This window comes from Netta rufina (assembly GCF_964035555.1).
Source record: "Netta rufina genome assembly, chromosome: 2".
NCBI classification, from domain to species: domain Eukaryota; kingdom Metazoa; phylum Chordata; class Aves; order Anseriformes; family Anatidae; genus Netta; species Netta rufina.
Window position 1 is genome coordinate 135527265 of NC_140124.1, and position 70741 is coordinate 135598005.

At 42.8% G+C, this 70741-nt stretch overlaps 3 protein-coding genes across 6 annotated transcripts; 1 reads left to right on the forward strand and 2 right to left on the reverse strand.

Annotated features, from left to right (window-relative positions):
• Positions 1 to 443: 443 nt before the first annotated feature.
• On the reverse strand, positions 444 to 4968 carry UQCRB (ubiquinol-cytochrome c reductase binding protein). Its single transcript, XM_084281371.1, has 4 exons — positions 4910 to 4968; positions 3736 to 3807; positions 1784 to 1950; positions 444 to 686 (listed from the first exon to the last, which is right to left on the reverse strand). Exons 1-4 carry the CDS (start codon positions 4926 to 4928, stop codon positions 609 to 611), a joined length of 336 nt encoding a protein of 111 aa, XP_084137497.1. The 5' UTR covers positions 4929 to 4968; the 3' UTR covers positions 444 to 608.
• A 2170-nt stretch (positions 4969 to 7138) lies between these two features.
• On the reverse strand, positions 7139 to 22538 carry MTERF3 (mitochondrial transcription termination factor 3). Of its 2 annotated transcripts, XM_084282714.1 has the most exons (8): positions 22497 to 22538; positions 21842 to 22190; positions 19546 to 19698; positions 18372 to 18561; positions 12812 to 12959; positions 11464 to 11535; positions 8669 to 8830; positions 7139 to 7394 (listed from the first exon to the last, which is right to left on the reverse strand). In XM_084282714.1, exons 2-8 carry the CDS (start codon positions 22167 to 22169, stop codon positions 7200 to 7202), a joined length of 1248 nt encoding a protein of 415 aa, XP_084138840.1. In that variant the 5' UTR covers positions 22170 to 22190; positions 22497 to 22538; the 3' UTR covers positions 7139 to 7199. The 2 variants fall into 2 exon arrangements, with proteins under 2 accessions (XP_084138840.1, XP_084138841.1); XM_084282715.1 differs by lacking the exon at positions 22497 to 22538 and having other exon boundaries at positions 21842 to 22486.
• A 146-nt stretch (positions 22539 to 22684) lies between these two features.
• Positions 22685 to 50297, forward strand: PTDSS1 (phosphatidylserine synthase 1). 3 transcript variants are annotated; one of them, XM_084282784.1, is made up of 14 exons: positions 22685 to 23008; positions 27992 to 28083; positions 29548 to 29592; positions 31759 to 31883; positions 33251 to 33409; positions 36732 to 36883; positions 38683 to 38824; positions 39692 to 39804; positions 41303 to 41368; positions 44002 to 44101; positions 44964 to 45032; positions 45545 to 45614; positions 46913 to 47030; positions 47158 to 50297. In XM_084282784.1, exons 1-13 carry the CDS (start codon positions 22830 to 22832, stop codon positions 47023 to 47025), a joined length of 1425 nt encoding a protein of 474 aa, XP_084138910.1. In that variant the 5' UTR covers positions 22685 to 22829; the 3' UTR covers positions 47026 to 47030; positions 47158 to 50297. The 3 variants fall into 3 exon arrangements, with proteins under 3 accessions (XP_084138910.1, XP_084138909.1, XP_084138911.1); XM_084282783.1 differs by having other exon boundaries at positions 46913 to 50297; XM_084282785.1 differs by having other exon boundaries at positions 46916 to 50297.
• The last annotated feature ends 20444 nt before the right edge of the window (positions 50298 to 70741 follow it).

Below are 70741 nucleotides of genomic sequence, written 5' to 3' on the forward strand. Positions count from 1 at the left end.
AGGTTTATATGAAAATAATCTTATAAGCACTGACAACACACCTGGTATAAAGAGCTAGTAAAATATTTCCTGATTTTATGATTAAGGAACCATTTACATTTGTCATTAATGAAATAAGTACATGCCTAGATACACAGAATATCACATGCTGCTGTCTCATGACACCACTGTCACATCAAACACCGGTCCAGTATTCTCATCTCCAGGGAGAACTGGTGACAAAGGAAACAGCACCCCCATTTTAAGTTAACAGAGCAACTAGCAGCAACAGCCCTGGGCATTTCTTACCTTACTCTCTAACTGCAGGAAACAGCTGCACTATGAAAAGAGTAAGAAGCTGGAATGAAGACTGCATACCATTAAACTAATATGTAATGTATATGCTCATAGGAAAGATTTGAACATTAGCCTGTTAGCATTTACAAAGAAGTCTTCCAAGGAGATTTTATACTTTGACACGTTTATTTTAGTTGGATGAACAGAACCCATGAACAAGCTGAAACAAGTATTCCTTCAGCTTCACATTTGCCTCCCTGAAGACTTCAATAACCAAATGTTTAGAGATATCAGAAGTATGTGGACATTCGCATGAAGTAGTAGTTCAATAGTTATTTTTTGTTCCATGCTTCCCTTTCAAGCCGTTCACGGATTACTTCTTTAAGGTATGGTTCAAGATAATGCTTATCCTGAAAAAGAAGAGAGTATTTAAGATTAGTTAACTTCAACTCCAAAGGGAGGTCCAGAAACAACTCAAACCATCCTACGGATTACTTCTCTCTCTTTCTTCCTCAGATTTGGCTACAAACTAATCTACAGAGGGGGAAAAGAAAAAAAGAACTACACTACTCACTCTGAAAGGGTAAGACTGGCATCTACCAAGTCTGCAATGACAAACTCTAATGCAACCACTGCTAATTCTTAATGGTTCCCCAACATTAACAAGTCAAACGATGCCTTCAGCTATAACTTCATATTTTTTGACAAATATCCAAGCGTGCAAAATCCACTTTAAATTTTCCTCACACTGCAGAAGCTTATTTTGAACTTAGCTTCTAAACAGCACTGCAAATTCAAACATAACCCCTTGTCTGTGTATAACTGCCAATCAATTGCTGCTCAAGCAACGTATGCAGTCGATACCAAAATATGACCAAGAACACCACAAGAAACAACCTCCGCTTCTATCGAGAAATTAATGCTCTTATATTATTTTCCAGTCCAAAGTTTAGTGAAAAAATTCTGCCAGGTGATTTGGAGAAAGTTGAAACAAGCAGTAATGCAAAGTCTGAATTATTCCACTACAAAGAAACATGTTAATTAAAAATAAAAAGGAAGGTGTAGCTTGATTTGGTTTTCAAATTACAGTAAGACTTTTATTTTAATACAAGGCTTTCCTTTAAATTATTGACATTTTCATAAATAAAAGCTTTGGCTCAAGATTTTCTACAAAAACAAGAAACTCATTCAAAAGAATTTCCAAGCCAGTTAGAGCATACTTCCTTACCTGACAGCTTAGAATATTTCATCTGAATATAGAAGTGCTATAGTTTTGAGCTGTAGTTGAAGCCTTCGTCATCTTGAGCAAAAAGATTTAATTTCCAATGTTAAAATACAGATTTTTAAACAGCATTTCAAAGCTGTGTTTTTCAGAGGTATAGCATGAGATGCACACTCATTATAAATAACATGTAAACATGCATCTCTTCAAGAGACTGAACATCCCAATGACACTACAATGATCAGTCTTAAAGACCTCCACCTTGAGGCTACTCCATACACATACCTCTTCATATTTCACCCACTGGTCTTTCGGAAGGATCTGATGTTTCAGGCTTAAGTCGAGTGCTCGCTTTATGCGAAACATTCTTTCATTGTAAAGATCCTCTGGAAGTCTCTTCAGTGCTTCCTTTACATCATCATCTTCATAAAACGTATCATCTCGCATTAATCCTGTACCAACGATATTTTACATTATCACTGAGTTGATGTTCCTAAGTAAGATTTAGGACCAACACAGGTGTTTTGGCATAACTTGGACATAACACTTAAAACGCAAAATTTTGAGGAAAAAAAACCAAAAGAATCCAGGCAAAGAGAACCACTAACTGCTCACAGAGAACAAATTGTGAATGCTGACATTCACGTACTCTATTTAATTGCTCTTGATCCTTTTCTTAAGAAGGAATATGGAAAATCGGTATTTGATTTAATGTATTTCATAATATTTTGCATAATCTATGCAGAACAGTAACTATTCAGGATCTGATGGGTGGACTTTTGTTCACTTTATTTCATATCCTTGATTTCAGATGACTGTCTAGACAAAGGGTTTAAGAGCTGATTCTGTTGTGGCCAGTCATCTGCACGTGTGACTATTTCAGTACCTAAGAATTATTGTCTAAGCTCCAGTGAGGATAATGCCTTGATCTCCATCAGCTACAACAAGCGAAGGGAACATGAACCTACTGAATTTTTTTTGTGCCTGAGTTTCCACTTCTTCCCTCCATCAGAACGTAGTTCAGGGAGGTGTAACTAGCCTTCTGACAGCATAAGGAGATCCCCACAGTTTTTGGAGTGAAGAATTTCTGAAATTTAACCAATACTGCTTGAAATTTCAGTATTAGTAACAAAGCACAAAATGTTACTTCTGTAACATTTTAAAATTGGTATAGATTACAAGTGCAGACCTACTGCCTTGAGGTTAAAGGTTTTGCTCTCACGTGACCAAGTTGGCAGAAGTCTCCCAGTAAAAAACAAATTTCCTTTGAGCCATATATTCTTGAAAATATAAGGTGTGGTTTTACAGTTTCTGTTTAAAGGCACAAGAAGCACAGCTGCTAATTTAGCCACTAGATTTCAGTCACATTCATAGAAAATAGAACAAATGTATAAATGCCATCAAGAATTTCAGTGGATAGCACTTCACCTCTAGAAGTGAGTGACCAAAGAATAAACTTTAGTCCTTCATTTTTCTTTTTTCTTTCTAGTTTTCCTGGGGCAGGCAAGTAAACTTCTTTAAATCATGCCCTGAAGCTGCAGCCAGTACTAGTAACAGTCTCTGAATATTCAAATTATCTTGTCATTCAAGAACAGTTCTGCAATCTATATTGTTGAAACAAACTTGGTAATAACAAGGGATGAATTAATAACAATACCATCAAGGCAAAGCCCTTTACTTAAGGAAACACTATTTTTACAGCCACTTTCCCATTATACAGGCCAGAGACACAGCAGCTCAAGTTACAGTGATACAAAGTGCAAAAATAGCTAAATCCTTTTATACAGGTTGGATACTTTGCACAAGTAACCCAGACAGACCAACTGCTATTAGCAGCAATCTCTCCAGTTTGGAATGCAGCCCTTGGGAAGGTAACAAGATTAGCAGGTACTAACCCATGCAATTAACTTCGTGGGGAAAAAAAATAAAGAATCAAGCTTTCAGGACTGCTTTCTGAAAGTTTTTTTCAACGGCTCCAACTTAACTTTGGTTGTTACGAGTTATTTCACTGAAATGGGGAGCAAACAGAAACAACAGAAAAGAAGTCACTGTCTCATTACAAGGTAGCAGTCACGGTGACTGAAGGTGTTGATAACTTTATTCTTGAAAGAAAAGTAGTAGCTAACATTAATAAAAAGACATGCAACAAATTGTGCATCCATACACCAGTTATGAACCATAACTAGATGAAGGACTGTTAACCTTGCAAAGTTTCTAAGGCTTAATGAAACACTCACCGAGCTTGTTGAATCCAGCCGCGTTGTAGTACCACTTGCGGATTCTGTCGATCAGACGGCCACCTCCTGAAACTGAAAGTGACTGCCATCAGTCGGGGAACACGATAAAATGCAACCTTACACACTGCTATGACACTATGCAAGTATTTGTTGACCTCGTTCACATACAGTAATGCAACACCACGTCAGGTTTGGACTTGAGCATGTTTTCCAGTACTTTTACATGGATCCTGAGCATACAGAACAAGTGCTTGTTCCATATGATATTCTCACCTTTTTTTCACTCTATTTAAACATTAGAGTGCTTTAAGACTTGGAACACTGCTAACAATTCATCCCCAAACACATCAGCAACAGCTTTAAGCTCCATAACTCTTTCCTGAGCTAACACCACAGTGTTTACCGCCCTGTTTCTCAAAGCGTTTACCTGAGTTTCACAGCTCTCATTACGGGTTAATGCGATTTCAAGACCAGCATATTATGTTGTTAACCTTCTGCTCCCCTCGCCCATTACTTAAATACTATTCCAGACCTGCTTTTCCAAACAGCTGCCAAAGTCAACGGGAAGGTCAACACCGAAACCTCAGAAGAATCGTTGGCTTTAAGAACTGAAGGATGCAAAATGCAGGATACTGATCTTTTCCTAGCTGTGATTTTGGACATCAAAGGTGGGTTGGTTGGTTGTGTTTTAAGTGTAGTTAAGTGCTGTTTGGTACCAAATTAATATAACTCGGCAAGGATCTGGGAAGCTGAAAACAGCACAGTTCAGGTAATGCGGTGAACACAAGGTTATGTTTCATGACTTTAAGTGGGCTGCCTTATGCAGCCAATACAGAAAGTCAGTGCTATGTGTAATAGCAGCACACTATCAGCATGTCGCCTGGTCAGACTTCGACCTTCACATTTTAGCTGAGAAGCAACCACACCAAACGAACCGAGCCCGAAGCCGCTACTTATCACAGAACAGTTTGGGTTGAAATGAACCTTAAAGCTTAAAGCCCACCCAGTCCCAGCCCCCTGCCATGGGCAGGGACACCTCCCCCCAGCCCAGGCTGCCCCAAACCCCGTCCAGCCTGGCCGTGAGCCCCTCCCGTGACGGGACACCCGCACCCTCCCCGGGCAGCCCCTGGGAGCGCCTCAGCGCAGCCCCTGCCCAGCCGCCCCCCCCGCTCACCGGTCGCCCTGGCCGCCATGTTGACCTCGGCGCGGCGCGCTGCCTGCTGGGGGGGCGCAAAGGGCGCATGCGCGGCGGGGCGGGCTCGATCCGGGCACGGCCGTGAGGGGAGGAGCGGGGCGGGGGCCGGGGGAAGCGTCTCGCAGGTTGTTCCTGAAGAAACGTCCCGCTGCGCTCCTAAAGACAAAAATAAAAATAAAATAAAGAAAATAAAGTTGTTTTATAACAGAAATCTTGTCACGCTAGACAATTTGAGGTGGCTGAGCGCGACGCGCAGGCTCGCAGCAGCACTCAGGGCGCCCTTCAGGCAGCCGGTGCCCGCAGCAGGAGCAGCGCTGTCGGAAATTTCTGTCAGCGTGCAGCCAAAAAGTATTTGATATAACTCAGAAAAGCCTTTTCTCCCCCCTCTTCTCTTTTCTTTTAGCACTTCTCTCGGTTGTCTTTCTTCACGGTGTTTCTGGGAAGCTATTTTGGCATAAGCTCACACAGTTAACATTTCAAGGAACCCCTTTAGCTGTGGCAGCGGTGTTCTTTTTTACATCTAAATTAAAAGCTCAAAGTTTAAGATATCCCAAGTTTCATATGTATTCTGTAATGAGTAATGGTTTATCACACGCTAATAGTGCTAAGGGCAGCCAAGTAAATGCAAAACCAAGCTAATTTAGTGTTATGAATGCACACGTTTCCTGTAATCATTACTCTTACTAGATTGTTTGAAGACTATAGTTTATTAGCATTTAATATTTAAAATCTGATCTTAAGTTAGATTTAGATCCTTCGCTTTGAAAGGAAGGAGTGGGGAAGGGTTCAGCCAGCCCATTTTCAGCCACCACTTCAGCTGGTATTTGTGCACCTCCAGCAGGAGCAGCCAACGCGACAGAGGACTCAGTGATCGCTGTGGTGATCAGAACAGAACAGGAGAGCATCATGACAGACACTCAACACAGCTTTTTCCTGCATTTGAAATGAAGATACTCTGGTAAATCAACCCATATACTGCTTATCCTGATGCTATTCCTTACCTTGGGTGGTGTTGCAATTCAAATTTTAATTTTTATTCTCGGTAAAAGTCCCAGATTGTGATGCTGAGAACTCACTGCTCCTCTTGTTCTTTAAACTGCCCTTTAACGTTACTGTATTCCCCCCTGATTAGGGGAATTTAACCTTTTGCATTTTATTCTGCTCTCTGCAGTCAGAATCTTCAGGCTTTTACTCCTGTGGCCCAAATGGGTATTTTAAGTTCCAACACTAACCTTAAAAAAAACAACGACAGTTTAATGAAATAAAAAGCTTAAATACAAAAGACAACATCTGGATTTCAATTTCTTGACCTATTTTAACTGAAAGAATAGTTTATTGTTTACAAGTTTCTATTAGTTTGCATTTGTGCAAAGTTAGTTTCTTCACTTTGCTCAAATACACTGTGAAACATTTCGTAACTCTGTATTAACGTGGTTTATTCACTGATAATATTAACTACTTTTAATACTCCCACCATTTCTATTTTACTTCAGTTATAACTGAGCAAGATAAGTATCAATTAAGTACACATTATAGCTTTTTTTTTTTTTTTTGCACAGTTGGTTACTTCTATACTAAAGCCATACAAATCACATCAGGGTGGAGTAAAACTGCTTCTGGCTCTCAACAGTGCTTAAGCAAAAGTGACTTAAAACTAGACGTGTCCCTGAAATCTAGAAGGCTAGAAGGAGCTTTTCTTCTTATAATTTGCCTAGATTCAATTTGCTGATTTTCTCTTACGTTTCAAGCCTAATTTCACTGTACAGCTTTTAGGATACTAACTTCAGCAGCCAGCTTTACAAGGAAACACCTGGGTAACCTGTTGAATAGCGCCTTCTTTTATATGGGCTTCACATGTCATACTGTACTTCTCTTTACTGTTTAAAAGAACAAATAACATTACTAGCTCTTAAGATGACTGGGGAAAAAATAAAGTGATTAACCATTTTTTCCATCTCCCAAGCTTCTGAAGTTATTGAAAGAAAAGAAAAATCACCTTGATTTACTTTTGTTAGCATGCTCCATCATTCATACTGAATTAAAAGTTAGCAATTAATTACAAGGATCACATCAAGAAAAATGAACATATACTTACCTAATCCTTTTAATTCACCACAAAGTTACCATATGCCTTTACATCCTACAAGTGTTTCATAAATAATGATGACTTAAACAAATAATTAAAAAAGTTTGAGACCATAAAAGGGAGCATTTTTAAAAAATGTTTATTTTACAACTTTATTCTATTCCTTTCTACATGTGTTAATAATTAAATCGTTTTTAAGAATTTTTCGAAGTCCTGTATAGAGGCTTTGGCAATCTCTGTACAAAACACCTCGTCCGGCAAGGATACTAGCTGGTCCAGAGAGATGTAGCTGGGTTTTGCTGGGTCATACTGGGCTCTTCCCAAAAATGTAAGAAACTTGTGTCTCTCTTTGATTCGTAATAGCTTTGTGTTGAAAACCTAAAAAAGAAAAAAAAAGGGGAGAATGTTTTAGGTAGTCTAAATTTCAGATTTTGATCAATCTAAAAAACAAGAGCATGTTTTTAGACAAACTAGGGATCTAGCAAGAAAATATTTTACATCTTTTTCCCCTTATTTATGTCAACCATCAGGTAGGTTGTACTTAAATACAAAAATGACAGGCTCAGCTGCCCTAGTTGTGTCATGAAATTCACTAGTTTTGAAGATGACAAGGAAGAACAGAGAAAGGAAAGACTGACCACACCAACAACACAGAGTGGAAGAAACTAACCACTTACTCTTCCGAAGAGAGACCATAAATAATGAGGTGAAGCACCACAAAGCCATGATAAGACAACTGAGAAGGAAGTGAACAGGACTTGTGATCATTTACAGGTGAAAGAGGACAAAAGTGAGACATGGACTGGAGTTATAGAAAGCGCTGGTGCTAAGATATGTTAGATACCAAGATAAGTAGCCAAAATCCAGACGAGGAGTCATAGTTCCCCATACAAGTTTGGCTTTTTAGCCAGTTTAATTAGAATCGGTTAGCATTAGCTTTAGGAGGAGTGTTGTTGCAGTTTGGAAGTAGCAATTTATACTTTTTTTTCCTTGTAAGAAGTTAGAGTGACTGCCTGTCAGCGCTTGATGAAGTGAGAAATACTTTGAACTTTCAGTTTGTGAGGAAATAACTTTAATGAGAAGATGGAACAAAAATCATCAAAAAATTCATTTATTTTCACTGTTTATTGCTGCAGCAGAAGAAAGGTCAATCCGACCACATAAAGGATAAAACTTCTTTGCCTTTAAACTATATTTTCAGATCTTGGGATGTACAAAATTTAATTTTTAATTCGGCAAACATGAAATAAATGGTTATATGTTTATCCTGTTTACTGAGCAGATCCTCTGCACAATCTGTCTTCTTTTCATGTCTCTACACAGAAGATTTCAGGACAAGGAATCCCTAAGCTGCTATTAATTCTCTTTTATGAATCCAAAAGAGACAGGCATGATTATTTCTGTCAAAAACTTAAAATTGACCAGACGCGGGGCTGGGAGGGCACATACACAAGGGAGAGAAGAAAGGCACTTTTACACTTGAATACTCAATGGTTGCTGACTTGTTAATAAAAGTCTTCCCAATTAAAGTAAAAGCCACACGTAAGTTGAAGAATTGTGTGTCCTGCATACAGCAGGCCTCCACTTTCACCAACCTAGTGAAACAGTGATGCACACAGCACCTACAACATATCCCCGGATTAACAGCTCACCTGAGGAAAGCGAGTAAGCATGTGGTGGGGAATGCCCATGATGTTGTGCAGGTAGTCAAACGTCTGTCGGAGTCTCTTTCTACTTGCAGTTAAAATCTTGGGGGTTTTATACGCTATCTGTTGAATTTCGTTACGTTGAAAACCAAACTCAATTTGACAAACCTGAAAGAGAGTAGAATTTGATTTTCCAAAGTCAGCTACAGCAAACAGCTTATTTTAACATGCCACTGAAATAAACTCATGCAAAATTCTTCTACCCTTTGTCACATGGCAATATGAATGCAAGCCATATCATCATCTTCCAGTTCTCTGAAGTCAGAGAGTTTAAACTGTTTGTCATCCTGCATTAAAGTGCAATTTGCTTATGGAGTATTCCTGAAGTTAAGACGGCTTCTGTGAGTGCTATCTATTTTTCTCTTTGTCCAAGATATGAACAAAAACGCTTGTGTCTCAGTACACATGGCAGTTGTGAGCACAAAAACTCTCCCCTGAGAATCCTTCCTAAGTTGAACCTGAGAGAGTTGTGTAGAATACGCAGTGTATTCGGTTTATTTTACAGTTGGTTCACGTCTAAAGTAAGATGTCTTTTTCAAAGACTGCCTTGACTGCAATTATGGTTTCCCAAAAGGAAAAACAAAACAGATTTTTTCAATAAAATCATGAGAACTCCTCCCGACACGCAGGATGGCAAACAGTTCACTGAGTTGTTGAGAAAGGAATTCAGCATAGAAGAGTGTCTGGTAATTCAACCATTTCTTCTATCCTCCAGTGACATTTACAAGGAGCTTGTTTTCCGTCATGAATTGGGTGGGCTTGCCAGGCAACACAGCCAGACTTTCAAATCCAGCTCAGGTACTTCTTCACAGCTGGCACAAAGATGGTGCTTTTGTGTGTCCAGTTTGATGTGCCAAGCCCGCTCTCTTCCAGGACTGCCTGGCAAAAGCAGAGGGAAGGGTACGGAACTGGGTTTTGAAGATACTGTAGGATTTCCAGGCCTTTACAGGCAATTGTTTCTAGAGATGACTTTAATCAGGTCTTTCGACTCCTGATTCTTCCTTAACTGCTTTATAATATTTGTGTACCACAAGGAACACTAACCGACTACGATGGCATTCAAATATGTAGAGATGTATTTGCACTGTTGTGATGCCTTCCACAGATCTGAGTTAGCAGGGGGCAGCTTACTGCAGTAAGAAATATGACTGCAAGTAAGACTTCTTGTTAGCTCACCGGAGCCATACAGCCGACCCCACTGCAGTTAACTGTGGCAAGTCCCTTTGCCTTTTCTGTTCTACTATGTGAAACATTTTCCTCGACATAAATAGTGAACTCAGGTGTAATTTGCTTTGATTGCACTCAGATAATATATTTAACACTCAGTAGCTATACCATGTATGCTAATATCCTTACTGTGCAAGTCCTAGCAATGATCAACACACCCTACATGATTCCCACAACAGATGGTGATAATGCAAACTTTCCAGCTTTACCCTCTCAGTGAATCTCTAATTGTGCTTGAAGAGACCTTTGGAGGATGGAATATTCTATCCTTGAGCTTGCTTAGTCCGTGATTGGTATCTTTTGACAGCCAACATGAGCTGCAGCCTTTATTTCCAATTAGCAGCCCGCTCAGTGAGGGGTAGCACCAAATCATTCCTGAAGCAGTGTTACAGGGTTATGCTTTGAGAATGCTGCTTGCTCACGACCAGCTTAAATCACACAGGTCTGACTTCAGATTCTGAGTCAGAAACATCCAGCTTCCTGAAAAAACAGAGCTTCTAATTATCAGTAGATTCAGATATCAAGGACTTGAAATTCTTTCTCCTCTCTTCATAACATACGTTAAAAATAAGGATGCTACACTTTGTATTTCCTTGCAGATAGGCAAGATAGTCAGATAGAACTGCGAGTCTCGAAAAACACATTCATCATAATATACTGAATCCCCAGCCTGTGGAAACAATGTTCATTAAAAAGAAAGCAGTATTAATTGGAACAGGCTGTTACTTTCCAGTCTCCTCCCTTACCACACACACACATTTCAGATTGCAAGATTCCCAGTGCTTAATGGTTTCAGAGCAGTGAGTCTGTGTGAAAATTATATATTTTAATTCATAGTTATGCATTATAGGATAATGGGACTTCTCAAATTGTTAGACTACATCATGCTGTTTGGCCTAGCTGGCTTTACAGCACAATAATTAAACCAATACACAGTTACATTTTCAAAGGGGAAAGGAGTCCCTGTGGGTTTGAAGTTATTTACCCAACAGTTGTTAATAACGACCATCTGCTATCAGACAATAGGTGTCAAATGCACATTTTGGCAGACTAGCTACCTGCCAAGAGGAAAATAATCAAACGCACATTTCTTGCTCCTAAATCCTCATGAACAATTCGAGTTAGCAAAAAAACATAGTAATTAAGAAAAAAAAAAAAAAAGGAGAGAGCAAGCCCTATTTTTCACTCATTGTAAAAAAAAAAAAAAAAAAAAACGGGTAACAATTTGTGTCATCAGATACCAAAATCTGGCAGGAAGGGACCCAGATGAAGTTTGTAACCTACATCAGAATAGAAAACAGAACAAGACATTGTTTCACGTATGCTGTACACTGACTGGCAAACCGCAGAGGAAAAGAAGTGGTCTGACAAAATCCTCAGTTGTTTTCCATCTTCACTAAAATTATTTCATTAAATTCTTTCTGTACAGGATTCTTTTCCAGGGAATTTTATCTTCTGTCAACTCAAACTATGCAGGTACTCAGTATATTTTTAACTTCTTCTAATAAACTTACCTGAAGATTCTCCTTTACAGGCTCTAATTTGCCAGTCAGTAGTCTTGGCAGACGAATTACCAGATCCTTTGTCTGCAATTAGGGAAAACACACACAAAGGAAAGATTACCATGAAAGCACAGTTGCAAATATATCTGAAAAAAAAAAAAAAAAAAAAAAAAAAAAAAAAAAAAAGGATTTTTTTTTTCCAATTGGAAGAGAAATGCATTTTCACTTGCATTTCATTTTCTCTCTAGCCCAAAGCTGAGTTTGCAGGAAACAGTTATGTATTAAAATGCAAATGTTACCCAAATGTCACGTTAATTTGGAGAACAAAAAATACCATAGCCTCTATAAAACAGATGGGGAGAAGGAGTAAAACCACTCTCCAGAAGTAGATATCATGCTGAAAAGCCCTCTCTTGGTGCTTGAGTTGTTTCTCCCCATCTCTTTAAAGAGAAGTAAACAAAACACTACCTGCTAGAGGCTATAAAAGGATTTTTCAACTGCAGTGCTTTATTTGTCTACTTTGGGATCTAGTAACACCATAACATTATGGCAACACAAGAAATTACTCCACATCCCCTGAGCCATGGGACTACTTGTAATCCACCCTGAGTACAAGGCAGTGACTAAACCCTTTTCCAGAGACATCTCTTACCTCAAGCCTGGAAAGGCCAAGAACAGGCACTGTGACAGCTATGACTCTTCAACTAATAGAAGCCAACAGAAGAACAAACGATCCCCCTTGAAAATTGACATTTATTGCAATCACCAGCTACTGCAGGAAACAACTCATATTGTCCACTCATTCTAAGATGCTTCAGCTGCTAGCTCCCCTGACTATCCCAAAGCGTGGTGCTAAATACCTGCTAAGCATGTCACAGTGTGGTAGCACTCTGAGAAACGAAGATTACTCTTGGTGAACTAGCACATGACTTGGCATTCAGTTTGATATTATACTTGCAGATTTGACTATTTAACACTGATGAGTGAAATGTTACAGTATCTCGAAGAGATGAAGAGAGCCAATTAATCTGCTTCAAGTTAAAAAATTGCTTGCACCGACAGATTCAGTCCTGTGAACTACTGCAAATAATAAAACTGGGTACAGGCATGCTTCTTTGTCAACATCCTGCAGCTGATCATCTTCAAGAACTGTACTTAAGCATATTTTGAATGTCAGATGTCCTATTACATCTATGGAAGGTTAAAATCATGTTATACCTTCCTGCAATCCTGTGTTATGCTGGTAACATCAGCAGGGCTCATGGATAACCTGCCAGCACTGCCATGTAAGCATTCATGTTCTGAGACTTTACAGATGTCATTGACAAGGTACCTAAAGACTTCAGAGTATAGTTTTTACCTTTTTTACACTGAGGCCAAGTTCAGTTTTGAAGAAACCCAGTCTGTTATCCAATCTTTCGACTGAAAACAACAGCAAATATGGAGCTCTTGAGACCATCTGAGCAATTTCTGCGTTACCAAATTTTTTTGATTTTAGGTAAGCCACTCTAGAAAGAGAACAAAAACAAAACAAAAGTCTAGTGATGAAAATTTTATTGCCTCCATTTATTCAGTACTCGCTTAAATTCCTCAGTGGTATCTTATAAACGGACAGATGTTCTAGCATTAACATGCAACTCTGCCAAAAATAATTAGGGGGAAATCTGCAGTTATCATAAAAGCAAAATACCATCCCTTCCAATTAATTAGAAGTAAAATAAACCTCAGAGCAGATTGTCAATACCGAAGACAGATTTTAATTCCTTCCAGCTGTACTTAAGCAGATAACTATGTTAACCTATATTTAACTACCAGCCTGTCTCCTAGATTGCAAACACATTAATAGATCATCATAGGGTATGGACAAGAAGATATACACAGCCTTTTGCTATTTTAATCAATTCCATTTCTACTGCTGAAAGAACAGAGTACTATACCTCATACATCCCTGTTTTGCCAATAGCACTGGAGGAGAAATATCGTACAACAATGCCATCTGTAGAGACATTGTCCAAAGAGACATTTCTAAATCAGCTGAAGTTACTTTGGTTACCATAGGTCCCTACTTTTCAGTCGCTGCTCCAAGGATTTAGTCACAAAACATCTGGTTGTCAGAAAGGTGAAGGGGCTGACTACAGTTTTTATGTTTAACAGATCTTTCTTTCTTTCCAACTCAAAACTTTTTCCAATTTCTATTGAATTCAGTGAAAGTGAAATCCTACTTCAAGTACTACTTACAACAGATTATTACCATAGCTCCCAGGAAAAAAAAAAAAGGAGGAAAAATACAGCATACAAAAGAGACATGATTAACCCATTTGCCACCATTTACAAAAAACACACTGCTATGTGAAGTGGTTCCCTTTGGTTACAGATGATCAGAAACAGAAGTACTTGTTATCAGATGAACTTTGGGCATACAAGAACTGATTTCATCTGACTAATTAAGATACTGCATGGACTGCAGAACATTCTGCAGAAGTAGATACTCAGCAAAAGATGCCTGGTCTTATAGTGGGGGAAAAAGGCTGCATGTTAAATTATGTCTTGTTGAGAGAAAGAAGTAAAGTACCTTCTAGTACCTTCTAGCCACTACAGCCTCCCTTTCTTTCCACAAACCCTGAAAAATGAAATAACCATAAGTGAAAAAATCTCTTCAGAGAAGATAAAAGAACAACATCTAGAGAACCAATTCGTAACTAAGCAGGTATCCCAACACAGAAGGTAGTAGCCTAGTCTCCAGACAATGCTGATGGAACTGGCTACAGAAACCTGACAGACACAGACATTAGGAGGGGGAAGAAATACAGGATGCAGAAAGAAACAATTGTGCCTTCAAAATTTATCCTGTTATGTTTTTAATGAAGCTGTTTGGCTATGCTGTTCTTCTTCCATTCCATTTTTCAAGGACACAACTGCCAAGCATTCTAGAAAATGAGCTTAATGAGCAGATAAATAATAAAAAAATTTTTTGGTTGTCCTAATTCCCTTACTTTATCTCTGGAACCAGTCATTAAGATTCATACTTGAAGCACTTCTCTACGACCTGGAAAGGCAAGAAGTCTCCAAGAGGGACATCAAGATCATAATCAGCTGACTCTAGGCGATGGTATATCAGAGAAGAACAGTCATTCAGTCTGACCAGGGCTTGAGATAGCTCTGTGAGCATCGGCACCAAGGTCAGCCCTCGTTCTCCTACAGCAGTCAGCAGTTGTGTGTAGCATGTTAGCAGTTCTAAGTCATCATTAACAACACCGTAAAAACAAAGCATCTGGTGCAGCTGCAGTGCAGACACTGATTTGCAACTGTCAGAATTGTTATGAGTTATGGAATGTTTTGACTTTTGCAGTGTTTATCTGAAGTCAAATGCCAAATCTATTGAAATTTGTGTTTTGTTTCCTGGCAACACGGAATCCACAGCAATAAAACATTCCAGAGTGATGTAACCAATACCGTGTCCATCTGCAGCAAAGCGTTTATGCGAAGGTGATACTCAGCTTTCAAAGACAGCTATCTGAGCCACACTCACCCTCTGCAGCACGCTTACCTTAGAGATTACATTAAACCATTCATCAATGTCAAAGCGAGATAAACTTACTGAAAATTCAAGCTGTTGAATAAGAAGAAATTGGATTGTACTGTTCAGCCCTCATTTTGCTAACTAAATAGTGACACAGGACAGTCACTGAAAAACAAATCTGACTTCACAGGTGAGTTACAATGCTTATCAGAACAAAAACTACACTCTTCAGGAGAGTACAGGCAACTCAGACGATCTCAGCTCAGGACTACTGCTGAAAAATCAGCTACTTTCTTTCTGGATGCTGTTTCTGAAAGGCCACTTACTGAACAAAAGGATGGAATGGAGGAGAAAAGGAAAAGCCAGGTCTGCATTAGACCTGAATCTGCTGGTATACCTGTTTCCAAAAAGCTGTATTTTCAGATTTCTGTCTTGGACAGCTACTACATGCAAAATCTAAGCAGGCAGCCTTTCTTTTCTAGATTTTCTAAATACCAAGATATCTTGAGTTCATTACAAAGCATGTAAGCACACAAAAGAGTTGTTCTGCAAAAGAAGAACTGAATTAATGCAATGCCTAATGTAATTTTGAGAATGTGTCCATTCTCCTGCATTTTTTCTATAGTCAACACACCTAATGAAAGTATGTATCAGAAGAATGAATTAATTCAATTTCACAATCTGTTATTTAAAAGGTACACAACAAACAAACACAGCTGAGTAAAGAAAGGTAGGATATCTGTAACTACAAGAGAAACCAGTAGAGTACACTCCTATAGTCTAGAGCTGGTACCTTGAGTATCTCCTATCTTAACGTGATTTTCTGCCACAGATACAAACTTTATCTTTGAAGTTCTGCAAATAATCCTCCAAAGTTAACAGCCCCAAAATACTGAGAACAGGCTTCAGTTACAACTGTAAGACCAAGCATCAGCACAGGTATCTCAGCCACTGCAGTATGAAGCCCAGCACCCTAATTTGAACCCGGTGCACAAACATTTGAAATCTTTGTAAAAGCAGCCAAGGCGCACACGCATGTGGCAAAACACAATGGTTGATTTTAGACATAAGAAGAACGAACTGCTGCCATCAGTAACATTTTGGACCCTGCCAGGCACACAGCTCCTCAATATTCTTGTTTTACCCACCATTATCCCTTCAACTCAGCTACAGATTTATAAAGCTACTTAAAACAAACAAACAAACAAACAAAACAGTATTATCCCATTATATCTTTAGATATATGCTCAGACAAAGAATTGGTATTGAAATAATGGCCACTGAAGACGATGTTCCACTGTTGGCAGAGAACAAACAATACTACTAAACAGCTTGATTCAGACAACACTAAAACCAGTGAAATTAACAGTGAGACTTCAGTTTATGACTGACACAAATCACAACTTTCTAGACCAGGCTGCTGGAAAAAAAGGAGTATGTGCACACATCTATCTGATTTCCTCACTGCTTACTTTCAGTCAAATAGCTAGTATATTCAGAACGCAGCATGTTCTAAGTGTTCTCTAGAAAGTCAGACTGCATCAAGCACAGTCTGCAGTACACAGATTCTAAATCTAAGACATTGAAAAAGACTAGAGAGGACTAGGAGAGAGTGGTGCAGAAAACAAGAGTTTGACAGTAAATGGAGAAAACGGCTTGTTTCTCTTACAGTTCCTGAATAAAGGCCCACAAACACAATGACTTTTCTTAAAAAAATAAACCATTCTACCTTTGGGGTTTTTGGTAAACACATACACACATGAAGAAGCTTTAAAAAAAACAAACAAACAACAAAAAAAAACCAACACATTAGCAACAAAAAACACCCCAACTCCAAAAAGCAGCTAACTACATAAGCTTTGGTCTAAGACATGAGATCTAAAGAGACTGGCATTTATCCTTATGCACATACAAGCTTGAATGACACCAAGGGACAGTCTAGTGCAATACAAGTGGGAACACACAAACAATGAAAATTGGTTCCCGGTAGTCTTGTGTTCAGTTTGGGCTGGACAACAGGAAAAAAAAAGGCACCAAAACACTGTGCTGCTACTAAAATTAAGCACAGAAAAGATTTGTTCTGCTTCTTTTACTGCAGAATCTACAAGGTAAAACCGTATAGAATATGGTTTTGAAGTCTGATTGACAGAAGACAAAATCCATGCCCAGTCATCAGTATCTCCCCATCTGCAGATCACTACATGCGCAATCAACATCTGACGACAACAATATAGAAAAAGAGGTTTACATTGTTCTCCAACTTAATGGAAGCCTCAGGGAACATAATTTTGGAATCTAATCTGACATTGGTAAAGCGAGTAGCCTAGGATGGCAAGCTGCTTCTTCTGCGGCAGAGACAGGAACAGACATATTAGCCTGAACAGCCGATCTTTGCACCAGTGCTGGACAGGTAAGTAGGACACCAGAAACTGCTGCAGGGTGAGCACAGGCACGTATGCACACGGATAGCATAAGAATTGCACCTGACGAGCAGCAGCGATTGCCTCCATCTCCAGACACAGCAGACTCAAAGAACCTCTGCACAAACCCTTTCTGTGCACCAGTAGAAGTTGCTGCCAGCCATGTCTTGGCCTCCCCCTCCTCCCTGCTCGTAACCCACAAATGTCAAGGTTCCTCATGGAAGGACTAAAAGAGGTGTATGCCTTGATACCCAGCAAAGGTTTGGTCAACTCAGGTATCTTACTCCCTGATCACAGCACTACTGAGCATTCCCACTATACCCTTACCCACAGCTGATGCTATCCAACCTCTCCTGACAGCTTCTTGCCTAGTAGAGCAATCCTTGCTTTTCCAAATTCATACCTGTCTTGCTATTGCAAGCCAGTCCGCAACATGATTCACTTAACCAACAACTAAGCAACACGTAAGCAACAACTGCATGGAGAGAGGTGGCTGAGCAGCCCCACACCCACGAGTTAAGCCCATTCAAGTACTTGGCCTGATGCAGTCCCAAGCACATCCTTACAGAGGGATAAATCAAGGCACAAAATCTTAACATGTATTCAAGGGGCAGTCTCCTTGGTGAGTTTCAAGCAGCTACCAAAAGAGATGGTCTTATTCTGTTTCTCCTCCTTTCCAAGGTATGTTTCTCCTCATCCTTTGTATGGAAACTAACAGCACACAGCCACACACCTCACAAATCTGACTGAAAACTTAATAAATTCTGGTAATGGTCAGTTTTCAGATGGATCAGGGGGTTGACTTGACTCACAACACCGCCACCACGTTAATGCTGACTGATGATAAAGGAACACAGAGCCAAGGGACTGAGTGAGGAAGTAAGCAGCCACAACGGGCGTTCAGACAAGCTTAAGACAACTCCAAAACTACATCTTCAAGGCCTGGGGCTTAACATCCTGTTGCTACGTAAAAGGCATACCTGGTTTCAAGAGCTTCCAGATCTTCACCAAGGATGTACAGATTTTTGGTCAGGAACAGTCCCAGCTGATTGTCTTCTACACCCACATCCTTAAGGAACAGGAGTATTTTTTTTATATCTTTCTCGAAGTCCAAGGTCAGTAAGAGCTGACCTGCCTTTTGACGTTTCTCCACTTGGGATAAGTCAACTCCTACAACAAATAAAACAAGATACTGTTTTAATTAAACACAGACCTCATTCCCTATAAATGTCTCAGAAACGCATGCTGATGTTTCTAGGACTATTCTTTTTTTCTTCATTTATTTAGCATACTTTGATTGCTTAACACAGTAAGGTCATGACACCTCCTATATGATGGAGGTATTCCAGATAAAACAAGCAGATTGGTTTCAGACTTTTGCTAAGATTATTTTCCGAAGGATGACATCTCCAAGGAATCCTGCACGTGAGGAATCAAACACACCAGTACGTGCCACACGCAGTGACCTACTCTTGTCGCACGGAAGCATCTGTACAAGGAATTCCTAACTCCGCTATACCTGGGACAATTTTGCAGTGAGTGCTTCACACACCAATTTCTTACTGCACAGTGCCAGATCTCCCCATCGCAAACATTTGTTTCACCAGCTTTCTGGTATTCCTTGTGCTTCTGGGAAGCGAGGAAGAAGCCAGCAGCCTCCGACTCAACTATCTTTCTTGCACAGTCCAAATGCTTTTTGATGAAAACTGAAGTTCTCTCCCACCCCCTCATTCTTTCCTCTTCAGTCTACTGTGCCCCACTTTTACAGTTCTGCATAGCAATCACTCTCCTTCCTTCCTGGAACAGAGAGCTGCAGTGTCTTTTGCAGCGAATTAAAAAATCGTTATCCAGCCTGAATTAAAAGACCAACCAACGTGCACAAAGTGCTCCCTACCTCCAGAAGCTCTTGGAGATACGTTAAGGGACTAGAGCTAGGCAGCCTTGTCTCTAACTAATACAGCATTCAGTAAGCCATACCACCTTTTCCCTTTTTCCATTCACCCTGCATAACATTCTGCTGCCTGTAGCAATAGTCACTGCTCCTATAGCTTGAAATTTTCAAATTTACAAAGCCACCACTAAGATCAAAGCCCAAATTACAGGAACTCCAAAGCTCCAGGCACAAAGAAACCACACAAACAAAATCACACATACCTAGCTGGACAAGCTTTGTTAGTGTTTCTGAGTGATCAACATAATCTCGGAGCGTGGAAGACTGAAGGGGAAGAAGTGGGTCCGCAAGGATCTGCACGGCTTCTTCCTCAGAAATCTCCTCCAAAGCAGATGAAGGTGGAACATCATCCCAGTCTAGGAAATAAACACAGAAGAGCAAAGTGCATTTTGTGAATGACAAAGCTGTTCCCTTCAAACCCTACGCAGATCTTTGAATCCATTTCAAAATGCAAGGACACTCTGCAAGAGATGAACAGCCAAACTATTGCTGTGTGAAAACATATGAAAACAGGCTCTGCTCCCAGTTTTTGCTTCTGGAACACTGCCTTGCCACTGCCCATCAAGTCTTGCTCACATGGCCAAATCCAAGCTTAGCCCCTACGTAGCCTGCCTTTGGTCTCCCAGCTTGATCACTGCACACAACAGATCACTTCACCTTCCTGAAGTCTTCTTTCATGCCTCCACAGATTTAATCTTGCCTGATTACATCCAAACCAAAAGCTAACACAAAGATTTTTCATAGCCTGAAAACCGCACCACCCGGCTCCTTCTCCAAATTCAATGCTTGAGCTGCAGTTGTTTCTGACCTTCAAGGCATTTCACAGCCAACTCCAACTGAGCCATCATGTCTTACCCGTTACGGGATGGCTGCTGACTGCCACCAGCTCTGACAGCCAAAGAAACAGAGCTCTGCCTACTCATTAAGGTTTCCAAGTAAGCATCATTATATTTGCTTCCACTTAACTGTGTTCAAAGTCACAGAAACTCTGTCTTTTTTTGAAAAAAAATCTCTAAACTCATTTATTTTTCCACTGACAGAAGCTCACAGCACACAGATCAAGACTGCTGTCTTGCAGGCTGACCGCTAGCATTCACCTCAATGGTCAAGCTGATCACCCGTACTAATTATAAACTCCTCAGGATGGCAATTTTCTGTGTCCTGTTCCTTAGCACAACAATTTCCTAGAAACTAAGGTGACGCTCTTCTGTGTTGAAAACACAAAGCTACACCTAAACAAGAAGTTCCAAAACCAGCAGGAAGATTCTGATGTTCTAGGAAAAGTTGCGTAGACTAGCTCAATTATTGCAGCTCTCACCACCTTTTTTTTCTCAAAGCCTCATCAACAGAAGCACAGTGGAACACTTTTAGCAACATTAACAGCTTAAACAGTAATAACAGCTCTCTATGAATTTGTATGCATATGAAGCATTTCCCTTCAGAACCAAACCAAAACACACCAAGGTCCATTCTGGTAGCACTTTTTTGCTACCTTTTTTTTGTTAGACATGCATTTTTTGGCTGTTCCAAGTTCTTTGAATCTATTTTCCTATCAGGAAACAGGCCTCAAATGATGAAAAAAATGATAAAACCAAACCAACTATGTCTCTCCCATTATGCACTGCCAACTAGGCAAATTACTCCACGCACACCAGTAAGTCTGCCTGAGGATAAAAATCCGGCACGTAGATCAACTGTGTCGCAGGTGTGGACACACACAAGCTGGCTGACCTGTCAGCTCTGGTGCAGCACTGTTTCCAGAACCAGCTGCAAAAACACACAGACCTCAGCTGCAGCTCTGAGCCACCCCAAAAATAAGCTCTGTAGGATCCAAGCTGGCTGGACTCAAAGCCGAATCTGAATATACAGGACTGCCTAATAACTCCAGATCAAGTTTCCTCAGCATATGGTTCCTAAAACCATTTTGCAGAGGGTGGGATACTTTATCCCCCCTCAGATATATGTATCTGAGTACGGATAAAGAAATGCCACTCAGAAAATGTTTACTGGAAGAAAGTGATGCTATTTTGTCAGGGCAACGACACCAAGGAGACCTCGCATCTATCTGCCTTCCCTCAGCAGAGGGTTTGAGGGAGCATTTCTCATCGTGACAGTTCTTAAGGAGGCTTCACCCTCTGCTGCCTCCTGTTGCCCATTCCTAATCATCCTGAAACACCCCTCAGGACGTGTGAGCTGCTTTGGGAGTGGCCTCCCTGACACCTGCTCAGCTACTACAAGTAGTTATGAGAAGTTCCTTAGTTGGCTGCTCCAGACTGAGGTTTCTACCCAGCATGCTGTATTTTATTTTAGCTTAAAGGTACTCTTTATAGGCTAGGGCTATCACAGGAATTCTACGTTAGCTATGGGGCAAAAGCTAAGTGAAAATCATGAAATTCAGATAAATATTTTAATTAAACTGGTCAAAAAAAGAGAGCTAAAGGCAACACAAGAAACATGACTTGAAGATTAATAAGAAAAGGTATCCTCGAGTCCTCTTACCTTCACACAGTATTTCTGTGTTCAGGTCAGGGATTGTTTCTGGTTTCACTTGTTCCTGTTTTACTGGCAACAAATTACTTTCCGGTGAAGACGAGGATCCATCCTGGGCACTGGCAGCCTGCGAACAGTTCTCTACGGCTACATATCTGTACGTCTGCCATCCCCACAGAAGAAAGCCGCGCCTAGAGGCCAGCAGAGCCAGCGGGGCAGCCCCTTGCCGTGCCTGCACCGCCTCGCTGGAGCTCCTCAGCCTCTGCGGGGCCGTTAAGCGGGCTCTTTGCAGCCAGCAGCAGCAGCAGCGGGCGGCCGGCCGGGCCCACAGCGCCATCCTCCACCTCAGCCGGGCATCCTGCGGGGAGAGAAGGGGCAGAAGGAAGAGGAGGAAGAGGAGGAGGAGGAGGAGGAAGGCCTCAGCCGGCGGAGCGCTGGTTACCCCTCACGGCGCCCGCCGCCCCCCGGGCAGCCATTTTAGAGCTCCGCACACCCCACGAACCCCCCCAGCGGAGGGCTGACCGCCTCCACAGCCACCGAGCCCGGCATGGGAGGGGGGCGAGCGCAACCGTTGGGGGGCGTTAACGGCCCTCAGGGACCGTTGGGAGCCGTTAACGGCCGCTGGGGACCGTTAACGACCGCCGGGGCCGCGCCGCCGCCTCACCTGCCCCTCTCAGCGCCCTCCTCCCCACACGGCCCGCGTGCTGCCGGCGGAACCATCCCGAGGCAAGCAGAGGGGTGTCCGGGCGCGGAGGGGACATCCCATCTCCTGTAAGAGATAGGGGGAATCGCTCCGTTTCCCCCCGTTTCTCCCGATTGGTCTCGCCCTCCCCCCGGCCGCCGTGGCCCCGCCCGTGGGGGCGGCGGGCGCGGCGCGGCTCCCTCAGCGCCTCAGCGGGAGGCGGCGGCGGCGGGGCCCGGCCGGGGCCGGCCGGAGGCGAAGGTTTTGGGGCTGAGGGGGGAACAAAAATAATAATAAAAAAAAAAAAGTCCCGAAATGGCGTCGTGCGTGGGCAGCCGGACCCTGAGCAAGGACGACGTGAACTACCGGCTGCACTTCCGCATGATCAACGAGCAGCAGGTGGAGGACATCACGCTGGAGTTCTTCTACCGGCCGCACACCATCACCCTGCTCAGCTTCACCATCCTCAGCCTCATGGCCTTCGCCTTCACCAGGTGAGCGGCACCTGGGGGGCGCCGGGGGGGCGGGGAGGGTCCCCATAGGAACCCTATGGGGTTCTGGGGGGTCCCTATGGGGTCCCTATAGGGTTCTGTGGTGTCCCTGTAGGGTTCTCAGGAGGTCCTATGGGGTTTTGGATGGCCCCTATAGCGTTCCTATAGGGTTCTGGGGCGTCTCTACAGGGTCATCGTCAAGTTCTGGGGGTTCCCTATAGGAACCCTACGGGGTTCTGGGGGATCCCTATGGGGACCCTATAGGGTTCTGGGGGGTCCCTATGGGGTTCTGGAGAACCTATATAGCATTGCTATGGGGTGCTGGGGGGTCTCTATGAGGTCCCTATAGGGTTCTGGGGGTTCTCTGTAGGAACCCTATGAGGTTCTGGGGGGTCCTTATGAGGTCCCTATTGGGTTCTAGGGGATCCCTATGGGGTCCTTATAGGGTTCTGGGCGGTCTCTATGGGGTCCCTAAGAGGTTCTGGGCTATATGGCCCCTGTCAGGCTCTGGCAGAGTGGGAGATCCCCCTCAGAAGGGCGCCGCTCTTCTGTGGTGTTTGCTCAGACTTGGGTGGTCTTCTCGCTAAAAACGAGCCTGTGGCTCCAGCAGTGCCCAAAAACAGCTTTTTACTAGGTTATCACGGAGCTCAGCAATGACATCACGCCGGCAGGTAACCTACCAAGGGTTCGCGGAGGGCAGGGACTGTTTTGTGTCATCGTTTTCACGCAGCGTGCTTTATCTGGGGCACATCGCCCCTTGGCATAGGGCCCCGGTACTGATAAGCGTAGCCACGTTCTTGCCCCACCACAGGAACAGCCTTCACCACCGCAGTCGTGCATGGAAATAAAGCCGAGGACAGGCACAGGTATCTTCAGGAGCCTTATCTGTAAGCAAAAGGTATAGCAGGGCAGGCTGCGGGGCACCTCACGGTGTTGTTCCAGGTTGTCCACGTCTTTTATTGCCTCCTGCTGAATGGGACTGCGAAGACAACATTAGCATCCTCCTCTAGGTTCAGTTTCTCGCGCAGTTTCTGGGCAAATAGGGATTCTGGAGAGGTTCTGGCTGAGCTAGTGCATCAGGGTTTGGACTCATTTATGCTTTAGTGATGTTGTGTGTATGTGATTACAGATTGCAGTGGCCTCATTCATTATACTCTGTTTTTGACAGGAGAACATCCTAACTCATCCCTAGGCCTGAGATATAATTCAGTGTGTAATCTTCAATATCTGAGGGATCCGTTTTTAATAGTTAACTCAGAGATGTTTCTGTGTGTTGGTACAATATTTAATCAGGAAGCCTTGCTGCGAGTGTTCCTCTTGCCTCATGTTCCCCTGTCTGATAACTTGTCCTGCTGTCAGGCTAATTTAGGTCAAATTGGCAACGTATTGGGGAATTCTCATCCAGACCTTGTTCTGAGGGGCTAATGGCATTGATTGCTCACCTTCGGGAGAAGAAAAGGCTCCTGCCTTTAATTCTTCCAAGCAGAGGATGAGTCAGGCAGCAGCTTTGGGACTGTGCACTCTTCTCGGCCCAAAGAATATTTATTGAATTCTCAGGTGGTTTGTTTTTTTTTTTTTTCTGAAGAGGATTGCCATCTTTTCTTTCTTTTTGTCTTGCTAGCTTTCTAACTTGCTTTGGTTTCATGTTCTTTCCCTTTTCTCTCTCTCTCTCTCTCTGCTCAGCCTCACTTCCTGTGCTTAAGTACCTATTGACTTCTCTTTAACACTTCCCTGTTGCTCCTCTTGTCAGGTTGTGGGAATTACTGTTTTTTTTAATGTGTGTTTTTTTTTTTTTTTTTTGTTGTTTTTTCCTTCCCCTTTTCTGCTATTTCCAGCCATCACAGGAATTTCCTAAATCAGGGTGATACCAAAGCATTGCCTCCGTTGCCTTATTTGGGACGCTGCTCAAGCCATATGTTCTTGAGAAGCTGAGGGAGGTGGGAATAGCTCCCCACGTGCTTCCAGTGTGTGCTCCCAGCTCTGGGCTTTCTGCTCCCATCAGCTTATTGCACGAGTCTCCAGTGGCTGCGTTCATATTTCCACCTCCTGTGCTCAGTCAGGTGTGCCAAATGATTCCTCTTCCTTGCTTCCCCTGTGCTGTCAGATGTTCCGTAGCACTCCCGATCGATTTATAAAGCTGGGGATTTTTTCCACGATACATTCATACCAACGTTCAGCAAAATGCATTTTTTTCAGGAACTTCAGCATAGGCAGAGGAAATCTGGCTTCCCTTAAAGTCTCTCTTGCCTCTTCTGTAATTGTTCAGCGCCAGAAATACCCGAGGGTTCACGAGAACTTACAGAACTTCAGATAGCAGTAATGTTCAAGGAGCAGTAATCAGAGTCCAGAGGAAGAAACGTGAGTGTTTTTAGCTTCTCCATTTTACAGCGTGGGGTAGTGGGCATTCTCTTTTTAAAGCACATCCTTCTGGTGCCTCTGACAATGGCTGCAGCTGCCGAGCTTGTTTCCTGCTGAACGAGCCAGACGCAGGCTCCTCTGCTTCCAGGCCTCACCCAGCGTGGAGGCACGGAGTGGTTCTCACTTTCCCTGCCTTTTTCCTCCCTGGAGCAGAGGGATGTGGCCCTCTCCCAGCCCCAAGGCAGCCTGCAGGAGGGCAGCTGGCTGCTGGAGGGGATGTTGGTGGATCACTGCAGCGTTTATGGAAGGCTTCTTTTCCCCTACACTCTAAATTTAGCGTCCTTGCTATTTTTACCCCAGTTCAGTGTCCTCAATTCTTCTCGTTGTGATTTAATACCTACTTTGTGGTTTTGCAAGATGCTTTTGGAATGCAGTGCTCTGGAACAGGGAGAAGATCAGGAGAGACAAAAACATCATGAAGTTATGAGGTGCTTTGTTTTTTTTTTTTTTTTATTATTATTTCTTCAAAAAGTGCCAGACTTGAAAAACGCATTTGTGAAGTGGGTTCAAACCGAGAGAATTTTCTTCCGTCCTCCCACACGAGCGTTAGAAATCTCATTTGTGCTGCATGAACGCCGACATCTCAAAGTCGGCATCAAAGTTCCTGAGGCTAAGCGAGGAGATGATTTAGCACATTTTCCTGATTGCAGCTTGTTGTGATCATGTCTTTCCTCCACCGGTTATTTTGCCTCCCTGTTTCCTTCAGTGTCCTCAAACCAACTCTTCTGGGCAAGCGTTGTAATTCTTATCTTAACTAGCACGCCGCAGCAGGTCTCTTGCTGCTACCTGTCTTTACCTGCTTCTGGCAAAGAGATCGGTTATCTAGCCCTTCTGAGAGGCACCTCCGAGCAAACCAGCCAAAAATGCTTCTACCACTCGCTTGGAAAGAGCTGTGCGGTGATGTGACTTCAGTAATCTCTTCAAAATAAAGAAACCCGCCCAGTTGGTGGCACCAGTGACAGCCTGTGGTATTTGCATGCCTTAAAGCAGGAACATGGCTTTGGCTGAGCCCTGAGGCTCTGTCTGGGAAGGGCTCTGGGTGAGACGAGCTCTGGGGGTTGCCAAGGGAGCCAGAGTGAAGTCCTGGAGCTGGGGATTCGGGGCCAGTGTGAAGTGTCAGCCCATGCAGCGTGGCTGCTGGAAAATGACTGCGAAGTCCGGGGTCAGCTGCTTTAAGGAAAATGCTGAAGGGGGTCCCCAAGGCCTGCAGAGAAACCATTTGTGTTTAATGTACTTTTTGCTGCCGTACGGATGAACTGACACAGCGCTCGAATGTCTCCTTGTGATGAAAGTCTGCCATGGAGCTATTAAGGTTCGGTTCTGAGGGCAAGGGAAATAATTTGGCAAAGAGAGAGAGTTTATGGCTGCAGCAAATACATCTAGTGTGGAGCACATTTGTGCTGTCACAGATTATTACTGAGCCATCCAGAAAAGTGACAAATGCTCTGCCAGAAAGAGCTGTAGTCCCTCTAAAGTTGTCTGGGACTTTTTTGTGTGTCGTGGGTTGGGGATAAGTAAAGGAATTTATTTAAATAGATAAACTGATCACAGGCACATTGAAATTACCCAGATAGAGAAACTTTGAGCAGTAGTAGCTGATACATTGTGAAATATCAGTTGTGCTTTTTCCTATAGTTTGAAGCTTTTCTAATTCTATCGCTGAAGTCTCCTAGAAGCTGACTGCTGGTGAGAAGGCTTGGGTGCTGTCTTTGTCAATGTTGCTGCTGTACTCTTTATATATTATATATTTATATAAATATAATATATATTTATATACCTGCAAGAGAAAGAAGAACTTGGTCAGGTGTGCCTTGAATTCTTAGATTTTTTTTTCTGGTCATAATGTGACAGTAGCACAAATAATACCTCGTATGTTATTCAGAACTTGGGCTTAGTAGATCACAAAGCAGGTGATTTTTCTATTTCTATTTTCTTTTAGGATTGGCTGTGTCTGTGTTATACACAATTTCCAAGCTGTGTGAGGCAAGATGCTGTTCTGTGGGTTACCTACAACCCTGGCATAGGGGATCTGTGGCTAGGGAACAATAAAATATTAAAGGCTGATTGGAATAATACTTTTCCCTGTCTCCGTGTACTCACCTCAGGCATTTGGCATTGGGAACAGGCCAAGGGAAGTAAAGGGGATTGCAACGTCAACCAAAACAGCAGAAGGGAAGATGGGAACTGCATCCAGGCTTCTAGAGTCTTGGTCACCATTTGCAGTGTAAAAGTGCTTTTGATGATTTTTCTGTGAAAATTAAAACAGCAGGATTTTTTCACGTTACTTTAAATTTAGTTACTGTTAGAAGTCACTGCAGAAGCAATGCTTGTGGCTTGCAGGTGTTGATGATGTTTAAATGCCTTGTAAGAAAGGATAGCCAGAAGTGCAGAGTGAAAACCATTTGCTGCAATTACTGTCTTGACTGGGTACATAACCAGCATGCTTATTTCTTCTACTTATTTCCATGTAATCTTTTATTGAAGTAATTACATCTTCAGAGCCTTTCAACTTCACCTTCAAAATAACACTTTAACACTTTGATGTTCTCTTTCTCTCTCTCTCTTCAGAGATGACTCTGTCCCAGAGGAAAATATTTGGAGGGGTATCCTCTCGGTGATTTTCTTCTTTCTAATCATCAGTGTTCTAGCTTTTCCCAATGGTGAGTAAGGTCCATACATCATTTATTGCAGCATGTGAATTTGCCTTTATCACCACTATGTTTATTTTGATTAAAGTGCCACTTTTAAATGTAATTTTTCTCTACTCTTCTGAATCCCCTTACGTTAAGGGACAGTATAAAAACGCGTTGCAGTCGCGTTGAGTGGAGATAACAGTGAAGTGCCAGTTATTTATAGCTTGTCTGTACCTAACAAGGAAGTCGGGTTTTCAAAATCAGCGTCTGTGTTTGCAGGTGCACAGCTGCAGCTCAGACTGTGAAGTAATGATGCTGCCAGATCCTTAAGTAATGTTTCAAAACACGCTGCCTCTGTGTGTTTTAGCAGAAGTGTAATTCTGCAGTAATTCTGAGATGTAACACGTAAATCACCTGGTGATGGGTACGAACCCTCTACATCACATTACAATGTCAAACCACAGTTGCTCAGTAGAAATTTAAGTCAGACAAAGATTTTGGTAATGGTATGGGGAGCAGAAGGTGCAAAGGGGGTAAAATCTGTGGGTGACACTTAGTTCTGCAGAGGAAATGCTGTCTTTCCTGTTTTTATTTATTTGAAATTTTTGCTCGTTGCTGTCAGCAAGAGCCTTATTCTTGGGTCAACTCCAACCAGTCTTAGGTTCGGCAGTGTTCAGAAATAAATGAATGGTAATTGTGCTCATGGCATGCTCCTGGGATGTATTTTTCTGATGTTTGAACATTATTAATAGATGGCTTTCACAAAGCGCTCCCTGAAAAACCAAGCGTCAGAGAAAAATGAACTTCATGCTTACAACTGTGAAAGAGCAATCCACAGCGTGCACTGAAAAAACTAGTTGGCCACATCTCGCTCCCTAAATGTACATTTCACGTTTAGATGTTTCCCACTTTCGCCAGACTCAGCTTTTCTGCTTTTTTTGCATTAACTCAGGTGATTTTAATCGAATAAAGTCAGGTTAATCACTGGCTTTAAAGTAAATAATAGCGACACTGGTGAAGTGCACAGGTATCGTGCACAGCTATTAGATGTGTGATACTTAGTTTGCAAGTTTTAGGAGGCCTGTTTGCTAACATTTCTTGGTCATCTGAAGGCTGAGCACTGTGTTTCTTGGCTGGCGTGCAAAAAGAGTGTATTTGACTTCACTGAGAGCAAGCCATGAGTTGCTGTGGTCTAGCAAGCAGAGCAAGAGATTCTCAGCTGAGATATGGTAAATGGTATACTACTGTTCTGGGAACAGCTCCCATTAAAATAATTCAACGTTATATTTATGTCCTGCTAATTGGCAATCTCTCTCCCCTCTCAAATGTGATACATTTATTTTTTTCTTAAATATACAGGAAGGAGCCCCAAAGTTTTGGGCATGTTATACAGCTTGACATAGAACTGATCTATGGTTATGTCAAACTTGGGATGAGAAATGCCGTTCTTGCTGACTGTTTTCTAACAGGCTTTTTGTTTACCCTCCACAGGACCTTTTACACGCCCCCACCCTGCAATATGGCGAATGGTTTTTGGTAAGTTTAAGTTGTGTTTCTGATTCAGTGCTTTGGCAGGACCGACCATTTTTCTTCTCCAATGAATGGATTTGTCGTGAAACATAATTTGTGTGTCAAACTTAGTGAATAACTCTTCCCTCCCACTTCTGAGCTGTTGCTTATAATCTGTTCTGAATTATGTTTGGGAACATCATTGGAGTTTCTCTATGTTGGGATCGTGTAAATTAAATCATCAGAAAAGGAGCATTCCCTCCGATTCTCTGTTTTAATCCTATTTTGTCTGTATGCTTCCTAATTCCCTCCCCACTTTACTGCCATCTCTTCCCAACTCAACTAAAGGAACTAGCTTACTTCAAACTAAACCTGGTTTAGTAGAGTGTTTCTTTTCATTATCTGTAAAACATGCTATTTTTTCTTAAACAGCAGAATTATGTAGTTGAATATGCATTTATTAATATTCCTAAGGTGTATTTTTTCATTTTTTTAAATTTCAGCAAAATTACTGTAAATACTAATTGCATTCATAGTTGGGAAAATAATTCCATTAACTGCAGTAGCTACCAAGTGAAATCCTGCTCCTTAAACACCTGAATTACATGGCAGGAACATGAACATTTTAAAAATAATCCAGAGTTCACAGAGCACAGCCTAAATGTTAAGCATATTTACAGGGAATTAGGCGGATTTGGTTTAAAAGCTGGTCCCTTTCTTTTTAACGGGACTATGAATGTCCCTCTCTCCTGCCACTTCACAGAGCTAAAAATAAGTAGGTTCCCAAAGTAGCTGATTACTCATCTGTTGACATTGGGAGGATACTGCTGATTAGATAGTACTGCTTAAAGAATCCTGCTCCTTTTGAAGCTGGGGAAACGCAGTCCCTACTGCTCACTTCTGATTACAGCAAATGTAAATTAAAAGAGCTTTCCCAGGCAGAGCTTGACCCTCTGTATTTCTGGGGAAAAACTGCAAGGAAAATCACGAGTGACATCTTCCCCTCTCTAATCCTGCTTCCTTTGGTGTGACTTACTTAGCCATGCTAGAGGTCTCAGATCTGTGCAGTCGATGAAAGGCAGGAATGGCACATCTTCAGCATTTCAGGATGCACCCTTACCCCCAAGCTGCACTTATTTTAGTAGTTTGGCATCTGTTTACCTGATGCATTTTAGGGATACACTGCAGAAGACAATATAGACTCTCTGTACACGTGTGCACTTGAATGGAACTTTTCTAGCACGTCCTGGGGGTTAATAACACTTCAGTTCTTCTTTTCATAATTGCTATAGTTTGTTTTGGATGGCAGATGCTAAGTTTTTATTCATGTTAATTTTTCTGCGCTCCACGACATCACTGCAGGACGCAAGTAAGTTTGAGTGTTAGACTGTAGAACTGGTGTGTTTATGTGCCTCTTCCAAATGTGGTCATAGATATCTGGACTTGTGAGTAATATAAAGATATGTTCCCAAAAGCAGCTTCATCTGCCTACAGATCTACACCTAAGACCCTTCTTAACTTCATACAAGTTTTTTTTTTTTTTTTTTTTTTTTTTTTTTTTATAAAATCCATACTCTGACACTGGGAGGAGAGAGGAGGTAGTCTCAAACACATCGGTGTTTCTTAACTTATAAATGTATGTAAGCATATCATCATCTTTATCTTCAAAAGCTTCAAACAGCCAATTTTCCAACTCGCAAAAGTAAGTGAAGCCTGCCAGTCCTCCAGTTTATATTTGTAACCACTCTTTGTTGTCAGATTAGTAAACTGATCTTGGTGCTGAAATCTGCATTTAGGCTTGGAGATTTGCACTCATGAGACCAACAAAACTTAAAGTAAAGGCAAAAAGCCAATCCAGTCCTGTGATCCTGATGTGTCTCCTACTACGGAGCTTCCTGATCACAGACTTGTGTTACTCATGCCCAAACTGTCTAGACTGATTCTTTTTTGACTGGATTGATAGAGTTGAGCATACATCGTATCACATGAAGCAGGAGATAATATGAAAGACCGAGTGCTCAAAGATTACCACCTGCCTTGTTTCTTAAGCTGCTTTGCTTGTAGGCACTGTATGTAGAAAACTCAATCTGTGCAAAGTGGGCATGTGTTGAGTTCCTGTTTGAAAGCTTTTTGAACCTTCTGTGTCCAAAAATGTTTTTGTGAATATGATTCTAAAGCAGACTCTTTTTGCAGGTCTCAGTGTGCTCTATTTTCTGTTCCTGGTGTTCGTGCTCTTCCTTAACTTTGAGCAGGTAAAAGCAGTGATGTACTGGCTGGATCCTAATCTTCGGTACGCCACAAGGGAAGCAGATATTATGGTGTGTATCCTCGGCACCTTATTGGACATTTTGGCTTTTTTAGATATGTTTTGCATGGCTGGGAAGGGATAAATCTGAATTTACTGTCATTTGCAATGTAAGGTTTTGCCTGTACTTGATAGTTGACACAAAGGGCTTGTTGACTCTGCTATTTAGTGACACTGAAATCAGCTGGAGTGAAAAACAGTCTTCTGGGAGAGCAGATTGAAGAAAGGGGTAGGAAAAAAAAGGCTGTGCAACAGCAGCTGGGAGATAGGAGTGAGAAGCAGCCCTGCAGCCTGTGGAGAGGCCCCTGGTGGGACGTTTTGCAGGACGTGTGGTGGTGCTGAGGCACGGGCAGCCTGCTGTTAGGGTGCTGGGAGGACACGTTCCTAAATGGAGCCTGAGCATGGGCGTTAGTGATGTTGCTGAGCAACAAAAGGGAGCTGAGACGAAGTCTGCTGGTAAGCCAGGCTCACCTGGCTCTCCTGTCATTTAAGCTAGAAATAATTTCAAGTCAGGGGAGGACTGGTGTTACTGCTGGCACAGAACCACAGTACAGCAGATTTCCTGCCTGTAGCAGCGGCAGAGACTTCTGAACTACTGATCCTGATAACTGTCACTTAAAGAAAGTTGGAGTAAAGTTTTCAAGTGCAGTGATAATGGAGGCTGTAACTTGGTCTCTTCTTGTTCTGGCCAAGTTGCTTGCATATAAAAGGAAGTTAAACACGTTTCACTGTATGACTGGCAGAGCGGTGGTTGAAAAGGTGATGCATCAGGTGGGGGGAAAGGTCCTAGTAAAAATATAAGCAAAAATACTTTTTTCTTTTTTCATCTGTGTACCAGGGCAAGAGTCCTGTAAAATTCTGCATTGTTGTCTTCATGGAGACCAGGATTTAACCATTTCTCTACCATCCCTTTTTCAACTTGTTCATGGCTCGTTTGTGCAGGGGTAGCAATGGTTCGTGCCTGAGGGAGAAGCTTTTCTTCAGCAGCTCTGAGCAGTGCTGTGTTGTTACCTGCAGATGGCAATGTATGTTTTAGGAGGGTTGAAGAGCAGAGAGCTTTTTACATGTGTATTTCCAGTTGGAGATAGTTCAGTTTGTGCCCAGTGACAAGACAGAACCCCCCAGATTCAGCCTTCTGGTGGAATCCTGATTTATATCCTGCCTATTTTAAGTGGACAGTGATTTCTAGCTCTCGCTGTTAGAATGTAATGAGAGAACGCATTTCTTTTGATATTGGTGACTGAAATATTAATTAAGATTCTTAAGGAATCAACTGCTCATCTGGGTTTCACTGGGTAGAAAGAAATTCCCTCTTTCTAGTGTTTTTGCAGTTTTCCGTTCATCGAAGTTATTTTTGTTTGTATCTTTTATCTTTAACAGGAATATGCTGTGAACTGCCACGTTATCACTTGGGAGAGAATCCTCAGCCACTTTGATATATTTGCTTTTGGGCATTTCTGGGGCTGGGCTATGAAGGCTTTGCTGATCCGCAGCTACGGGCTGTGCTGGACTATCAGCATCACCTGGGAGCTCACGGAGGTAGGGCACCCGTTTATCTCAAGAAAACACGTGACTCTTTAATTGTTCCGGGACAGAAGGGGAATGTTCCTAGGAGGATGACTCGCTAGTTCTCAGTACAGATTCATGTTTTAAGCCTTATAAACCAGGTGCAGAGCAATTGGTTTGGTCGCAGTAATGGAGAACAACAAGCTGGGCTTTAGGTAAGTTGGGCAGATGATGGTTTACTTAAATAAAAAGGAAGTCTTGGCAGCTTATTGTTGCCATCCATACTTTGTATTTCTGCTGTAATAGGAGCCAAACCTCATATTATTTCAGGTGCTGATTTTTATACCCTGATTTTGAGTAGCTGTTCTCCTTTTTCACCTTGTGATACCCGTCATCAACTGTCATGATCCCCTTACTCCAAATAAAATAGCATTTAAACATTTTATATGGTTTATACACCATACAAGTGTTTTAAATACTGCACAGTAAAAAGGAGTTCTGGAATCCCCAAGGGAAGTGAGAGGACTCAGGGGAGAAGTCTATATGGAACAGCACTACATCATTCAGTGTGCTGTTCTCTGTCATGAGGCCAGAGGGCATAGCCACTTGTTTTGTTAAATCGTACCCCACAAGCCTCATTTATTCATGTTGACTGACATAAAAATGTGTTTTTTATTGAACCAGGATTTAAATTATTTCATACCCATTGTAGTCCCCTGTACCATGGTTTGGGGGACGATTGACTTACTTTTGTTATCCAGCTTTACCACAATTCTCCCAAGCTTGTGTTTCAGTCAGTTAAAATAGGTTTCAGTAGGGTTTATTTTAAATAACTTTTGACACTTAAATCCTAACTTGATTTAGTCAATTGACTTGCTTGGACTGATGATCTTTATTGTTAGATCTGTTTTGAGAGTTCAAGCTGATTAATTAGAACATGCATCACCAAAAAAGCAAGGATGAGTTTCTATAAAAAATGAGTTTCATGATATTTTTTTTCTCTGAATTGTCCCATCAAAAAATAAGTCCACTTTTTATCAGCTTTGGGGGCAGTGTAGTTTAGCCTATCATACTTAAGATACCAACTGTCGATAGAAACACATTAATTTAATCTTTAAAACTAGTTTTCTATAGGGCTTACCTTCTTGAGAATGCTTGGCTTATCTGACAGTGCGTTTATAATTCAGAAATGTAGATAAGGATCTAGTTGTCAAACTAAATTTCTGGGTTTGAAAATATTGGTGCCATGAACTCATATTCAAAAAATATTTTTGTTCTGTGGCATTCAAGGATACGCTGGTTTTTAAGCCATTTTGAAACTGTTTTAAGCTCAGAATTTCACAAGTACCCATTCACAGAGAAGAGCTTTGGTGGTTATTGTACTCATTTTTCCCTTTGGAAAAGAAGTTTTAAATCTGGATTTGTTTCACACACTCTCTTATCGTTCAGCTGATCTTTACACAACCATCGTCTTCAACTTGACACCGCACGGGGTGTCTAGTGTTCCCCCTTGCTGAAAGGCAGATCGTGGGGACAGACAATGTGTTGGGTGAGGTTCAACATATGGAGAGGTTATCACCACCCAAATGGATTTTTAATGAATTGGTTAATTCAGGGGAGTCATTAGAAACCTGCAGAAGTTATCGGGGCAGTTACGGAGGGATTTAGCTGTGCATCTCCTGTTAGCATTAATGGCTTTGAGCTGGCTCCCCCTTCTGAAATGGGACACTTGGCTCTCGCTGCTTACTATCGGATTAAAGCTGGGACGCGGGCGGGCCTTGGTCTCTTGTTCTGAGAAAGCAGCGAGCAGCTCAGACGGACTGCCTAACACCTGTGGTCTGCTCTTTGCTGCCTCCCTACCTGTAACTTCTGGTGCCTTTGTCTGGATTATTGCATATTGGGATTCATAGCCTAGTGTCCCTTTTGGTGTTAAACTTACTTGAAACATGAAAGGGAAGCTGTCTGTAGCAAGATAACAAGCAACATTGTCTAGCTTAAGGCCTGAAGAGAACTCAGTTTTCTTCTTTACAGGTTCAAATTCAATATAGCATTGGCAGAGGCAACCAAGCTGCTTTGATACATTTTGCAAGAGTTTTCAAAGGAAGGGTCACTTGTCAACATCAGGCACTGATTTATTATAACTTGACCACTAGCCATTCATCCTGTATAGCAAGAATGTTCTTCTTGTTCCTTTTGACACATCTGATTTTTTTGGGGTATTTTATTTATACATTTGTCAACAAAAGATGCTCTGCCACCAAACTGTACCAATAATCTTCCACAGACACACAAATCAAATTATGTATGTTCGTTTACTGACAAACTTTGTGCCATGCTTATCAGAGGGTTATTTAGTTAGCTATTTGTTTTGTTAAGCTTCTGCAGGAGTATTTCAAGGGGACAGCTTAACAAGTGGCTTTCTTGAGTGCCAGTCCACAGCTAGATTTTTTTTCAGTCTCTTAATTATTGGGTTGCTCTGATTTTTTCTTATTTTTTTTCCCCTTGTAGAACAAATAATACAACTATTTTCCTTTTAAAGGAGGATGAGAAGAGCTGAATCCATCTCTCAGTAAATTATGCTTGTATCTTTCCTCAACTGTTGCCATCTGGCCAACTGTCCTCCTCCACTCTACCAAAAGCTATCAAATGTGTCTGTAAACATGTTTAACTGCCTTACTGATGCCTCATAGCGGTCTTCAGTTAAGCTGAGGATTAAGTTCAGAAAGGAACTGATTGCTAAAGAAGTAAATCATTTTCCAGGGGAAATTTTTAAGGGCCTGAATTTTGCTTTGCTCTTTCCCAGTGGTGGCAGCTTTTCAGTCCAACACTGAGTTGTTCCTGGGCTATTTCCCAGTATCTTCATCTTAAAATCACCTTCACAATTAGTACTTACCAGTATGCTCTTAACTGCTGGAGCCGTTCTGGATCAAGTATGGCAGCAAAACTTGTAGTGTCTGAGTTATTGGTGAACTCTAAATCTTCCTACAGTCACTAAATTTCCCCAAAAAAACAGTAAATGAAGGAGTTTTGAGATTTTTTTTTTTTTTAAATCAGAGCAAGTCTTAAGTCCTGAATTTCAACACATTTTAGTGCTGACAGCTATTTAAAAATCTTTTATGTACAGCACTGCCCCAGCAGGGAATGGTGAGAAGGAGCCCTGAGGTCTTACATACTCTTACCCAAGGCCTTCCAAAGTTAATGAGAGGACTCCCATCAAATTTCAGTGATTGTGGCTCGTGTCCTTGAAGTATGGCATGTACTGAAATGCTGGTATTTGGATGTGTTCTTAAAAATGAATTTGTATTAATTCTGTGCTGTTCCTCACCCAGAATCTTCTTTTTGCTGTATTCTGTAGCTCTTCTTCATGCACCTTCTGCCTAACTTTGCTGAATGCTGGTGGGATCAAGTCATTTTGGACATCCTGCTTTGTAACGGGGGTGGCATCTGGTTGGGCATGGTAGTTTGTCGTTTCTTGGAGATGAGGACCTATCACTGGGCAAGCTTCAAGTAGGTCTAAATTAAAGCTTAATTAAATATTCTTTAATATTAAATTGTTTGGAAAATAGACATTCTTTGCATATGTAAAATGCATGTAATACAGAAATGACATGCAAGCTGCACGTGCTAACAGTGCTGTAAATTTATTTTGTCTTAAAAATCCTTTTCATATTAATATTACTTTAGAGCATATCTTTGTAAATATGGTTATGTATATATTTTTCTTTGCAATCCAAGTTACAATTATTGATGCCAAATGAAGGAGGGGGGAGGAAGTAAAGCTATTTGCATTTTCAGCTTATTTTATAGAAATAAAACTTTGAAGAAAGCAATGAACAAAGCTAATTGTAACTGCTTTTCTCCTTATACAGTGTTTGTAATCTCCAGATTTGGGTTTGGCTTGATGAGGCAGCGTGGCAGTCTGTTGATATAAAAAAAGGAATCAGGCTGGTTGTACCTGTGTTGTGAATTACCTTACCCCACTGCTGACCCTCCAAAATAAATGATTTATTTGCAAAATGAAGTAGCATTTGCTGTGTAAAAGGGCAACAGCTTGTGGCTGAGTAGGTTCCTGTTCTTAGCTCTCCCACTGTGGTTTCTTTCTGTTGTTTTTGCCCACCTTCTCCCACCTCCTACCTTTGTTTGTTGCTCTGAGAACCATCCAGCCTTCAGCCTCAATTCAGTTTTCCCACATTTCAGTTCAGACAGAATAATGAGCATTACAGCTGATGTTCCCTCTGATTTTGGAGAGCTCACTGAGAATTAAAGCAGATAGCAGAGTATCTTTGGCAGAACTATTTTTTATTATCCTTGTGGGATATTTTTCTTGTAGATGTTTTGGACCTTTAATGTGAGGAGGAACTGCAGAGAATGAGAAGCTTTTGCTTATGCTCTTTTGTTTTCTTTTCCCTTTTTTTGATGAATAAACATGGATCTTAAAGATTAGAATATTTCCCCCCACCCTGCCCCCCCTTAACCTATTTAACCTTAGATTCCACTAGCCTAAGAGAACACAAATATTACAAAAATGAAATCTGATTTATTTTTTTCTTTTTTGTCCAGAAGGGCCAGGGAAATAGGTTGAAAACTGACTTCTAACCCAGAAATCTCTTGATTTTCTTTTTTTTCTTAGAATTCCCTGTCCTTTGGGTGGTGTTGCTCATCTGAATTGTTACCAAAAGCAATAACCATAAGTCATCTGTCAGATGAACCTCCATTCCCTTTCAAAAGGGAATTTAACAATCTGCTAGCTTATGACAGTGCTACCACATTTCTCTGGAAGAGAGTGCAGCTAAATACCAGAACAGCAAGGGCTGTGTGTGCTGTTAGTGCAGTATGCTTCACCCAGTAGAGCCAGCCTCTTAAACGTTTGATGAATAAGAAATTTAAGAGATCCTTGAAGGACTGATGTCCACGAGCTCGTGGACATCAGAGATATATTTGGCATTGGGATAAGAGCAGTGGCAGCATAGACTGAGGAGAAGTATTCTCTAGATTCTTCAGGGTATTTGGAGAACTGTAATCCTCTTTTATTCTTCCTTCACGGAGAGAATGAGAGAGAAGTTTTTTAGGTAGTTACTGACTCAAGGTAGAGGTGGGTGGGCTTTCATAGTGTGTCCTGACCGAAATGCTTAACAGATCACATTTCTCAATTCCCCCTTGCCCGGTACACAGTTATTTCTGTAGAGATCTTTGCTATCCAGCAAAAAAAAAGTGTGATGGTTCTGAAACATCCGTAACGTGGCTATTGTTTCTTTTTTTTCCCTTGCCTCTTCCTTGTCTTCACTCCAGCCATTCTCTTTTTCTAGGGATATTCACACGACCACAGGGAAAATCAAAAGAGCTGTGTTGCAGTTCACCCCAGCCAGCTGGACCTACGTCCGCTGGTTTGACCCGAAGTCTTCATTTCAAAGGGTGGCTGGAATCTACCTTTTCATGATCATTTGGCAGGTAAGAAGCAAATTCTATGAAATCAAAGCTGCCATCAGCTCAGTTACTTATTGGCTGTGTTCGGCTAGAAGATATTCTAATGCAATGTATGGCTGTCACTGAAATGCACGATTAAATGAATTGATCGTACAAAGCTAGTCAGGGCATTGTTCACAGGAGTTACATGATAGTTCGGGAGTGTAATTACAGAATCTGTGGAAAATGGGGGAAAAAAACACAAATGCCACTGGCCATCAGTTTACTTTTTGCAATTGATACAGTTTTAAAAACTGCCAGACAGGTGGGTTTTGTTTGTTTTCTGTTTTTTTCTTTCCCATTGACTTTTGGATGGATCACCGATCCTCACAGTTCTGGCTGGGATCCAGCAAGACTCCGTAATATGTTCCAATTGCCTGGGTACATAGTCAGGCAAATGCTGACAGAATTCACTAAAATAGCTTGTTATTAACTTGCCATATTTAGTTTTTGAAAGGACAACCAGAGGTGTTTAATCGTTTTTTGGGGGGTTGGTTGGTTTCTGTTTTAAATAGATAAGTTCTCTTCTACCCCTCTACAAAACTTGCCTCAGTTATTCATACGTGAAAGATTCCAGAAACCTTCTGCAGTGCAAGTTAGTATCTGGTCCAGGTTTCATGAGAGACTAAATGCTTTCACAGAGGTGTCTAGGGAAGAATTTCTTGTTTTAATGGCTCATTCCTTGCTTATAGGCACTTTAAATTCTCAGCCTAATAAGCAAGGCTACAGTGGAGCGCTAAATAGCCCTTCTCTGTTTAAGTTACCATATTAATCCACAATTTTTCTGTAGTAACTCATTAAGAGTTATGCAAATTGAACACTACTAACTGATTTTTTTTTATTTTTATGTAGCTGACTGAGTTGAACACATTCTTTTTGAAACATATCTTTGTGTTCCAAGCAAGCCACCCTTTAAGCTGGGGGAGAATTCTCTTCATAGGAATCATTACAGCACCCACTGTAAGGTAATTTGTGTTTTGTTTTGTTTTAACGTTCAGAGTAACTTGACTTCTAGGGACCCAAAAACAACATGTAATTTGTGAAAGATTGCAGTTCATTTCAAGGAATTTACGCTTTAGCCACCATGAAAAGCAAAAACAATCACCAATTTTCAATAAAGTGTCTTTTCTGCCCAGTAAACTAGTAAGGTAAAATGTATGTAAACATCTGTGTTTCCATAGGGATGCAGAACCTGTCTGTTCCATTTTCTGTTTATATAGCAGCTGCACGCTTTATCCTTGAGGACTGGGTGCATGCAGAAGTTTGGATTGATGAGTCAGATGCTCACAAAACTGTAGATGAGGGAAAATAGAGTTTTCCCTCTCTGTTTTTTCAGAGTTCCTTGTGTTGCTTGTCTACAGGAAAGATAAACATGTTATAAGATAGAGCATTACCTTATTCTGAATGATAGGACGTCATCTGTGCTCTGTTAACTTTTTTTGTAGGAACTACCCTGCTTTTAGTCACACATGCTATTTCACAGTCCTCTTTTTTTTTTTCCCCCTGTGGCGTAGCTGAATGTAGACAGAATTCACAGTTTTGATGTTAAGAAACAAGGTATTTCCCATTCACAAGTAATGTAATGTTACCTTGGACAGTTAAATAGCAGCCATGCATTGCTTTATTCCTAAAAGTGTTTTTTTGAAGCTGGTAGTCACTGAAGTTATGTGCGGTGATTTCACACTGTTAATTAAATCACTTTAAACGTCCTTTAATCTCCTAAACGAGTTTTCAGGTGTTTTATGGCACTTCACAGCCTGTAGAGATCTTTATTCTTAAACAATCCTTATGTTGTTTGATTAACAACGCTTGCCTTCCCCATCTGTCAGCAGAAATCAGAGACTGAGGAAAGGAACTTTGTTCTCATTTACTTAGGGTTCTCCTCTCTTTTGAAAAAGAGGATTTTAAAATTCTCTTAAAAATTTAGGAGCTCAAAGAAAACACAGCAGAATTTTCTCACTACTTAGTCTAGAGACCAGAAAAACATGCTGCTTAGAGCATTCACCCAGGATATGGGGTAGCCACATTCAGTTACTTCCAAGGTTTAAACCCACATCTCTCAAGAAAGTGCAATTGTTAGCAAATTGAAGAGAAGCTGTGGAAAAAAATGGGGATTTTCTAATTCTTCTGAAGCTGTTTTGTGTTGCCTAAAAGAACTGGAGATTCAGCGGAGAGACAGGAGGCAAATACGTAGCTCTGCTAGCCTACTAGTTTGGGTACTTTCCCAGTCCTTGCTCTCAGGATTGTTTTCTGTGTTGTTTCAAGCTATTTGATCTATGTGATAATCTGTCCTGCTAGAATTGGAGCCATCTGGTAGACATCCAGCATGATTGCATGTGAATTCAAGCATCAGCACTTCATTTTCAGTGCAGATCCAGTTGTAACATAAACTAGGTTTCTAAATGTAAATGTTCTGGGGACTTTCAACATCGCTGAAGAATTTTCTTGTGTTTTCCTTCGCAGGCAGTACTATGCCTACCTCACAGATACGCAGTGCAAGAGGGTGGGAACTCAGTGCTGGGTGTTCGGGTAAGTGTTCTTGCTGCGTACAAACCTGAAGCACTTGAAGAGGTATTAAGTAGGAATCCAGCACAGAAACAGGCTTGAAACTGGATGAAGCCAGTTCGTGTCTTGTAGTTCCTGTCTTGTAGTGGTTTTAGTATAAATAACAGTAAAGAGAGAATTTTTTTCTTTTTGCAAGTTCAGAGGAAAGGAAAATTCTGGATTTAGGGGTAGAACATGAGAATTGATGGAATGAGTAAGGAGAAGAATAAAAGGAAGATCTAGAAACTGCTGGATAAAGCTAGCCTCCTTCAAAGTAGCACTGGCCTTGCTGCCCGTATTCTCAGTTAGGTGAGAAGGATAAAGCTTTTGCACCTACTGCTTTCCTGTCATTAGAGTAACGTTCACCAGGCTGTCGAGGTGGGCACTGCTGCTATTTGAGGAATCACAACAAAAGGCGGTGAAACAAACCACAGTTCTCAAAAATTCCTATTCTGTTCTCGAAGAGCTATTAAAGAAGCTCATTTCTGATGGCAATGATTTTAAATGAAAACAGGCTTTTCATTCTCATTGTCAGGATTAGTGTATGTCTTATCTCCAGTTGTCTAAATCATTTTTGTGCTTAATAGAAGCAGCTGTTGCTTAAATTAGCACAGCGTTTCAATGAGCCATAAAATGCTCAAATTTAATTTAATTACAGTGCTCTGCCAAACTGCCCCTCACCTTTATTGTTGGTCTCAGGGATGTCCCAGCATTTAAGGAATTGCTGAGCTGGCAGGCTTGTGTCCAGGGACACTGTATCACCATAAGCAATACCCATTTTTCAGCAGTTAGTTGAGATGAGAGTGGAACACGCTGCAATGTAATTGAAGGGACTTCTAGTCTTGCTTTAAATGTACCCTGGAGAACATGACACATGTCTCCTTGGGTTTGGAAGGAATTAAATATTCACCTCTTTCACTGAGATTCCACCTTCCTGGATGGATCTATTACTGTCTTCAACTCATGGTCATAACATCCAATGGATATTCAAAAGGTAGTAACTTTCTGTTCTTGTTTAGGTTTATTAGAGCTGAGTAGGAGTAAGTAATGTATTCTGTAAGCCTAAATCCCCTTACCTGGGGAGGATTCCCTGATTCCCCCTCCTCAAAACATGCATTATGATCACTAAAGGGAGACTGCGACATACATAGTCCTTAAAAAGGCATTGGCTTTTTTTAATGATCATTACAGAGTAACCTGTCTTTTGGATTTGGGTGTTAATTTAGTACCAAAATAACTAATCAATCAAATAGTTAATGAGTGCTTAATTTACAAGTAGAATCAAATAAACTTGCTCTGTTTGTGCAGAAACATCTGAGTAGTGACAGAGCAACTGAATTACCATTTCAGAGGTTCACATTTAAATACAGACATTTTACTGAAATATGTATTTAAATGATTTAGGAATTGAGATGTTAGTATGGAAGAAAAAACATTCTTTTTAGCTACAGATGGCAATCTCAGAGTCATATAAAAGATGCATATTAAACTGATTTATAATTTGGAGGGGGGAATTTTCAAAGTCTGTGCTATGAAGGAAGAAAGATGCGCTCCCTATTTCATCCAAGAGAAACAATGCCTACATATTCTTTTACAAGATGAAGGGAGACATAGTTCTGAATGTTTGCTTTCTGACTCAAATCGTTGAGGATGGATTACAGCAACTGTCATCCTTGGTTCAAAGCTCTCACTGAACACGTTTGTCTAATAAGTCCGAAAATAGATATTCAAATAAGTTTTTTTGTGATTGCATATTTTCAGCCTGATCTAATTGTGGAAAGTGTGCGCAGTGCAAGTATTCTTCATGCTGCTTGTTGCTGTAATCTGCTGGAAAAAAGAGTAACACCAAGAGTTGGTGGAAGCTTTGGATTTATAGCCCCTTCGTTCCACCCCAAGTGGCAGAGAGGACTCCATAGCTTTGAGCCTGACAAGATGTAAATACCTGGTGATGAGGGAGAGATGGAACTTGGTTTTATTCTTACAATGTTGGCTAGGAAAGTAAATGCAGCAATTTTTTCCTCTCACATTTCTCCACAAATCCTCTAATATTACAGCGTGGACCTGGGTTTACACGTAAACCAGAGCAAACGTGTGGGCTCAGAGAATTTGGAATACTGTTTCATGTTGTTTTTCTCATTAAAATACTTCTGAAGTGAGCAAAGTAACCTATTTAGAATTGTAGTAAATTTGTTTCCTGCAGAGAAATATCCAAAGCGTAGTTCTAGCTCACCCAACAGGGAGTCTATTGGTTGTTCAGCATGCAAAAGACATTTCTATCTGGTGAGGGCTGAAGCACAGTGGTAGGTATGAACAGAAATTCTCAGCTATTGGCACACATTCCTGCCTGTTCCTTGGACAAGCAGAGGCTTGTGGAATTGTGGCCTAATAGCTTAGCATTTTCTGTGGGCTGTTTATGCTGAAGAAAAATAAAGAATGAACAATAAATTTTCCAAAGACTTTGAGTTAATGCTGTTGTTGGGGAGATGTGTGCTCGCTAGAGAGTAGTGCTTGTTTAGAGCTGACCGTCCCGAGCCTGGGCTGTGGACATGAGAGTTAAGTCTTTTGTGTTTGTAACCACTTTTTTTTTTTTCTTCCGTTTTTCTTGTATTCACTCACAGGGTTATTGCTTTCCTTGAAGCTATTGTGTGCATAAAGTTTGGACAGGATCTTTTCTCCAAAACACAAATCCTGTATGTTGTGTTTTGGCTTCTCTGTGTGGTAAGTGAGATTTCTCATGTGAAACATAAGGCACAGCAAAGGCATTGAAAGCATCTAAATAGCTTCCTCTCTGGAACATTGGCAGCAGGGGATCATTGTGAGGGAATGCTGGTAAAGAACGTCGTGCATGTCCTAGGAAGAGCAAATATGAGATTGTTTAGAACTACTCTGAAGAGACAAGAATAACTTTTTCCTTAGTTCTTGACCTAGTAGAATGTAGTCACTTAACCAGTACTTACCAAAGAAACAAACTGTGGTTATAGATCTTCTCTTTATGAGAGAAAATGACAGTTCAGTTGAGGATAATCTGGGAGCTGCTTCTGACAGTGCCCTCTGGAAGAGAACAGGAATTAATGAACAGCATTAATAAGTAATGCATGTTGCTTCAGACTGAAGTCTTACAACTGCAGAAGCCCTGCTTTATCAGGCAAATTGTTTTCACTCAGCCTGCAACTTTCTGCACTTCAGTGTAATTACTGCAAATGCAGCATGAAATGCCCGTTTTACAACAGCAAACACATTAGTTAGTCTTGCCCAACTTGTAATTCTGATGCCGAACACATTTTAATGAAAACTAGGGCATTTCTTCTGGGCTGTGACAGTTAAATGCTTCTCCCTTCTGACTGGGAACACAGTTCGAACAGGTGATAGGAAGTCGGTATTTATTGTTCTGCTATTTAGTGTATCCTAAAGTTGGAGCCCAAGTTTTAATTGATGTGAAAAAAGATGCAGAGAGAAACAGAGCATGAAAGTCTCCAAACATGGAATCTCCAGGAATTCAAAGATTTTGAACCAGCAAGGAATTTGGGAAAAATGAATAAATAAGTAGTTACATTTTTTTTTCCTCTCCTTCCTTGTTTAGGCCTTTACAACTTTCCTGTGTTTATATGGAATGGTTTGGTACGCAGAATACTACGGCCACCGAGAAAAGGTACTTTACTAGGATGCCTGGTCTTGTTTTATACCAGAATGAAACAACAGAGCTACTAGATGTTAGGATCCTTTACCAGAACTAACATACATGGGGGAGAGGGGGATGGTTTGGAGCCTTAACTGAAGTCAATAGAAAGAACTCTGAATTCAGTGAGCCTTGGACAGATCCCAGCTTACACGGTGGTTTCTAAAGAATGTTGTCCTCTTGGATACCCAAAACAAGGCTGTAATTTTGGCAAAGCATTCAGGGATGAATGGTCAGCTGCTGTTCCCATTGTACAGGTGGAATGCTAGGGGAATATTAAGAATACTGGGTTACACAACAGATCACCTGGCAAGTGGTGAATTCTTACTGCACCATCTATTTTGTACCCCTTAACTATGAAGGGAAACATCTGAAGTGCTGTTTGTATGTTTTATCAGGACTTCTGCCACAGTTTCAATCTACAAGTCTGTGCTGGCCTCAGGAATCAGCATCCCAATGACGTGTGTCCCTCTTGTGTTTTGCAGACCTTATCAGAAAGCGAAGACAGCCCGTACAGTCCAGATGCTTCCTGGCTTCATTCTAAATTCAGCAGAGGTATCAGCTCTTTTCCATGTGTATTCTTAAAGTGGGAGCATTAATGCTTAGCATTAGGAAATGAGGCTTGAGAAACTTACCTTGGAGACAGCTGGACTTCCTTAAACATCCCTGCAGGAGCTCTACAGATAAATCATCTACAAAGCTATTTGGTTTTACTGTCTTTTTTTCTTTTTTTCTTCCAATTCTAAGAAATGTATTATTTTTTTTATGGAGCAGTTTCTCTTTTCTCCTGCTATTCCAGATCATTCTTGGAGGTTTAAGATGGTACATATTTCATAAGTGTTCTGAATGGGTTTTCTACCTAAACATGGCATGTTTGGTTTTAAATATATGAGTGCAAATTATACTTTTATTCCTCCTTTTTAAGAAAGTAAAGTATGTGCCCTGGAGCTTATGTTCTTGCTGACACTTGCCTAGTTAGTGCAGCGCTGATAGTCATAAACAGCTTCTTCTGTACTTACGGGCAGCCCACCTCTGTAACTTCTTTTCCCTACACTAGAGGTCAGTTAATTTACTCTTCCTTTTACTATTTAGTGTGGGCTTATTGAAAAAAATCAAGCTTCACATCTGGATGTGACCTGTCAGAGCTCATGCTCCATATGTGTTAGTATCATTAAAATATTTCTTATTTATCATATACTTGAAAAACATCTACAATTGAGCTTTTATATACCAAATGTGATTTCTCTAGATGCAGATAATAACTTATTCTTAGCTTAGTGCATTTGTGGACTTTTATTTGAAGAAAAATTGCTTGCACTTGAAAAGTCTCTTTATACATGCTGGAGAAATCTAGCCAAGCAAATATTTGTTCTCTGACTTTATCTGTTTCTTTATTAATTGTGAACTTAACCTCTTCGTGTTTTGCTCTTGGATCCTTCTTTCAGTCCCCATTGCCTCCCTTTGTTTTCTCGGAGTCAAACACTACCTGTCAAGAAAGACTGAATCTGTGACTTCAGTCTCATAGTTCTTAAATTCTGATAGTAATAAAACTTCTGTCAGTAATAAAAGTGTAGAGATCTGAATTATTGATGTCATTTCAAAATAGAAGATGCTTCACCACTATATTCTGCTACGAGAAACTTCTGAAATCTCTTGTAAGAGGAGGAATTTTACAGTTCTTAAATTTGTTTTCATTCTTTTTTGTAATTAGGCCACTAGATGGAGTAGGAGTACCAGTTTGTATTAGCTTGAACTACTCCATACTGTAAATGCTGTAGCTCCAGAAAGCCTTCACTGTCTTTCAGACAAGAACTTGTCAATGTCAGATAGTCAAAAAGTGTTTTATTTCTCAGCAGGTGCTGACAATAGCCCACCAAAACATGCGGTCAATAGTGAAAGCCACTCATCTCGGAGGAGGAATCGGCACTCCAAGTCAAAAGTAACAAATGGAATTGGCAAGAAATAAGAAAGGTGCCTGAAGATACTCTATAATGTGATTAGAGATGACAAAGAAAATCAGACCTGGTTCTGAGCTTCCAAATGGAAGATTGATTTTTTTTTTTTTTTTTTTTTTAATTTTAAATTTAAAAAACGAAAGGCGTTGAAGAAAAGGATGGTCAAGAGGGAGCCACCGGTGTTGTGCAACTCATCGTCTGCTGATACTTGCCATTCACTGATTTAAACCTAGTTTCTTCAGCATGTGGCAACAAAAGCTAATGAAGAGTATGCTGGAAAGAAAAGTAATTTTATCATAGCAGGTACACCCTGTTTTGTGTTCAGGTGTTACAAGTGCATTTTAATATCGTAGCTGAGGCCATAAACATGAAGGTTAGTAAACTGATAATCAGTTTGCATGGTTGATTGGATTGTTTTGTTTCACTGTGTTCTTGTTGTTTTCTAGAAGAGTATGCAATCCTTTGACTAAAAGCCACTGCCCGTCTTTCTCACCACTAAACTTTTCTATATGACAGTTGGTAAATATTTAAAACGTCCATACACGTTGACAGCTGCTTGCTTTTATTTAAAGGCTCTACAGACCTGGTGACAGTGTTCTACCAGCTGAGAAATGGGTCCAGGTTTCTTGTAAATGATGTGAAATTGACCTTCAAATACGGTCCTCTTGTTCTGCGTTGTCCTTCTGCTTGACTGTTACAGATTCTATTTCTTTGAACGTTTTAAAATCCTTGTATAAAAACCTGTTGCAAAACAGAGAGGGCCGTGCCTCCTGCCCTCAGAGACAGATATCTCATTTAGCTGGTTTTTCTTCTTTACTGCAGCATTTTGCATCTTCAAATGCAAGTCTGCCATTCTCTCAGCCGTGTCACGTTGCGTTCAGTGTTCCTTCCTTCTCCCCTTTGATTTGCCTCTGCCTCAGCTGGAACCAAGAAATCCCAGCTTCTTCAGACTGAAAGCAGAAACTGCTTTGAAGGCTCTGGTGCCCTACCAAGCCTGATGATAAGGCAGGCTTGTTTTTTTTGCTGGAGCCCAGTTGCTTACTGCTTCCGTAAACATAATTATTTGTAAAGACTTGCTGAGGTCTTTGGTGTCTGAGAGCTAGCATGATATTTCTGTGATACACCGTCTTGGTTTGTACTTCCTATCATGCAGCTGGACACCCAACAGCAAAATGACTTTCATGCAGGTTTTTTATTTTCTTTTTCTCGGGGGGGAGGCCGAGGGGTTTGAAATATTAAATCCAACATCTAGTAACGTGGGTAATACTCCAGGTGTGACTGTAATGATTAAATCAAGAGGTAAACAATCAAAAGCAATCTGTTCTTGTATTAAGTTATCGAAATGTTTTTGTGCCAATTAAATTTGGGGGTTGATAGAGGTAGGTAGCTTATGTAAGGGTAATTAATACCCTCAGCCACTAGTTTTCAGAAGAACCTGGGATTTTCTTTTTCTATGAATAAGTTACTTTGATTTGCCACAGAGTAACGACAAAAGAAGATGCAGCAGAGACTTTATACAAGTGTATGATACTGTAAATAGGAGGAAAAAACAAGTATCCTGTGTAATCCACGAATTCCTGTGTGCCACAGATGATCGACATTGTCAATGCACTTAACTGTTGCTGCTGAACTCCTCAAAGGCCCTTTGCTCCCCACCCCCCTTTTCAATCAAGTAAGTGTCCAACTTCAGAGGCCACACAGTGGAAGCTGCTAGATCAGCATTGCTACGGTGACATTAAACATTACGGGGGAAAAAACGATAGGAAGACTTTCAGGCTTTCCTGCAACTTCTTGGTTTTCATTCATATCAGCAGATCCGCGTATTATTGTCTCTTTCTTTGTGGTGTGCTGCATATTGATGAATGTATTTGTAGATTTCTTTGGATGTTCAGCTCGTTACTTTATTTCCTTGGTTAATAAGTCAGCCTGTGTAAGGCTGAAGAACGGCATTGTACATTTTCTGTTGATCCAATACCAAAGCGAGAGGTTGGAAGCCGAGTGGTTTCGATCCAGTAAGTCCTGTGGCTGTGCAAGGTGAGAGCCCGTTTCCTACTTGCACGGTGTATGCACACCAGCTGTGTCTACAACGCTTACGTGTGCAAGCAGACACTGAAGTACACCATCTGGTTGCCTGTGGGGACAAGCACACCTCTTGTAACTGCAGACCTGGTGCTTCCGCTGCTGCACTGCACCCTAAAAACTGAAAAGGCAAATGCGAAGTGTTGTCTTGTTGGAAGCTGACTTCTCTACGCTGTTACAACAGCGCTGGCCTTGAAGAAATGTTGTTTGACAACATCTTTTTAAATATTTCCCGTGATTTTTTTGTTTGTCTGTTTGTTTGTTTTTTGCTACTCTTTCAGAGGGAGGGCTGGGGTGAGGGGAAACAAGTAAACTTTTCAAGTGCTGCTTGGAAAATGGTATTTCCTGTCCTCTGTCAACAGTTCTGCCTGGAATTCACACGTGTTCTCACAAGTCCTCTGCTGACTGACAACTGTATTTTCAGCTCCATCGTCTCTGGATGTGAGCTTTGCACTAGCAGGCATTGGAAAGGTGCTTTTGATCACTGCTGTAAACTTCAAGTGATCCCAGTTTTACCATTTTACTACGCTACTGCTGAATTTGGTGTGCGCGTGACACCTACCGTGACAAATCACCGAGCTCTTTAGCAACAAGCGTCCATGTATGAATTCTGCTGCTTGAACAGTATTTTGTAATAGTCACAGCTGCACTGTCCTGTTTTTAACTACTTATTCTGCCTCAACATCTCCTCCGTACTCTCCTGCTTCTGATGTTGTTTCTCTGTCCTCTGGTGATCTCTCCTGCTGCCAGTGAGGGAGCTGAGTTGGCCCTCCAGAGGCTGGCTGTCAGCGCTGTCAGTCATTGAAGGGAGGCTAATTTGGGGCAGCAGGGCATAAGCAGGGGGTTGTGGCCAGAACTTTGTGTAGTGGGCTAAATGAAAACAAAGAGTTTTAAGGTGCAGGCATGGAGTGAACCAGTGCTAGCCTGAAGTACTGGATTCCAGTACTAAAGTTGCTGTATGGGTTATATACAGCCTCCAATTCAATAGTGGGAGTGTAATTTCAACCAGTGCTTTTGTTACTCTTCTGTGAAGATGACCATTTATTGTTCCATCTGTTAAAACTTGTACTGTTTTTTTACCATGCTATCACAAGAGGACACAGATGTTACCATGTATTTAATAGTTTTGAATAGAGTTGCTCTGTATCGATTGCAAAGTCTTGTATTTTGCAATAACTCAGTAAATCAACCCATGTCACCCGTGTCTGTGTGTCTGTCTGTACTTGCAAGGCGTAGGAAAAGATTACATCCTTGAAGTCATTACATACCTTCAGAAGTTATTTTGTTGTTTGTAATTGCAGCAGCAAATGTTCCTGAGCAGCAATTTATTATTTCAGCACAACAGCTCCAATAATACAAACAGTTGTATGCCTTCTGAAGCTCCTACAGTATACAGCTTAAGCCTTGTCTTAAACAATCCCCTTATTCTTTTTGGAGTTGTTTTACTACAGGACCAGAAAACTGAGTTGGGAGATGGCCTCAAGACAGATCTTCAAAGGAGAAACGAGACTTCCTGTGGAAGAGCAGTGAGACAGGCTGCTAGCAAGTAAACTTCTGCCAGCACAGTGGTGTCAGCGAGTGTCAGAAATACTCTGCTTTGGCTTATGCTGCTGCCCTAGTTTCCATAACAGCAGTTTCTCGTTGTTTTTGTATATTTAAAAAAAAAAAAAAAAAAAACACACTTGATTGTGAGCTGCTGATTGCTCCTCTGCTGTTAGCATCAGCCTGAAGTCTGGTGTGCACAGGCTTTCCCTTCTTTCCTCAGTTCCTTCTCTCCACGGGCAGTGAATGCTTCTTGGGAAAGACTTCAACGTAACTTATCCTCTTGAATACTAATTTATATAGAGAGCCAATACATTCCGAGGTTGTAGTGAAAGGTGGAAGTTTTTTCAACCTCTGAGGACAGCAAAGAGGCAAATGTTGAGTTTGTAGATCTGAAGAGTGGGAAAAGACCTGATGAAACAGATTATAACAACTACCTCTCTCAAAACACAGCTTACTGCACTGGAGGAGATGCTTTCATAGCCTGTTTCTGATCAACTAGTGTTGTAAAGGACTGGAAAAAAAAAAAAGAGGCATTAAAAAATGAAGCGTCCTTTAACAGTAACACATCAAAAACTGCGTTTCTTCGTAAAGGTACTGGTGCCCACGCCTGCTTTGGTAGCTGCGGTTCTCTCAGTCATAGTGTGTCCGAGGAGCTGCTGCTTCTGCTTTCTCAGAATTGCTCTCTCAGAACTAGAGAGGAGCCCAGAAACTTTATTTTTATTTGTTTAACTGGTTTTCTTAGGTATTAGTGTTCACATTCAGCTATGTCCTGGTTATGTGCCCATAGGCCCAGGCACTGCCCTCCCAGGGCACTCTTCTCCCACTGGTATTTCTCGTTCTGACTGTTGGAGGGACTGTAAAGACTACATGGTCATGGGGTGTGGTTTAACCAGAGGTTTCTCAGCTGATTTTAGGCCTTTTATGTTCAAAATAACTTGAAATATTCTGCTTCCCTCCCCCTCTGGGTTTGCTCTGCCTTGTTTTATCTATCCGTTGTCACCCTGTGGTTTTATTTTCTGGAGCCCAGGCAGAGCCTGGTCCTGTCTCAACAAATTAAGGTGCAGTTTCACAACTGGATAAAATGAATTTTGGACAGACACAAACACACCCCAAGTCACTCAATTTAACGTGGTCGGGGGTGGGGAGGCAGGTCAGGATTTGAGGACACATATTCTTAAGAAAACAGGACTAGAAATCCAAGAGGACTTCATCCAGTAGGCTCCAAGCCCAAGGACAGCATGACTGCTGGTGTTTGCCCGAGGAGATTCGTGCACCTGCCCCCCTCTGAAGCCAGCTGATGCACGGAGCAAGGTTTGAGAGGTAAGCAAGAGAGAAGTGCCCTGGCACCGTGGCAGTAGGTCGAGTACACTTTTTGTAGGGGCAGTAAGCCCATCCAGGTGCTCTCTAGGTAGAGTCAGGCTGGGACTAACGAGGTCAGGTGTTACTTTGCACCAGCTCTGCCTGCTTCCAGCTCCTTTTGGAGTTGCTGCTGTGCCCTCACACTTCTCAACCTACCTGGGTCCAGAAAGACTTGCTGTGAAGGTGTGAAGATAGGCAGCTGCCAGGCTTGAAGCAGCTCCTCGTGTTTTATACGGTACCAATCCAATAACCTGCCTGGATGTGAGAGTCCATGCCCCTCTGGAGACCCAGTTTGGGTCTGGAAGGAACACCAGTGCTTCCCTTATTCTGAAGGATTTCAGATCTCTTGCCTTTGACAAAGTCCAGCTGGCTGTTCTCAATGGGACACCTTGAGAAGATGCTCTACAACTCTTCCGGAGCGTGTCATTCACCCAGCTGCTCGCTCCAGACAGCTGCAGAAAAATGTATCAACCTTCTTCATACTTGAAAGAAGAGTCCAAGTCTTGGTTATCTCAACCGGCCTTGGAAATGTTCAGTAGCAATTATTTTTTTCTCATCTCCTTTCTACGTCTTTATTTTGGATCCTATTTTATGTTTCCTTCAGTTCTCAGCCCAGGATCGGTGTCTCAGGCTTGGACTTTGCTTCTCTCGCAAAGGAGCACTCCTGCCGTCCTCAACAGCCTAAATCGTATTATGATAAGGCCAAGGGAGTTTTTACTTCAATTTGAGGGGGAAAAAAAAAAAAAAAAAGTCTGGGAAAGAATGTAAATTGTAAACATTGAATTCCTATAATCAGCAACAACGTAAGTGCCAGACTATACTAAGCATACACATGGATTTAATTTTCATTTTTTCATGGATCTTGGCTTGCAGATGATCGCGAAATAACTGGATAGCTCATTTAATGCGTTTTGGAGTAGGGGAATTTACAGCAGTAGCGTTCCTATGGACGTCATCCAGAGTATGTTCTGCAATTGTTGTGCCCTCCAATTCAGTAATTCAGTGGGTTTTGCTTAAAAAAAATGCATAAAATGCTCGTGTGTGTGTGTGTATATGTATCTACCAGGTGAGCCATCTCAGCAAAATACTCAGGGCCTGACTGAGTGTAGCCTCTGTGACAGTGACTGCCGTGTGTGGGGATGCTCAAAGGGATCCAAGCCTGCCTGTATGCAGTGTCCAGGAGGGTGGACATGAATCCGAGCTGCAGCCTCTAGGTGTTGCTGTAACACAAACGCAGGGACCTGGATTTTCAAACCTCGCTTCTAATTTTGGGCTGCCAGCTTTAGCCACCCTGGCTCAGTTTTAAAGGCTTTGTAACCCCCGTTGGCTTTAATTACATGTGCCATACAAGCAGGCCTGCAAAGTGCCCGTGTTGTCAGACTTGCTGCAGAACAACCAAAGCAAAATAAAATCAAATGAGTAGCTTTGGGGAGGCTTTTAATTAAAACCTGAAATGATAGCTCTGGTCCTTGGAGAATAAGCGAGAGAAAAACTTCTATTTTGGTTGCTACCAAGCACACAGCCTACCAATTTGTTGCCCAAGCACCTTCCCTGCTTGCAGGGAGCTCTGCTCTCTGCAGATCTTTGGGCTGAAGCCCTGGGCAGGGTTCTTGTGGCTCTCCTCCTCTGACCGCTGCCTTTTGTGCAGGGCATCGGGGTGGGACAGGGTGACCGCTGTTGGGAGGGGTGGGTTTGTTTCTGCACCGGGCTCGCCTCCGTTTCAGCCGGTCGCAGTGAAGCTCTGAGCTTGTCTGCTTGCTCGGGTGAGCCCGTCCCTCCTCCCTGCAGCCTGGTTTGGGGAAGGGAAGGTGCTGTGCGGATCAATATTGCCTCGTGTCTTTATGCAGCTCAGAATTGGAAGAGTTCAGTGGGCGTTCAGGACTTCATGCCATCCCCAAAGAGTTTCCATTTTTCCAATAAGAGCCAGCTGTCACCGAACGTTTATTTTAAAGGTTTGGAAAATCCTTTCAGTCCCAAACCTCAGTGGGGCACCTGACGTGTACCATTTATCGTGACATCTATCTGTCAGCTTTGAGATGTTCCTATTGCCCTAGAGAAAAAGAAGTCTAGATCGTTTAACTTGCCCGTGGGAGCTGGGGGAAGAAATTACAGCCCTCGTTCCTTGCGGGATGACACACGATGTCCTTGCTTTTCTGAGTCTCTGCTCTACAGGGTCACCACCGGTAGAAACCTGTGGTGGATTTGTTGTAGCCTGACTGCAGTACTTGCTTTCACAAAGCTCTCAATGGACAGGAAAAAGAACACAGAAAAATGCCACTAAAGGGAACATTTCCATTCATTAAATAAATGATCTGGAAGAAAACTAGGACCTTTTATGGAATTAGCAGAGACATTTAGGATTGGTGCTGTTTTTTCCCCCCCAGTCTGTGCTGTACGAGCAGGAGGTATTGCAAAATGGTGCTTGGAGCTCATTGAACATGCGTGGCCCTGCCCATCAGCTGACTTCGCTGTACTTGGATCACAAATCCCGGTCTGCATGTTCCATCTGCCCACGTTTCAAGGGCCTTTGGAAGAGTGGCACAGGGATAGGGATGGAGAAACCAGCTGCATTAGACCTGAAATGCGATTTCCTGGCGATGTTCTCTAGACAACCCAAAACATCTCAGGCTGAAGCATTCCCCTTGTTGCCTCCAGGCCCAGGAGCTGGTGTCGTTCACTGGGGCCCATTGCTTTCCACAGTGGTAACGTCATTACCACTAACGACCTTTCAGGCTGTATCTTTTTTTATTTTATTTTTTTTCCCTTGCACCACTCCAATGTCAAAGGAATTTCTCTGAAACAATGCATAGGACATTGCAACACTGGCGGGGGTGGGCAGTAAGTTCACGTAGAAGATCAGAAATGGGGACAAAGGGTAAGTGACTTGTCCATGTTTCCTCAGGAAGCTGAAGACATTGATTAGAGTAAGATCCCAGATTTTCAGTTCCCAGGCTGTAACCACAAAATTATCATGGGACTCGCTAAAAAAAAAAAAAAAAGTGCTTCTGTAGTAAATCCAAAAATGTTATCCACATTTCTTAATCCCTACAAATGAAAACACACTGTACTACACACACACACAAAAAAAAAAGAAACAGAAGTGAGGTGACACCACCCTCATTTCTATTCTGGTCTTTGTTTTTATTTATCTGGGTTACTTCCATGTACCTACCTTTTCCAATGAGCTTTCACGACCAATACCTCAGCTGTTGATTTAAAGCTTGTGTTTACTAAGGTGGGTAAGCACGTAGGGCAAAGTAGATCTCCAGAGTGCAGATTTGAGAAGGAGCACACGCATTTCTCTTTCTGGCTGCTCTGTGATTTGTGCTTCTGCTGTGCAAAGGCGTGTTGGAGCGCCGTGGTTCCTACCAGACCTAGCAGTTCCGTGTTTTTCTCCTTGAAAACACCTACCTTGAAAATGCCTAACACATCTGGCCTTTCAAGCAATGAAAGAGGTGGGCAGTTTGCGTTCTTCACAGCTCACCCATCCAAGCGGTGTTGGGTGAATCAGGGCTGCTGAAGGGACATCAGCCAGGGGCTGGGAATAAGCTTCTCATGCTGGTTTGGAATTGCAGCCAGTTTCAAAGGGAAATTGTAGCCCTTTGGAAGGCTAATGCCCATTGTTAGCCCCCGCACACATAAAAATATAAATAAATAAAATAAAATAAAAAAGCAGCTGGAGCTGTTCCAAAATAAATAACACGCAAACAGGGGTTTGGTCTCATGGGCTCCTTGCTGCTTGTTGGGGCACACGCAGGTGCTGGACCTGCTCTGGCTGCAGAGCCAGCCCCTGCCACATCTGCCCTGAGATTATTTCAGGCCTTTGTGAGATATTTGTGAGATTATTTCAGGCCTTTTGCTTCTCTCAGGTGGTGATTTGTCACGAGACCACAATCACTTTTGTCTCTCAGCTCACTGACTGCAAATCTGTCCCCGTTGTGGGCCTCTGTTATGATCATGGCTTGCTTCTTGCGTATCCAACCATCGGCCTTCTAGCAAGTTTCCAGAGGGATTTTCTGAGGAAAAGCCTCTCTGAAGACCTTGATGCCTACAAAACCCAAAGCCAAGATAAGGTAGGAGTCTGGCCACTGCATAAACTTAAACTTTTCCATCTATTTTTTAATGAGAAACTTATTTTCCATGGTTTGGAGCACCCAGGTAGGCATTATATTCTTGCACCTACATGAGGAAACTTTGTAGTTTGTAGAAGTGGATGATTTAACACAATCCTGACCCTAATTTTAGGACTTTAAGGTGCTCAAGTTTGGGGGTTTGCATTTATCAGAATTACTGGGTGGGCTGATTGCCTTTGCATCATGCTGTTTTCCTTGTTTGGTTAAAGCAAGAATAAATGAGATAAAGACCAAAGTGAGCTTGTACCAGGTGAAAGTTTCAGTTTCTGCCCTTTAAATGCTGTTCTCAAACATGTTCCAGGCCTGGGTGTTTGCTTCCATCAGCCACACTCTTCCGCCTTGATATGTCAAAGATCTCTCATCAAAGACTAATTACTTTTTGTACTTGACAGGATGCCAACTATTTTAAAGTAAATGTGAACCAAAAATGCTGCTTTTGTTTCTGAGCAGTGTTCCAGGCTCGTCTCTGTCCTTCCATCTCATGTGATCCCACAAGGCTTCCCCTTTCGGTGGGCGGCAGGGGACAGCGGTGGCCCCGTGAGAGTCTGGTCCAGGCCCTGTTCTCCTTCTCCACCCACAGTTGTTTTTTGCTCATCTTCCTCAGCAACTGGAGGCCTGGATTCACCCCCTTGTTGAAGGGGATTTGGGGGGGAACTTGTCACTTTTGAGACAAGTGACAGAAGCATGGGGTCACCACAGGCCTCCTTGGCAGTCAGTAATGGGTAACGTTCAGTAGGCACCTTCAAAGAGCAAGGTGGTTGCATCTCCAGAGGTTGATTAAACAGATGGTTTAATATTCATCATAGGAAAAGACACGAGACAAACCTTTCTTTCTCTGAACTATCCCAAGATGTAATTCATATTCCCCAGCTTGCTCCCTTAGGAGCTGGCTACGGCTGTTAGAAGAGGGTTAAACCATCTTGCTAGGAACCAGAGAACTTTATCATAGCTAAGCAGGATTAACACACACGTAATCCCCTTACAAAGCTACTTGCCTTCCAACTCCGGTGCATAAAAATAAAAAAGGGATTGGATCAATGTTATTTTTCTCATATCTAATTTGAGAACAATAGAGCACATTAAGTAATTAAAATGTTCACCTTTAAGGTGCTTAAAAGCATGGCTGCTGGCAGATGTATAATTAGCTCCGGTTAGCTGCTTGCTTGTTTACTGCAGTTAATTTATCTCATGTGGGGTCTTTGGGCTTGGAACTTTATTTAGAAAATGGTTTGTGGCTGTGTAAGGTGATGCAGCAGAATATGTGGGGACCACAGTTAAAAAAAATAGAAAAATGGTCATCTACTGAGCCAACATACATGCTAATATAGGGCAATTCAGGTCCTCCTTGTTATGCCATCTGCATTTATCTCTTGTCAGAACTACAGTTCTTAATGGGCTGGGTAAAATCACCCCAAATGGTGCTACTATTTTTCTTGTTTTGTTTTTATAACACGGGGTCTGCTCTGCCTGCAAAGAAGAGTTTTTTCAACTTTCTTTAGTGGGGTTGGCTTGCAGAGAAGTGGAACCGGGTGCTTCCAGACCCCATGGGCATTTTGAGAAGCAGGAAGGTGTCATTTGGGGCAGGGCACCTCCATGTACACCAGATAAAAGCCAGCCTTCAGTGATGAGGGTCCTCTTGGATTGGCCCTGTTTTGTTCGTTCACATGCTGTCTGGAGACATAAGGAGCAGGATTTTTGCACATTTTCTCCTGCTGACGGCTTACGGACCACCTGAAAGCCAGAGGATGTGGGCTGGCAAGATGTCAGGACAGACGGACAGAGCCCTGTGTGGATGGGAGAGGCAGCAGCACTGCAGGCAGCACAGCGGGTGGGTAGGGCCCCTCCGCTTTGCTTGGTTTTCTTCGGGTATCTTAAAAAATCAGACAGCACTGCAAAAGCAAGCCTTGAGGAATCACTCGTGTGCATTTATTGTCCTGGTGCTGTGCGGGACTCTGCTGAAGAGCCCGCAGGCGGTTAGCATTTATGATCCAGATAAGACACATGGGAGGCTGGAAGATAATGACTGACACCGGGGAGGAGGGAAAAATATTCCGTATTATTATGCTGACGCTTTGTGAGCACTGCAGAGGAAGTGAGCCTTCAAAGTGCGAAACCTCCAGCACTTGAAATGATAAGCAGAGCCTACAGAAATCAGCTTGTGGGATCTGCCTCTCTTGCTAAGCTGTCTTTGAAGGTTTGGGGGTTGTTTTGCTGTCGGTTCCCCCTGGGAAGCTTTCCCACCTCTCCGGTCTCGCTTGCTGATGGGAGCTACACTCCCACATCTGTAGGCATCTGTGTTCCAGTGGCAGGCAGGAATAAAACCCAGTATTTTTCACAGAGTATAAATGATTGTACTTCCCTGTAGGTCTCGAGTTCAACAGCCACAGGAGACTGAACCTGTCAGCAAATGAACCCTTCATGGCTTTTGCTTTCTTAGTGAAGTGTTGGTTTCATGGCTCCTGACAAGTGCATCTCAATTGAAAAATCATGTGTGCAAGGTGACTTTTTTTTTCCTGTCCTGTTGAAAATTTCTCTGTAGTTTCCTGTTTTTACTGTCATGCTTCGGGAGCAAAACCCACCACGGCAGCTCCTCTGCCAAACCCGCAGCAGCATCCTCGATGTTCCAGCAGCCCTGGACAGGCTGAAGGTCCTGAGGAGCTCCTCTGTCACAGCCCGCTTCAGCCTTTCCAGCTGCCACAGAGCTGGAACCAAGCATGGATAGCTGCTGGTTGAGGATAAGGCCACCAAAGCTGGTGGACATTGACCAGAGATGGATTCACCCAACGGATGGGGCCTGCTCCTCCTGCTCTGCTGCCCTCTCAGCTGTAGGCCAGATGAACACAAGGAGCCTTCAGACTTGGCTTGGCCGATGTTTTCTGGGTGGAAAGAGGACAAATCCCAGGCATGTGGTGTTCCTCTGCTTTTCCGTCCCCTAACCATTCCTCTGCTGGACCACTGGTGAGCCCACGTCAGTTAAACAGCTCTCACAGAGTGTCTGGAGAACCCCCAGTCTTCAGCTGGCCCTCACCAGATGCTGAAGTGAGTTGAGGAGCTTGGGCTTTACCAGACAGTGCCCACTCCTGCAGGGCACTGTCCTAGACCTGGGAGCCCCCAGGACAGGGTCAAGTTGTACCCCAATCCTCTTAGGGGCTGCAGGAAGGAAACAGGATCTCGTGTCTGCCAAGCACAGAGCCAGCTCCTTCCAGGGATGGGCCATGTTAGGCTGGGTGCAGGATGAGCACAGCTCAGAGCAGCCAGAGATGAAACCAGCTCCAGAAGAAATGCCTACGTGAAAAGTTGGTGCACGACGGGGACTTGAAGCCACATCTCCAGATGAGAAACTCCAGGCCTTGGGAGACGGGCTAGGAAATGGGACAAAAGGTAGCAATTGTGCATGTTTATCACTTCAGAGATCTGCCTCACCCACTGACTTCACCCTTCCTGTAGCGGTCGGGTCACCCTGACCTAGATTTCAGACCGCAGTTTTGGATTTCACAGAACCACAGTGAAGACAAGGAAGAGCACTGAGGGCATTCCTGATAGATTTGCAAGGTACAGGTGGGCTCGCATCCAGGTCTCAAGAGCAATGTACTGAAAAAGGTCTTGAGCTATTCCTTTCCCCAAATCCTGGAGTAGGATCTTTTCTTTACAACCCCCCCGTTACCAGCACAAGCCACTATGGGAGTCCACGGGTGCTACAGCTGGAGAAATCCAACCAGAGGCTAAATCTCCTCCTCACAGGCAGGGATAAAGCTTAGCTCAGCTGTGCAAACTGATTTATATTCGGCCGCACGTGGCCACAGATCGCACCTTTTGTTCCTGGCAGATGCGAGCATGGTGTGTTTGCTCTGAAAATTCACCGTTTCTCATGCAAACTCTTTCCCCTCGCCGTTCATCACACAGCCGTGGGGTTTTGCTTGGCAGGGAGACAGCGCAGGAGGGTGGGCAGCCTGGGTGGGAAGAGTCGGTGCCCGGCATGTGGGGTTTCCTCTTCTCCTCCGAACCCTTGTGCGACTTCCAATAGCTGAATGAAACACAAATGGACAAAGTCTTCCAAGCTGCTGAGAGCAAAGGGAAGACATCTTTCAGTGAGAGGAGGAGCAGGACAGCGGTGCACACAGCCAGTGACAGAAAACTTGTTTCAACTCTTTTTTCAGCCTGGAGACTGGATTCAAACGAGGGAGCTGTCAGGGCTCAGGGCTGTTTTTCAAAGGTGTAGCATATTTTTTCAGCTGCCCTCTCTGTGCTGCCTCGTCTTTGCTCTGGATGTGAGGGTCTGGCATGCCACCTTCCCTAATTACCTGAAGGGATGCACCCAAAGTCACTCAGCTGATGGTTGCCATCGTGACCAGCACATCCCAGGTCCAATCCTACAATTTTGGGTAGCCTGTAAGGGGGATATATCAGACACATCTCTGCTCAGTTACTCAGCCAGCTTTGCCTCTGCCTAACAGAGCTAGCTGAAATGGCTCTGCCTGGCTCTGAAAGTCACTCTGAGCAGAATTTTTCAAGGATTTAAAATTTTAATTTATAAGAGCTCTTTACCCTCTCCCCCCATTTTATATATATTTATTTTTTCTGAATTCCCTCTTTTTCTGGAATTACCATCTTTATTCTGTGGCAATTATGAAATGACCTGAATAATTTCACCCAGACAAACTCTTATAAGAAATTTCTGCTTGAGCTTTGGATGTAATGGAGAAACTCTCCGCATGAATATTTTATGCTGCAATGTCAGAGAATGCATATATGCATATATACATACATATGTGTATATATAAGTGAGCATTTGCAAATCATTTCCCTCGCTCTGTGAGCTGAGAAAATAATAAAGCAAAATTATTAGATAATATTATGCTGTTGGCCACAGAGCTGTTTCAAGGTTATTATCCAGCCTGTTGCCCTCAGCACAAAAAAGCTGACTGCACACTCTGCCTGTTCCAAAACTCATCCTGCTAAACACAGGGCTAAACCGCAGGCGCAGAACCGAGGAGCACGGGAGAAATGGAAAAGCTATTGCTGAAGCTGGCAGTCAGCAACAGGATCTTGAAAAATGATTTGCTTGGATTTAGCAGCACTTCTTCTTCCTCTGCTCCAGACAGGGCTCTGCTAGGAGACAGTTTGGTCCGCTGTGGTTGAAACAGCTGTTGAAATCCCAGCCAGCTCCTGAATGAGCTAAAAATTCATTAAAAGCTGCCTTCAGCGAGCTCTGCTTTCCCAAGCATCGCTGCCTCCTCACCTAGGCAATTTGCTGCCTGCCATCAAATCAACAAGTAGCTCATTCCTGCTTGGGCTGTGAGCAGGTGTCCCTGTCTCCTGGCCCTGGCTGATCATGTAGCAGCATGCCCATGCCTTCAAATGTCATTGTCCCTAAGCATGGGGGTCTTCTAGTGGCACTGGTACAATTGCATTAGTGGTTGGATGAGTCCTGCTGAGATAAGAGGGTCGAGGGCGTTTGGGGGTTCTGCATCAGCACTTCAAGGCTTTAGCAGGTCGGCTATTTTCAAAAGCACAATAGAAGTGAAGGGCTGAGCTGGAAAGCCAGAGGAGAAGTCTAATCTGGGACTGTCTCTCTGGGGGTAACTTTATTGAGCCAGAGAATCTCTCCTGGTATTGGTACGGCTCCATTGGAAAACCTTGCTGGTATACCAGCTTCATAGTGTGAACGTGAGCCAAATCAGCTACACCAGGGAAAAGTTGCTGATGTTTCTTAGTTTGCCCACTGGATTTCTGCCAGTACAGCACTGGGATGTAGGACTGGGGCTGTTTGCAGACCTGACCCACATCTGTGGCTGGCTGACATCTTTGACCAAGAGATCAAGGGGACAGGAGACAGAGGCACTGCTCCAGGCTTGGATTTGCTGATGGGCAGCAAATTGCTTAGGAGAGGAGGCAGCAGTGCTCAGGAAAACAGAGCTTCATAGAATCACAGAATGGTTTGGGTTGGAAGGGACCTTAAAGCCCACCCAGTCCCACCCCCTGCCATGGGCAGGGACACCTCCCACCAGCCCAGATTGCTCAAAGCCCCATCCAGCCTGGCCTTGAGCACCTCCAGGGATGGGGCATCCACAGCTTCTCTGGGCAGCCTGTGCCAGGGCCTCACCACCGTCTGAGTGAAGATTTTCTTCCTAATATCTGATCTAAACCTCCCTTCTTTTAGTTTAAAGCCATCGCTTTCCAGAAGACCCCCCTGTTCTACCCACCCCAGTGCCATGGTGTGGTTACACACCAGTGAGCACTGGCACCAGCAAGGCAGCCCCGGCTTCAAAGGCAGAGGCAGAACTCATGCTCTTCCCTCCCTTTGGCAGTTTCTGGCAGTCCTACCCCCATGTCTTCACCTCTACTCAGGTGGAGGACATTTCAAGACAGCATGTCCCCACTCCAATGTGCTGTTGCTTGCAGAGCTGCTCTGGATTTAAAAGGAGCAATGTTTTACTGGCTTGCTTTTACCTGGCTTGGCTGCCCATGGGCTGTGGCACAGGAAGGGATGCAGGTGGCCACGTGGAACTGAGTTCAAGCTTGCTCTGCCATCTGGCTCAGCTGCTAATCCTGTGGAAACAGGCGAGGAGCCGGGGCCCTGCATGGTTTCAGCAGGTTCAGCACAAGCCCAGCTTGGGTCCTAGCCCCAACACTGCACCCGGGGTGAGGCCACCCGAGATGCTCGGTGTCCTCGTGCTGCAGTCCTCCATCAATCCTTCTCACGTGCACATGCTGCAGACCCTTCTCTGATGATCTGATAACAGGAATTGCCCATTTACTTTCATTTCAATTGTGCGTGACTGGATCAAAGGATGCACGCGCTCTCTGCTTCAATTACACATTTTGGTTTAACGTGGTCCAGATGGCTATTTCATCTCATCTTTTATATTTATTCATGGCCTTTCTATTTATCTTCCTTAAAACAAATACTCACTCATAGGCGTATATTAATTCAGGGACAAGAACTGCCTCGATCAATATGTTGAGGTTAAGTTTCTATACCACAGTATGTCCTATGTACATAATTTCTATTTTTATTACCCCACTGCAAGCCTCAGATATATGAGCAATTTCTTTAAAGAGTTTACTTTGGCTTTTTCTTAAATTTAAACAAATTACATCTATCCCGATCATTAGATTTACAATATGCAGATATTCTTTCATTGACCTTTCGGTTAAACCCTTCTGCAAACTTTGGCTGAAGACTAGCAAACTTGCAAAAATACCAAGTAGCCAAAATATTTGCCAACGTTATATTGCAATGCCTCTGACCACGGCGTGGGCGTCCAGCAGGTGATAAGATTTGTTGTCGAATTTATGTGCGACCAGTGCGTGAGCAAAAAGAGGGGGAAAGCTTGAGAGACCAGCAAGAGAAAATAACGAGACTTTTTAATTTATGTCTACGTTGTCTCTCAAGCTGAAGCTGATGGTTGGGTGCTGTGGGTTGGCTTTGGTGCTGCTGGTGGGGATCTGAAGGCAGCAGCCAGCACGGAGGTGGCAGGAGCACACGGAGCATGGGATGTGGCTGGAGATGGGGCTCGAGCTGCAGGACGAATCAAGGGAGGGAGCTGAGAAGGAGCTGTTTAACCTTTCTGGCATTCGATTTGGGCTTTTGGTTCTTGTTTGGATAATGGGATTGCAATTCCTTTTGGTACACTTATTCTAAGAACATCTGAAACTCGGCCGCAGCCAGGCAACAGACTTTCATTTCGTGTAATCTGATTTTAGCTTCAGTGATTAGCCGCTCTGTTGTCAACAGCAAAATCTAATTGTCATTGTAGTTTCTCTTCTGCAGCCAATACGTGCTAATGTCTTGCAAACAGGGTTTTGTCTCACGCCTTCTCTTCTCGTGTAATGGCTCCCAAGACATTAGCAAACAGAAATCTTCAGGGCAGAAATAATTTCAGACCGAAGCGTGAGGAAGCTGGTAGCAATCAGTAGCCAGTTTTTGTGCTGTATAAAATAGGCACAGTGAACTACCTTTTAATGCTTGGGGTATTAATAATGGCCTGAAAACCTGATATCTATATGTCTTTTTTTTTAACATACCTAATATAAAGTTACCTTTCATGACGTACATTGGATCAGGTGTCCCAAAACCAAATTGTCAGCAGCATTTTAGACCCATCCTTTCACAAGTGAGAGTGACAGCTCCAGAAATCGGTCTGAAACTGGGACTAGATGGGTTGTTCCCTTCCTGACAAAGTTTCATTGAAAATTATTTTTTGTTGGTAAAACGATTTCCTATAGAGATTTTTTTGTTTGTTTTAAAAAGGGATGGGAAACAATTTTCAATAGATTTTTCCCTCCCCTGCCAATCCTATTAAATCAAAGAAATAGTTAATTATCTTAAAAACAAATCTTCAGCCTGGGAGGAGAAGGAAATGTCAAAGATGGCACAAGGCAAGTTTCCTTGGGACGCGAGACAGTGCTGCTAATGCCACGCATCCACAAAGTGCCACGCAGCGGCTTTCGGACTCTCTGCCCATGAAGCTCCCTTTGGGATACCCTACACACTTCCATCCTGAAAGTAGGTTAAAAGTCACCCCAAACTCATCCTTCAAAGAAAAAAAGAGAAGAAGAAGTAAAAAAAAACACGTGAGAAAACACACCCTTTCCAGTGAAATGACCTCTGACTAACTGGAAAAGCAGGAACAGTACACAGTCACCCTCAATGCAATGGCATAAGAGTTTGCCCGCACGAATTAAAGTCCATCTGTTTGTCAATATTTCTCCAGTTGTGCCCTCGGGATTTCTAGGCCACCTGTGTACTTGTTTGTCCCAAGCCCCGAGGCACACCAGCCGCTGTGGATCAGCACACGCCGCCTGGTGCTGCGGGTATAGGAGGGGAGTGACACTCACTGGGCTGGCCGCCATCCCCACCAGCCTGGTGAAGTTTCTAGATGGCTAAATCACTCTTTTCCCACTCAAAATGTACCTGAATGAGGCATCATCTTTGCTCATAACAGCATGTGCGTGACTGGAGCTGGCCTCAGGCACTTGGACTTGACCTAAACTGGAGACCTCACATCCAGCAGACCTGGGCAGGCTTGGCCCATCCAACATTTTCCCCACATCTAACATTTTTTCACCCCAGTGGGGTTAAAATTTTGACACACAGGTGGGCTTCCATGTACAGCCCATCGCTGCAGCTTGGCTGTAGGAAGGATGCTTGCTCTGCTGCAAGGTGGCAGCCCGTTCAGGTGGTGGCATGCACGGAGATGGGGCATGAGCAGGAGCAAAAATGGGCATGGGACTTCAAGGGTCCAGGAGGCAGCCTTTCCAAAGGAAGGAGGAGAGATTGTTTCACTCCAAAATCTACACTGGCAGAGTCTCAGCTATAACTGCACGCTGTAACTTGGCTTCAGAGCCCTGGTATACACCCCGGGCAGCACCAATCCCTTCAGTTGCTGCGGCTATAAGAAGAACTGTTAATTTGTCGATTTTTCTGGGTAAACAATAAATACACATGTTATGATAAAACCTGACCACAAATTTGCTGGTCAGAATTTCTGTTCCTTAAATATAACATCTCTGTGAGCAAGTTTCCCAGATCGCTTCCCAGGCTTACCCACTGCAAACCACCCGGTACTTTGGAGGGCGTAGGCTTGCACGGAGCCAGCCGGGCAGGAGGACAGCACGGAGATTTTGGTTGCTCTCATTAGTCCCTGCATTAACAGCTGAAACTTGCAATAACGTGGATTATATCTACATGATACATCCTGCATACATACCTGTAGTGATTTCATAGAAATTTAATAACCGTTCATGTTGCTGGATGAGGAGAGACGGGTTTCTTATTTCTTGCTCTTGTATATGTTATCCTGGATTCACTTTCCTTTATTGCTGTGATTTTCCTTCCTCTGTTTGACCTCAGCCCCATAGGCCATCTTTAGCCGGATTACTGACAACTGATTTAATCGGTGTTATGGGGATGAACTCTGAGAGGCTCCCGTGGAACAACGTGAGCTGCCTGGTGTTGGCAACCAGTCATAACATGCCCCACTTCATTTTCCTTTTCTATTAATTCCTGTAGTGTTGAGTGATGATGCTCCTTCTTGTAAGTGGATTGTTTTTGGACAGAAACAGGATGCTGCACAGTTCTGAGAGTGGTTTTGCTATTGCTTTTAATAAATGTCACTGCAGCAATAGATGGGAATTTAACTCGTGGTGTGGGGGGTTGGAAGGCAAGAAGCCATCAGTCCTACACCCGGTTCGGCTGAACAGGCTGTGACCCAGTCCTTTTGGGTATCTCTGTGGAATAAGGCAGTGTGAGCACAGTGCTACCAGGGCGGGTCATCTGGAGCTGCAGGGTGCTGGGGAATGGACCCCGTTTTGGGCCAGCTTGTAGCTGGGGCTGGGCCAGGCTGGGTTCTTTCAGTAAGGTGTTTTCTGGGGAGAGCAATGTGTGTGGGGTGGTGGAGTTTGTGGCACCACCAGCTCTTCTGGCATGAGATCAGTATCTAGGCAGCATTAATTTTAGCAAGAGAAAGTGACCTTGTGAAAGGGCAAGTACATGGAGAGCTCTGAGTAAGAGACGCATGACTACCAAGAAGCACGATCACTTCCGAACCGTGAAATAATGGAAGTGGCTTGTATATTTTCTTTCTCCGGTGTTGCTTATGGACAGCAGTTATACAGCAGCACTTGAGCTTCCTCTCTGGAAACATGCTGTAGACCACAGGAAATCACTAAGTCTAAATAAACAGACCTATTAACTAAATAGGAAATCTACCAAGACAAGCCTCCTTGTGATCACATTTCCCATTACGTTCTAGTAGCTCTTTGAAACTCGTGCAGAAATCCTGAAAATCCAAGTAGCTGGAACCATATGGATCATCCCTGACCAGCACAGCTGCGTGAGGAAGGACATGGGGGAGGATGCTGCAGAGGGACAGAAGCGTTGACTCACGCCATACCGCTAGCAGATATCTCCCACAACTTTCACAGCATGGGATCTTAGGTGGTTCTCCACGTTTCGAATCGCAACTCTCCCACTTTCTCAACATTTTCTCAATCCCTTTACCTTGTAACCGGGGTTGGCTCCACACAGTGGAGCTAATTACTCCCCATGCGTTGGGATGTGGCACTTTCAACGTGACAGAAATTGCTGCAGCCAAGCATGCCAGCTTCCGAGAACCCACTGAAATTGCTTGACTCACCTTGGAAACACCGTAGGTAATGGCAGGATTGTATTCACTTAATACTGCCACGAGGGGAAAACGAATCCCACAGAGACAGGCACAAGAGGCTGGTAATAGCAACTGCTGCCCACAAGACATATTAGAAAAATCTCATGCTGAAAAAACATTGTTTTAAAACTGTTTGATTCATTGGTCTCTTCCTTGGCAATGTAAAAGAAGTTGAGAAAAATACACTAGGAATAGAACAGAAGGCGGCAGTACTCAAGCTCAGGAATAAGAAGAAATCTTTTGCTGCCGTGGTGCAAGCAAGGGTTGACTAAATGCCATTGCAGAAGGTGAATAATTGAGAACCGTAGACCATTTCTGCAGCTCTACACAACACTCCAGGAACTGGCTGTTCAGCACTGCCAGAGGTCCTCTGGGAACACAGCTGGGTCTGTACCGATGGGATAACACGGAGCCAACAGCTTCTGAGGATCCTGGGGCATGCGGGTGGCTGAGACGGGGTCCAACAACTCACTGAGGTCTTTGCTAGATGGACCAAGCTCCAGCTCAAGACTCTTCAGCTCTTGTTGAACCCAATGTTCTGGGGCAGCTGCCCCAGAGGAGAGAAGGGACTTGCTGCTGGTGGTTGCCCAGACCTTGCTCTGGCAGGGTGGAGGAGATGTGGGCCAGGTTGAGCATGTACACACACTGAGGTCCAGGAGCAGATGTCTTCCTGGCTCGGACACTCTCGATGTGTCCTGCTGCTCTTGCTTTTCCCAGACTTAGTTTATCTTTTTCAACTTCTGGTAGCCAGAATCGAAGGCAAACCTCTAGGTTATATCTCACCAGTACCTTGAAAAATAGGATCAACAATTCCCATTTCCACTGGAAATGTTTCAGTACTTACTTCATTGCTTGTCACATTGTGTTGGTGATTTATGACCTGCCAATAACTGAGGCACCTGCAATTTTTCCTTCTGCTCTTAATTTAACTCCTGGTTTATTGTAGGAATCATCATTTTTGATCCCTAAGTGCCTGAATTCCCATTTGCCATTCCATTTCTATAATCCCCATTTGTTACCAGTGCCTTCAAATTCACCTCGTTCTCCCCATCCAATATCCCAGTCCAACCTGACAGTGTTCTGAGGTCTGTGTCACAGGCACGCTGTTTTAAACCATAACACCATTTATCAAGATTTAAAAAATAATAATAATAATAAATAAATAAATAATTTGCTCCTCAGTCTGATTCTTCTACCAGAATTATCCTCTAATCTCATAATTCCCTATTAATGCTTTTTACCTATTTCTTTTTCTTGGCCTTTCTCATTAGATCCCCTCTTCCCCCTTTCAACAAATAATTTCCCCCGTGTTCTCCCATCAGTTGGTTCACTGGAGTCCAGATAGATGAGATCTGCGATACGTAAAATTTTCATCATCCACACGATCAGCTCCTTATTAAAGAGAAATCTCTACACCTACCATTTTAAGCCATTTTCCACTTACCCCCATGCTCGTGATTGCCTTTCCCTGCAAAATGCATTTTAAATCACAGAGTCTTCCAGAACCAGACTTTATGGAGGGGAGAGAAATAGTCTGGGAATTGCCTAGGTCATTTTCCTCTCCGGTGCTTCGTTAAATGTAGGGTTTCCATTCTCTTCATTCTTAAGCCAACCAGTGCTGTTCCTGACCTGAGAGACTTGCTACAACCCATCACGATCAAATCTTCACTTTCACTGAGTAGGTCTTGGAGGAAAGCTTGTGCAGACAGAGCTCTCCATGCATTGCTTCTCCCCCTGACATGGCAGGATTTGGTGATGGCGCAGGTGGTCACGGTGGTTTGGCTGGGATCAGGGCTTGGAGGGGATGTGCAAACCAGCAGGGAGAAGACAAGGAGCAAACGCCTCGGTGCCTGGAGAAGGCCATGGCTCTGTCAGGTGGCTGAGCTGCCAGGAGCTGCCCAACAAGAGCAATTGTTGGCTCTGCCAGGAGGAAGAGAGTTCAGGCCTTAAAGACAGCACTCATCCTCCACAGAAAGGAGCTCTGATGGACAGCCATCTCTCTGTCCAATTAAGAAGCAACACTAATGAGCGTGGTCTTATCAGACAGCTGCTGACCACGGCCTGAAGCACAGCTCTGGGATGAACCCGACAGGACTTGGCTGGCATTTGTGTGCCACCCTGCAAACCTCTCCCGTATCTCCAGCAACTTTTTAAGGAGCTGGTTCTTGACACTGATTTCAAAGGGGTTTTGAAGCACTCGCAATTTTGTATTACAGCCACGTTGGGCTTGAAGGAAGAAGTGTCCACGAGGGTTGTTCAAATGCTATTTTTGCTTCTGCAAACAAAGGAACCCTTGATACCAAACGAGTGAGTACATCCCTCAAGTATGCTGGCCTGTCTAAATATGGAGATATTAGTAAGCATTTATTTTCATTGTCCGAAAAAGGAGGAATTACTTTTTTTTTTTTTTTTTTTTTTTTTAATTTTAATGGAGAGGAGAAAAAAAGCCCCTTGGACAAGGGCACTTTTTTATTTTCCCAAGAAAGATAATTCTTCTCTCTGTGTGCAATATTGGCCTTGCTTCTGCAATGAAAATACTCTTTCAGGATATTTTGATTATGTCCCCTGGGGGAATATCATCATCAGCTGTTTTCCAGATGTTTTAGTCTTTCTTAATCATACTTTCTCACTGGTTGTGAGATCTGATTCAAAACCAAAGAATGTCATCCCATCCGGCACAGCTCTTCTCAGTCCCCAGGAAGTGTTTATTTTTGCAGCTTACATACATGAATTTAATTAAAACATAAAGTGAAATAAATCTATCTAGGGTGTAGTTATGCATACAACACTCTGCTGGCAGTCTGGAGCTACCAGCATTGCCACTAGGAGATACATGTTCAGGAGCTTTTATCATCTGTTTTCTGCATCAGGTTGAACTTTACAGCTCTGCCGTAGGGAGCGCTGAGTGCCTTGTTCCACAGTCTTTGGGTTCAAAGAGTGGAGCAAGCACACGTGGTACTAACCTTCAGTCCTCTCCCAGCCTCCAGCTATTTTCAGCCAGAAACCTCCTGAACCAGCTGTGATTCCTGTGTCTCCAGCAATTCTTCATGGACCTCCCCCTTGTTACCATGTCCAGGCTCCCTTGAGTCCTTCCAACGTGTTCCTCAGCTGGGTGTCCCACAGATGCATCCTCCATTGCCTGAAGGACCATGTCCTTCTGCTAGTCTTCAGCATGGCTCCGGCTCTCTCCACTTTGTGCCAGAAGACTCTTACAACCTCCCCAAAATGTGTCTCCTTACCATGGAGGGGAGCCCCTCCTTGCTCCTCTGATCCACGGGAGACAGCCATGCCTCCTCTGCCATCGCCCTTGTGTGCTTCATGGGATGCTCTCTGGTCACCCCACACCGATTTTCCCCTTGGCCATGAGGGGACGAGGGCTGCACCAGGCTGCAGTACCTGGGCAAGCCATGGAGATCTACAGCGATGTTTTCCATTTTGTT

Coding starts and splice junctions, on each gene's coding strand:
- PTDSS1 (XM_084282783.1), top strand. CDS start 22,830: ATGGCGTCGTGCGTGGGCAGCCGGACCCTGAGCAAGGACGACGTGAAC. Junction 45,033..45,544: donor ACTACGGCCACCGAGAAAAG/GTACTTTACTAG, acceptor TGTGTTTTGCAG/ACCTTATCAGAAAGCGAAGA. Junction 45,615..46,912: donor TCATTCTAAATTCAGCAGAG/GTATCAGCTCTT, acceptor TTTATTTCTCAG/CAGGTGCTGACAATAGCCCA.
- MTERF3 (XM_084282714.1), bottom strand. CDS start 22,169: ATGGCGCTGTGGGCCCGGCCGGCCGCCCGCTGCTGCTGCTGCTGGCTG. Junction 11,536..12,811: donor TTGGCCTCAGTGTAAAAAAG/GTAAAAACTATA, acceptor CCCTAATTGCAG/ACAAAGGATCTGGTAATTCG. Junction 8,831..11,463: donor CTGTAAAGGAGAATCTTCAG/GTAAGTTTATTA, acceptor ACTCTCTTTCAG/GTTTGTCAAATTGAGTTTGG.
- UQCRB (XM_084281371.1), bottom strand. Junction 1,951..3,735: donor GGCTGGATTCAACAAGCTCG/GTGAGTGTTTCA, acceptor TCGTTGGTACAG/GATTAATGCGAGATGATACG. Junction 687..1,783: donor AGTGGGTGAAATATGAAGAG/GTATGTGTATGG, acceptor CTTCTTTTTCAG/GATAAGCATTATCTTGAACC.